The sequence below is a fragment of the Pholcus phalangioides genome, unplaced genomic scaffold (genome assembly GCF_987345545.1).
Source record: "Pholcus phalangioides strain wild (caught in Gottingen) unplaced genomic scaffold, Ppha-v1.0 ptg000004l_1, whole genome shotgun sequence".
In the NCBI taxonomy this organism is placed as follows: Eukaryota; Metazoa; Arthropoda; class Arachnida; order Araneae; family Pholcidae; genus Pholcus; species Pholcus phalangioides.
Window position 1 is genome coordinate 43498698 of NW_028301597.1, and position 72089 is coordinate 43570786.

Sequence of the window (72089 nt, forward strand, 5' to 3'; positions counted from 1 at the left end):
CTTTAATTGTCATCCCCTATATAACAAGAATTTGCATACTTAAAACGAGGTTTTGTATTCCGAATGTAATTTCCTGGAGGATAAGTTTTGACTACAAGAAAATACATTTTGAATACGAGAAACAAATTGTATATATTCGACACAAAATTTTGCATATCTGAAACGAAAATTATAATTTTGCATATATAAAAGGAATTGTGTATATGCGAAACAAAATTTTGCAAACAGGAAGTGAAATTTTGTACACCTGAAAGGACCTCTTGTATACTTAAAGCAAGAATGTCGTGAGTATACTTGAACTGGATTTTCATCGGAAATCTCACATTTACATAGATTTATTCTATATCGAAAACTATTCCTGCGTAACATGGTATTTGATGACATAAAAAGTAACTTCGCCGTATCTCTATACGGTTTATATTATACCGTTTCAACTTTATAAACACCTAGTCTCCCATAGACGCTTCTACGACCCAGAAACGGACATTTCACTATTACTGTTGTGTATACCTGAAATGAAACATGTCATACTTGAAAAAACTGAGTACACGGAAAACCAAATTTTCCATGAGTAAAAAATGTAAATCCCTGACACGAATTTTGCACACCTTGTAGAAATTTTGTGTGTATGAAATGAAAGTCTGCATGCTTAAAAGCGAAATCTACATTACGTGAAACAAAATGTTGTATACCTGAAACAAATTCTCAATATCCGAAAGAATTTTTATGACAGAAACAAAGTTGTGCATACATGAATAGAAATTTACCGTATCTGAAATTAACTTTACAATACTTGAAATTAAACTTTGCGTACAAGAAGGAAATTTACCATACCTAAAATTAACTTTAGAATACCTAATATTAACTGTAGAATACCTGAATTTAACTTTAGAATACCTGAAATTAAGTTTTGCATACCTGAAACGTAATTTGCACATGTGGAACGTCATTTCCAATACCTAACACGAAATTTGAAACATTGTGCATACATAATACGAAATTTGAAACATTGTGCATACATAATACGAAATTTGAAACATTGTGCATACATAATACGAAATTTGAAACATTGTGCATACATAACATGAAATTTGAAACATAATTGTGCATACATAATACGAAATTTTGCATACTTGAAAGAAAGTGCGAATACTCAAAACAAATTTAGCATATATCAAATGAAACTTTGCATTCCTGAAAAAAGTAAGAACACCTGAAGGAAATTTTGTACTGAAAGAAATTTTCTATAAGTGAGAAAATATTCTGCATGCCTGAAACGAAATTTTAAATTCTTAAATAAATTGCAAATACCTTAAACAAACTTTGCATACCCGAAACAAACTTTGCATACCCGAAACAAACTTTTCATAAATGAAAAAAACTTTAACAAATTTTGCATTATGCAAAATTTGTTAAAAGTTTTTTTTTTGTTTTATTTTTAGTTTTTTTTTAAAGTGTTTTTTTTAGGTAATACCTGAAAACAAAAAAAATTGTTTTTCGGTATTGCCTAAAAACAATTTTTTTTGTAAACCCGAAAGGAAATTTTGTATACATATAATAAAAATTGATACAAAAAACTATGTTGATAAATCTGTACGTGAACCTGTATTTTTAGAGAATAGCAGACTCCACTATTTTCGACTCTACCTAAAATATTGATTTTTCGTAACATAATTATTATTTTATAAAATATTTCAATAGAATACCACAGGTACTCATGATAATATGAATTTTAACATTTCTACGTGAACTATATTTTATTCTGTCATTTCTATACAAATATATATTTAACAAAAGATATATATATATATATATATATATATATGTTTTTAAAAAAAGTAAATTATGCACAATTAGTTCAGAAACGCCGATGTTATTTATTTTCTAAATCAGAAATTTTGTTGTTTTTGAATATCGATAGCATATGTGTGTTTATATTATTTATAAAACATAAAAATACAGTTGGAACTTCAGTATTTCGATACATGCTGCGAAAGGTGTCTATGGTTTTGACACATTTTTAACGAATAGCTATGTGTGTGTGTGTGTGTGTGAAAGAAATAGTTTTCGAAATTCCATTAAAATGAATTTTTCAATTAAAAAGAAAGAAGTTGAAATAGAAAGATTGATATTCCTCAAAATATTTTTATAAAAATTCAAACAATTACAAAATATAAAAACTGAATCTCCATATAAATATTTAGAAAATACTCGTCTTCTATGAGGAATACACTGTATTTTCTGATTCTGTATTGATCGATGAAAGTAATTAATTATAATAGGAATCGATTTTGCATCACCTCGTTGTGAGGGAATTATCGGCTTTCTGTTTGATAGCTCATCTTTATTGTAGATAATATAAATCTCTCAGATAATTGAACTAGTATATTTCACTCAGTAACATTTCTCGGAAGATGAAGATTCAGAAAAAGTTATTATTATTTGTTCTGTAATTTTTCTTGACCCGGGAAAGAATTTGGAAATATTGAAAATATTATTAAAGACGCCAAATAAAATGTAGCCGAGATTTATCAATACTTCAGAATTCTCGAATTTTCTTGAAATTCCTGGAAATTGTATTATTAGTTTACTGCAGAAGTTTTCTATTCGCTAGATAGATCAAAATTAATGGTTTCAATGCTTTTCTTTTCTGCCTAAATTTTAAAAGGCATTTTGTACATATTTTTTTTGTTGCTCTAAATATTTATTTTGCTATTTCAATATAATTTCAGATCCATTCAATATTTTTGAATTTCCAATATTTTTTCATTTACTGTTTTTGATGCAAACGGTGATTTATTATGATGTTAATAATGTTTTATTTATATCATATAAACTACAATTATAACAAGATTGGATTTATTTTACATTTTTCTATTTTATTCATTTATTTATATAGATAAATTTCTCATTTATGTATACTCTATCTGTAATACCCGGCTCTGCCCGGGTCTTCTTCAATGAGGTTTTTTGGATCACGTAATATCTCCCTCTTTCTTTGAGGGACATACAAACCGTGTCTAAGTTAACCAACATGGCGCCTTCTTGTGCGACTCATGAAAGAAACAAATCTAGATTTAAAGAAACGTAGAAATGAATATACAGGGTGTTTTAAAAAGAATCATCCGATCAAAAAAAATCATGACTATTCAGCTTTTAATCCGTATTGAACGAATAATGCCCAGTTGAAAGAGGGAAATCTCGAGTTTCACGCAGTTGCCAACAGGTAGCGTTAACGCTCTTACTTCGGCCACCACTTCGGTGTTTGTGAAGATTGGCTTTTTCCACAGTTAGAAACCGATTAGGATGACTTCATTTTCCATCCGGACGGGGCACCACCACACTGGAACTTGGACGTTCGATAATTTTGGAACAATCGCATTCCTAAACGATGGGTCGGCCGTACGGGACCTGACGATTCAGTTAGACATCACTGGCCTCCAAGATCGCCGGACCCCACGGTGTGCGATTTCTTCTTGTTGGGGTTTGTAAAATACTACGTTTATATGACTCCCCTTCCAGCTACATTAGCCGAACTGAAGATACGCATAACAGCAGCCGTGGAAGCAAACATGCTCGAAAAAGTTTGGGACGAATTTGACTACCGTATATAGACAAATGCCATGCATCCCAAGGCGAACATATTGAGCACCTTTAACTTGGTTTATAAAAAGAAAAAAAAAACTTTAATTAGCCATATAATATAAAATCAATCCTAAGTGTCTATTTTTAATATTTTTCGTTATATACGCATTTCAAATCGGGTGATTCGTTTTGAAACACCCTTTATTTTTTTTATTTTTTAAGGGGCGCTAGGTATTTCGATTACCCCTTCCCCTGAACTTACCTGCCTGTTTCTGCTTAAAAAAATGCTTAGTTACACCTGTGGAATTTCTTCGATGTACTTCACGGGCCCATAATTAATTTTAAAACATCCTAAACTATATGAATTTATGCAGTTGAATATCAAAAGACAATACGGAGACTTTTTTCTTGTTAGAGAAGATATAAATAAAAAGTTGAAATCAATGTTATTGTATGGATGTCTAACACAAAAGTAGGTTCGGCATACCTACTAGTTCTAGGTTCGGCATACAGGGTAGGTACTTCATATTTAATTTTTTAGGCTTCGTATCTCTAAGTGAACTCAATATTTCGAAAATCGAGAATTCAATACAATTTGTAAAGTTATTGATGTGGTGGAAAACCCCACTAAATTTCAGCATTTCTACAATAAAATCGGAAATTTTAACACTGATTTCTATGGGGGGGGGATCATCCTTTGACTGATCCTCAAAGTCATACTGATGAAGATTCTGACATCTATTCAAAAAGCTTCATCACTGGGAGGATATAAAAAGTGGTAAAAACCATTATAAAGGCATAAGCTGTTATACATAGTACTGGCAGCGTTAAAGAAGTGACAAACCATTGTAAAGGCATATACATATCTGAAACGCATTGTTAGGGAGCCACGGTAACGAAAGTAAACGTTCCGAAAGCGATTGTTGAGGCTCAGAAACCATTTTTACCCAACAAGTTTTTCGACCATTTCTGGTATTCACCCTGCTCTGACGAACTTTTAAAGTAGCCTATCATTCGCGTCGAGTCCCGTTTGGTATATATGCAAAATTTGGCGACGATAGATCTGAAATTGTATAGAGAACATACACACACACTCACAGACAGAAAATCAATTATATATATATATATATATATATATATATATATATATAGTAATTAACTTTTATTAAATGTGTAAAATATTTTACGTTATGACTTCCAGATATATTTATAAGAGAATGCCAAAAATTGTTTTTTTCTTTGTTCGCTGCTAAAACATATTGTTTTGATTCTCCAATATTTACCTCTATACCTCCATGGAAAGTAGTTAAACAGTTTGTTTTCAAAAAAAAATAAAATAAATAAAAGCTGATTATTACACAGCATTTTTGTTACTATGGTATTGTTTTATTAGTGTTGCTTATTTCAACAATAGGCTTTAAATTCTTTCTTGCAGCAAATACTTTTCAACAATGTTCTATCAATAATAGCTTGTAGAAATGGTCAATATAGGATAAGTTTTATCATTCAACCATGAAAAAACAGTATGTTGAAAATGTTGCATGAAAATTCTTTAAAATGACTCCAATGAATAGATAGGCTTTCATAATGTTTGAGAATATTGGTTTTTTGATAATTAATTCATTGGAACATTGTAGACCAATATTTTCAGCTAGCTTTAAAACAGCAGTTTTTAACAACACTTTGTGATGCAATGATTTTTAACCGTGCTTCATTTACCACTTTTTGATCATGGATCGATGAAGCTAAAAAATCGTTCTTGTAAAAATGTTTAAACATTAATTTTACAATATTTCCAATTATCAAACTTGGAGATGCCTGCAATGCTTTCCAAGCGGGCGTAACTCGTAGCTCCTAAAACTTAGTTTTGAGAATGTTCAACTAATAACGAACTATGTTTTCCTACAATGTTCCAATATAATCATTTCACAAAGCTCCAAAAACTAATTTTTTTTACAATGTTCCAACAATTATTTTTTTCATAATGTTATCAAAAATATTATTTTGTTGTATTCCAATAATTAATTATTTAACGATCCTCCAACGATTCATTCTTTTATAATTCTCCAATAATTAATATTTCTTTTTAACAATTCTCTCTAAAACATGCTTTATATTGTATCACGCATCAATAACGTTCTTGATTTTTTTTATATAACTCTTAATTTAAAAAATTGAAATAAAATATGCGATAAAACCATCTAGCTGTTTCTTAAGCATATGCATTATCAGGAATTAATAATGTGTTATTTCATTACACGGCAAAAACGTATTAATTTCGAGGCTGGAACCTTATTCAACACAGATTACAGAATGTAAAATAAAAGCACTTAATGGAAAAAATGATTTTATGCAAATAAAATGTACATATGTGGCTTGAGTTTAAAATAATAATAATAATAATAATATCAGAAATTAAAAAAAGTGAAAAGTAGATTAATTTAAAAATTAAAATAATGATTCTCTTCACTATCTTTTAGATCTTTAATAAATTAGGCTATCTCTAGACAAAACAAGGTTGCGCATGTTGAATATGTCAAGGTCTGTTGAAAAACAAGAAAAAATATGTATAAATCTTTTTTTGCATAGCTATAATATCGTAGAATGAAGATGATTCTTTGAACAGAATCCTATTCAATATCCAATCTCAAAAATTGGGTTTTCTCCATGCATTATCTTTATAATATGCATGAGAAGACATAGACATAAGCTCATACTCGAGCAAAACGAGCAAGAAGATAGGAGATAGAAGGATAAGAGACCTGTTGCGAGACCTCGAATCCAAAACTCGTAAAGCTCTGATAAAAAGGTCTTTATAGACTTCCGAAAGTGACTGCCATCAGCAAGTAATAGATATTCTCCTAGCGACAGGACAAAGTGCCATACAACCGATCAACGTCATCCGAACTAATGGTGTTGGCGTAGACAGATCCAATCACAGAGAACTTTGCCTCCTGTTGGGACTGGAACTAAAACCATTAAAATCATTTCCCGAGGGGACTATAGAACTTTCTGAAACTCAATCGGAAGCATCGCTTTCTCTCCTCTGGAAAACCCTCCTTTTTTCCCACCGTCCACACGCACACCCATTACATTACTTCTAGGGTTCGAAGTATAGTAGGAAGCTTGTTGGTCGGTGAGATGGTGTAGGAAAAATCAATCGGTTCATGAGACACACACATACATTGGAACCTCTTCCTTCTCACCAGCCGACCAATTTCTTTCCTTTATATATACTCCCACTACACCACACATCTCCGCCTTCACGTCTAAGAAGAGAAGAATCTCTGGGAAAGAAATCTCAAAAGTTTCTAGTGTCGTTCATTTCCTTTGCAGCGGCAGCAGCAGCAGAAAGTACGCGTGGAAAACAAATTTTTAATTTAAAGTCCGTAATAAGAAACTGTACGAAAATTACCCCCAGCGTAGAGTTTCCTTGATGAGCTCGTTACTTTCGAGGAATGGTGTGGCTCTGGTAGTAGTATGCAGTCATCGGCGTAGAGAGCTAGCTGCTGCTGCTGCAAGCAAACAAGGCTCTCAAATCCATCCCTTTCCCTGTGCAAATAAACTGCATGGATCTTCATGATGAGGTAAATACGTCAAATTGGAAAAAAAATAAAATAAAAATAAATAAAAGTATTTTTTTAAAAAGAAAATGAAGGTTTTATCAATTTCAGTAGTGCTTTTGGCTCTTTCCCTTATCATTATTATTTTCTTTTTAAGTTCTTTGCACCTAAGAAATTTGGTGCTTTTCACACTTTCTTTAATCAAAACCATTCGAAATAACTTCGTGAGGATATTGGGATTTACCTAGAATAAACTCGACTGGATTGAAGACCATTAGAATGCAAATATATCGCTTCAAAGCTTGACCTTTACGTTTTATATGCTTTTATCTTGAGAAATATTCCTAGACGTTGTGTTTCAAGTATTTTAATTTACTTTTTTTTTCCTTCCGAATCTTAAGAAACCGATTCTGTAGGATTTCTACATGAGTGCAATATTTAATCGAATTTATTTTTTTTTATTTTGAAACTCTTTGAAATCTAAAAGTTGCGGGGTATATATATACATGTGTGTGTGTATATATATGTATATATATACATATATAACAATATAACACATATATATATATATATATATGCAAACACACTTTATGAGAAATAGATCTGATAGGAAAGGAGGTGGTGTGTTGATATACGTGAAATAATGTTTGAAGGCTAGAGAGTGTAAGTTGCAGAGAAGTGATATTGAAACTATATGGGTTGAGCTTGAAAACAAAAGATGTCATAAACTTATTGTTGGGGTTTGTTACAATCCACCGAATAGGGATCCAAACTGCATCGCCAAATTGCATGATGAAATTCCCTACATGTGTAAGCGTAAGAGGGTTCTCATACTAGGGGATTTCAATTACCCATGTATTGATTGGGAGAACCTTTCATCTAGAGATCAGTATGAAAAGGACTTTCTTAAGTTGGTGCTCGAAATTTTTTTGTATCAGCATGTATCAGAAGCCACTAGAGGCACTGCTATTTTGGATTTAGTTCTTACTAGTTCTGATGATCTTGTTGAACATGTTTCGGTGGGGGAAGAGTTTTCTTCCAGTGATCATCGCATAGTTAGATTTCACTGTAACTTTTCCTCGGGTAAGGTTGATAACAAAAGACTGGTTCCTTGTAATCGGAGAACTAACTTTGATGTTTTGAAAGAGGAAGGTAAGCGGTAGTTTTCAAAGACCGGTTGTAATCGGTAGGGATGGTAAGTCACTGGGGAGAATTTAGTACGTAGCTGTCCTCTGCTTTGCACGACGTCATACCCTTTGTTCGGAAAAAGCGTGTTTGTACATCGTACCCTCTATGGTTCACGGATAGCGTGCGTAACCTTTATCTTGAAAAGAAAAGAGCATTCAGAGAGTATAAAAGTGGACGACGTGACCTATCATTGTTTACTGATAAAAGAAGCGTGTTGAAGAAAGCGATAAGGGATAGTAAAAAGGAAGTTGAATCTAGTTTGGCAGATAACATTGTTTCTGACCCAAAATCATTTTTTGGATACGTCAATAATGGATGGTCCTCTCGATAGGAGGATTGGTTAGAGAGCAATGTAGACATGTGTAGTGCTTTCAATGACTATTTCGCGACTGTTTTTAATGAAGATAATGATATTCAATATACGGGTGTTGCATGGGGTAATAAACCTACAGAGGGACATTGACTTGGTTGAAAGGGTGCAGAGGAGACCTACGCGTGTCCTTAATGACACATGAAGCTAGCTATGCAAACACCAAATATGGCCCCCGATCTGTCCGTTCTGGGATATAAGCAGGCAACTTTTAGCGGCTGGGCAATGCTGGAAAAAACTATCTTGATGTCCGGGGCCCGGCAGGCATGCCCGGCTCGTAAGCTACAGGACCCAACCCCGCCGGGACCCAATCGCCTCCGACTTACTTCAATCACACCCCACAATGTCCTTTTAAACACCCGCTGGCCGCCAAGTTGCCCGGGCGCATCACACGCAGGAGACCAACGAACACATCTCGTAACATCCGCCTTCATCACCGAACTCTGTCCCCAACAATCAGCCGATTTGCAAAAATGATATGTGAGAATACTTTTTTTTCAAAACCAATCGGTTTCGTTGCTTCAAGCGCGTTTTCCTGTTTTCAGCGCTTTGAAGTGGTTCTTTCATGGATGCAGAATATCTACTGGACTATATACTGGAGATCCGCGGATGACAATGAATAAAGTAAGGGAACTGTGGATTGCAAAAGTTTAGAAGTACTTGGTCTACACCATTTTTTATTTTATTATTTATTTTTACGATTTTATTACGAATTGAGGTTCTTTGACGTACTGATTTAAGAGGAATTAAATAATCACCTAACTATTTTTCTGTCCGATTAGTGGTGGGAATTTTCAATTGTTTCACAATGAAAAACTAGAAAAATATACAAGGTGATTCTAAATTCATGGGACTTCACGAGTTGATATAAGACACCTAAAGGAAAAATGCTTGTAGAGAAGTTTTACTCAAAAAATGTATGGTCGACTCGCAATGGCAGTGGCGTTAGACGGTGTTTTATTAGTCAGTGATTAACAGCACTTCACCGAAAAGAAATATCATATTTTTCTGACGAATTTTCTCTTATATGTGCTATCAACTATTCAGGGACCAACCTATGTACCTTTTAATTGGATTTGAGTTTGCTTTTTATTTGTGCAAGAACCATCGAGGTTACCAAGGAAAATCAATCAGTATAATGCCTACATAATACTTGCCCTAGAATTTGCGTTACTCTGGTTGCACCATGAGAAGGCCTACCACATTACAATACCTTAGAATGGTTGATTGTACTTATTGCAGCAAATATAAAAGAAAAATATGATATTTGCTTTTGGGAAGTGCTGTTGTGCGTTCTCTAAAACAACCTCTACCGTCTTCGCTGTAACGATTCGACCGCACATTCCATGACCAAAAATGCTAGTTTATGAGTGATATATACTTTTAAAGTTTGTCCCATTTAGAATTACCCTTTACCTTGAATGAAATCGAAACAAGCGCGGATATGCTTTTCTCAGTTCTTATTTGGTAACAGTGTCCAAGGGGACAAACTAGTCACAGACCGGCTGTAGAGGAGGCTCCCTCCATGCAGATGTTTTATAATTATGTCTATAGAGTCTATCGTTCATTCCGGGAAAAACTGGCAGCGAAGGAAGTTTGACCGCTAAACACAGCCTATATAGGTTTCACTGAATTTTGAAATTTATCTTAGGCCCTTCTTTGTATTTGTTAACATCAACTCCAACAAATATTACATGCAAATAAGTATGAGTGGATAAGATATTCGAGATTTTTCAGAGAAAACACGAAAAAAGGAAAACGTTGTGAGAAAATGAATACTGGTATACATGAATTTTTTTTTCTTATTTTGGACTGCGAAATCCCTAGTGCATCCAACTCTTATACCTCAGTCTCTCCTGAACTCTTTTACATTGTTTAGCAGTCAGTGTGAGAAAGAGGGAGAGAGCATTGATTCGATTTCTCGAATGTTGTACACAGTCAGCTATTTCAGTGTGGATGCCATTCTTTGCTCGCGCTTTTCTCATCTCTTTTCTTTCTTTCCCGATTTGATTCTTTTCACCTTACCATGTGCTGGATCTGATTCTCATTCCTCGCATTCCAAAAATCTTTCTATATTCGAAGAATTTCGTGAAATTGAATTTCGAATAAAAGTTTCTATGTCATAAAATCTTCATTAGTGTCTTCAAAGAAGAAATAAAATAAAAAACACATTCTTTTGAAAATAGAAAAAAAAAGTATTTGTCGTTTTGTTCGAGTTTGGAATGTATTTGGTGCGAGAATTCGTTACAATGTTCTCTCTCTCTCTCCCAGGAATAGTTTCTCTCGTCTTATATTGTTGCCACCTTTAAACTTATTTTGCATTCTACCATGTTTTCAATTCCTTGTCTTGTGTTTACTCATGGTACTACCTTCTAGACAAAATTTCGGATCTTGTAATTGAAGTTGAAGCAAAATTCAGAAGAGACAGAGAGAAAATACACATGATGGTTTGACGTTTGGATTTTTGCACGGCAAAAATGTTTTGCCGCATTTTTACGAAATGTTTCGCTCCCTAACTTCGTCATAACTTGGAAATAGCAATTAGATGGGGAGATGGAAGAAGTGGTAAGCTTGATGGGCTCACCTGGAATTTTGAATTCACCATTTTGCAAAATCAATTACGATTTCAACTTGAAGACGGCGCCACAGTCATTTAATTTCACCACTTCTTTCTGTGGGGCCATTTGTAGGTCATTTTTTACAGTAAAAGTCCACAAACGCTGTATCAGCTTGAAAAGTTCATATGTGAGTCCTACACACCTATTGTAGTCAGAACCACCCTAAGGGGCGTGCGGTTGCGCCGGGCCCTGCGTTTGGTGGGGGGGGGAGTGCACTTGCGGTAATGATAATTCCTTTCATAAATTCTGAATTTTCATCAATTCCTTTGGAATTCTTCCTTTTCATTTCTTCTGAATCGTCATCCATTCCGAAATTCAAAAATGGGAATCAAATTTCCTTCTATGGAAGTAATTCTGGTATTCTGCATTTTTATCTAAGAAAGAAAAAATTCTGGAATTCGGAACTTTCTTTATTTTTGGAATTTTGAATTCTTATAAATTCCGGAATCTATTTCTTTCATTTCTTCAGAATTTCTGTGGATGTTGGAATTATTTCTTTTGTTAATTACTTCTTAATATTATTTCTTTCGTTTATGCTGAATTTTCATAGGGGACTTGAATTATATCTGCCAATTTTTTTTTCTTTCTTACATGTAATTGTGTCTATTTTTCAGCATTCCAATGTATGTTTAATAATGTATGGATTTTTTTGATGCCGATATCCTTCTCCTACCGAGTATATAAAATTGGTACTTCGGGGCCCCAAAATTCACAAGACGCCTCCGACTCCGCTATTATTATCTGACTGGGTGACGCGTTTGTTAAGGGTGGCCCTCATTGCAGTAGATAAATTGCGGGCCATGTAGCTACAAACACCACTTTTGTTCTTTCAATGCTATACAAGGCGATCATAACGAAATTAACTTATTGTGATTCGATTAATGTTTGCGAAGGACAGTATCACCATCTGCCTAAAATGCATTGCACTGAGTCTGTGGCGTCATCTACTAAGTAAAATTGCAACCAAGTCCACGAATTGGCGGGAGGCGGGATTGAAATTCCTAGCCTGGCCTTAACTACACGTTTAGCTTTTATATCTATCACTGTTTTCAAGTTTTCACTTGAAAGTTAGGAAATCCTTTCTGATGCACATAATATTTATTTTATATTCATAAATTTGTGAACATGAATATCCCAGAGCAGAGACATACGCATGAGCCTCCTCCCCCTCTGTCGCGATATAATCGCGTGCCTCCCTCCCAGTCCAACAAAATATTTAATTTTCTAAAAATATTTTCGTAAAATAATTAAAATATGGAAAGAAAATACCTTTGATATATCAATTCAATCTATTTCTGCTAATTTAAATGGTTTTTTGAAGGTTGGTATATGTGTTACTATAAACGCGATAAATCAGTTATTATGCATAATTACGAATCATCAGGGTAAGTTTGATAAATTTTCACTTTTTACCGGCGAATATGCATAGTACTCAAGTGCCGTTGGTAAATTTGATAAATACTTGAAATGTATCGCCTTCATCTGTGATTATGCATTTCATAAATATAAAAAAAAAGTCCAAATGTGTCTAATACCGTCAAATGGGCTGACTTTGCCCAGTTTTGAAAACAAACATGTTTGCTGGTGGTGTAAAACGTAGTTGAGACAATCTGAGGTTTGGGGACGTACGTTTCCGAGTAAGGGGTAAGTATTACGTCAGCATCGGGGGGGGGGGGGTTTCGGATTTGCTGACTTTTGATGACAGAGGAGGGGGGTGTTTGAAGGTTGCTTACGTCATCAACCACCCTCTTTTGAAGATATGAAATATTCTAAGCTGCTGACGAAATTTTGCTGACAAGGGAGGGGTCAATGTTTTGCTGACGAGGGGGGGGGGAAGAGGGGGGTCAAAAATGGCTAAAAATCTGCTTACGTAATACTTGAATGGCCCAAAAAAGTGACGTCGCCAAAAAAAACCCTATTTTTCGGCAAGATTCAATATCAAGAAACATTTGAAGGCCCCAAACTTTCATCTGTGCAGCCTTTTTAATAGTCCTTCGAGTACCATCAGTTATCATTCTTATTAGTAGAATGTAATGAAGATTCTAAATTGATTATTGTTATACATTTGCACCTTACCAGAGGATTTTTATTTTAGTGGGCGATGCCACTCCAGGGTCCATGGAAGATTCGGGATCACTTTGCCCACTTTCTAATTGTCATTTTGTCACAGAGTATCAACTTAAACGATATAATTGGATGAAATCTTTCAACTTAAATATGAATTGAAACTATTCAACAATTTGAAAAACAATGTTTGTTTCAAACACGAAATTCACTCTTATAAGAACCAATAATTACAGAAAATAGCTTGACTATTAATGATTTGTTCCAAGGCAAACTCTAACTTTTAGCACCATTAACATTTATGTTTTCTTTCCGATTTCGTTTTTTTTTAAATCTTTCAATATCAGATTTAAAATATTTTTTAAAGATAATACGTGCTTGGAGCTTTGAACTGCTAAATTGTTTTCTGTGTATGTGCACGCATATTGCAGTGAAACCATCGGTTAGTAGATATTTTCATATTTTCCCTCCGTACTCTTTCTTCAAAATTCTTTTTTTCCCTAGAAAACTTACATCCTTATAATAACAAATGAATTTTTAATGCGTATAATTTACCAATTTCTAACTTACTTTTTAAATATAACGTAATGTTTCGTGCACCCGCTTTGAGGAAGAGCCATAATTAAGTCATGTTTTAAAAATGAAATTCCATTGCATAGTGTTTTGCAATTTTTTTGTCATTGTGCTTCACTTGACACTCCGTGTTGATTACATCGCCTTAAATCTACTCACAGCCTTGTTATACAGGGTGTCTTGTAAGTTCTTTATCGTATCAACCATTTATCGTAAAGGAATGATTTCAATTTAAAAAAATCGCTCAACAGGCGTTCCAAAATTACCCTATACCAGTTTTGAGAGCGAAAATACAGTGAGTAACTAAATGAAAAATATATTTGAATTTTTTTAAGATTATCCGGTGCTCTAACTTTCAATAAGTTGACAAGTTGTTGCCTTGTCACTTGATACCGACAAAATAATATGTTTCTAAGTGCAATATTCTCTGAGATATTGAAATTCGAAAAGTGGAGGAAATTTGGGACAGAACCGCGTTAAATGCGGAGAAAAAAAAACTTTTTACCCCTATTTAATACAGTTCTTACGCTCCGAAATTTTCACCGTTTTTTTTAATTCGAATATCTCACTGAATATTGCACAGAGAGACAGGGAAACAACTTTTATAATTGAAAGTTAGAGCACGGGGAATCGCATAAAAATTCAGATTTTTACACACTGTATGTTCACTCTCAAAACTGGTACAGAGTAATTTTTGAACGCCTGTTGAGAATTTTTTAAATTGAAATCATAACTTTACGACAAATGGTTGATGCTAGAACTGATAAAGGACGTGCTAGCACTTACAAGCCACCCTGTATACACAAACCAGGTGGTTGGTAAAGTCACTCAAATATGGCGGATGACTTTGTCCATACTATTTATATGTTTTCATAAGAACGGGCGAACCATTAAAATAGAAACTACATAAATCATATCTACGAATCATGAACCCAAATATAAAAATGTTATTCTCGACTTTTAACCAACCAGTCGAATGATAATTTTTAATTTCAACTTTCAAACTGGGCAAAGTCACCTCAGTTGACGGTATGTGTGATGAATATAGTCGGACCCCGATATAATGATAACAAATTTTACGATCGTTTCCCTATATATTGATATAATATATGTATGACATATAGGGAGTATGTGGTGACAGCGGCCACCACTGGATGGCACTGTCCGCGCGATAGGTAAAGAGCGCGCCTGAGGTTCTACGTGGTCTACCCTTCACATTTTGCTACCTCGACGATATCCTGGTGTACAGTGACTCATTCTTGACCACAAACGTCACCTAAAGGGGTTTCCGACGTTTTGACTCCTACGGTCTCGTGCTCAATGCCAACAAATCCATTCTATCTGTTCCCGAACTGTACTATCTTGGGCTATACCATTAATGCTTATGGTCTCAAGCCCCTCGCGACAGGTCGAGTGACCTACGTACCCTAAGCTGAAAACTGTCTGTTTAGATGTGTTCTAATACTCCTTAAAGCAGAGGGTCCACAACCTCTTTAGTCCGAGGACCAGATATGTTGTATTTCTGCCGCTCTCGGATAGAAACTGGAATTGAATATTGACTTTCCGAGAAGTGCTCGACACGAATGGCATGACAGTGAAGACATCGACACGAATTGTTTAAAAATATGAAACCATTTTTGATTTCAGGTTTTTAACCAATACGACTAGATACAACGGTCGTACCGCTTCAGTGTGTATTGTGTCATATGATAAATCTCGGCAAAAGCTACATAAAACTTCTGTAAGGAACACTTCTTCCTTATTGGGCACCGCCTTGTAATGGACATTTTTGAAGTCTGTGAACCAGGGCCTTGATGTAGTTGGCTGCATATTAACGCACAATCTCCGTTAGCAGAAAAAAATTTCCGTCCAATGGTGTCTGCTATCGAGAATTTCCATTGCAGTTTTCTTCTCCAATTGTGTAATTACAGAAGAAAACCTATATTGATCTAATTAGGGATGATAATATGTGATAATAGAGGGAGATAAAGATAAAAAAATTCACCTATTTTGAATAAATAATGACGAATATGACTGGATATAAATATTCTATTCAATATACTCGCATTTCAACTAAAAACTGTACACATCAGATTATTTTTTAGTTATTGGAGGCACCAAGTGAAAATTTTGATGGCTTAAATGTAATGTGTTAAATACTGTTTATATAGACGTGAAAAAAATAGATATACCTAACAATTTGTGAGTCAATAAGTCGTTGATCTTCTGGTGAATAATCGTTTTAAAATGCACTCTTTGAAAAGCGTAGGCCGCACCCGAAAAAATGACCAGAAAAAAAAAATAGCTTTTACCCTACGCCACGATTTTACACCATGCAGCTTCGCATAAGCCACGCGTTCAAAAATTAGAGAAAAAATACTGAAGTTTGAAAATGATATCAAGTGTTGCAAGTATACAGTATCATGAAGAAGTTTATGAGCAAATGGTGAGCATATAAGCCGGATTTCACGGGACATTCTCGTAATTTTTACCGTCCTATATTTTTATAAAATGGCCAGTTTGTCATTCCTTTGAATGAATCTTATTCGAATTTCTATTTTTTACTGCAATCAAGGATCGAGATTAGAAGTTATACGAGGGTAACTATTACTCTAATTATCATAATTAATTATAGTCAGATGAATATATTCGTTTCATATATTTCTCAACATATGTTTTTTTTTTTTTTTTTTTTTGGATAAAACTTTAATAAACTGTGAGGTGCAGTGGGACCTCTATTTCTCACCAATGACAATTTTTCAGCACTTTTTACGACAGTTGGCAACGTTATTTTTCCTGGACCATTACTTTGTCTGTAATTGGCACCACTTAACTATCTCTTGACAGTTTTTTAAACTATAATTAGCAATTATATACTTCCCTTTGGCAATTTCTGTGGATATAATTAGCAACGTTGCACAATCTTTGACAATTTTTTCGCAATATTTGGCGATGACAAGTATGGATCTCGATCTCCCATATTTTCTATGAAGGAAATATGATCAGCTTTTCACTACTGATACTTGTATACCGGTATATTTTACGCAGACCGGACGAAACCCCTTTGCCGGCAGCACTTGGCCCGCGGGTCAGAGTTGTGCACCCTTGCTTAAGAGCTCTGAATAACCTTGTATAATATTAAAATTTTGCCTTAGAAACTTAAATATAACAATGCATATACTCTAATAGATAGTTTGTTTCAAACAAATGTTTCCAGCAAATGTTGCATTTCTCTAAAGAAAAGTTATCACCTTAAAACTGTTTTCTTCATCTAATGCCACTTCGGCGAAGAAAGATAACATGGTTATATATCAAGAGCTAGAAAACAGGGAACTTTATTTTTTTTCCTTCGAAATATCTAATACTTTGAAAAGTAACCTGCAGTGGAGATTTCAGTAGGAAGAAAAATCCACTTCGAGACACATAATCCCGTTTTATACGTATCCCCCATTAACTGATAGCTCACTAGTAGTAGAAAAAGTTTGTTACTAATAAAAATGTTCACTGAGACTGGGTTTTCAAGATATTTATATTATCAAACTACTACTACTATTAACCAGACATGCACCTTGTACATATTCCTCTGTGGGGCTTCTAACGAACTGGTACAATTTGGAATGTGTGTGTACGTATATTGAACATTCCGTGAAGTCTGTTTCTGTGTAATTCGTGTTATGTGTAGTGCTGCCATCTGCAATCAATCTTTTTAAACTATGATTTTTTTCCCTACTCATATGAGTGAAGTGTAATAAATGAATTATTATACCGTTGTATTTTTGTCGCTCTCTGCGACGAGACTTTTTAAATATTATCACACTACTGGATAATATGATAGTCGTTGCAATGTTCCTTCAAAGTCGCGCTTGCCCCCTTGACACAGTGGGCGTGGTCTCGGAGCTACTATGTAACGTCAGCGCTCCAATTTTTTTAGCAGACAATATCAGCACAGACTGCTGAATTGAATGAAGGTTTTTTTTGCTAATTTTACTATTCAAGTGAGTGATCTCCCATTTACAGTGTTGTTTCAGTGTTACAGGTATGGCACATGGGGTATTTTTATAATATTTTTATAGTCTATATAAATTACATATATATATATATAAATTAAGCAATGGATTGAATCCTAGAAATAGTTAGTAAGTGATCATATCTTTTGATATTAACATTCAAAATAATGATAATAATAATACTTTTATATTAGGATTTTTTTATATTTGCTTCTCATGTGATTATGTTGCAGTTGTATTGGTGGTAACGAAGTATGGCTCATGAAAGATACACCTAATTCAAATCAAAGCGAAAAAAATTGTTTTGTAAATTGCAAATTATTTGTTTCGAGTTGGCTTTCAATCAATCCAATAAAAGTTAACTAGCGTACGTGATTCAATTGAAATAAATCCTAGAAAAATATTTGTAGATTAAATTACCTCACGAGCAAATAGTTCTAGAAATAGCAATTTCTTATTTCAAATGATTACATGGTTGAATGAAGCAAGCCAATAACAAGTTCTAATGACAATAATGGAAAATATAATTTTGGAAAGAATTCAGCAAAATTTTCAGTACAGCAATTGCAAATTATCTAGTTGATGCGATAGCAAAGCGGGTGCACTCGGTCCTGTTTGAGCAATGACGTCATGGTTGACGTCAGGTAAGAAAAAGTAATGAACGAATAAATTATTTTTGTTAGAGGGTGTTTATTAGTGCAATGAACTCTATTGCGATCACATCGGTACTTAGATTTTATGATAACAATTACCGATAGATAGCTGTATGCGAAATAAACTCAGTTTGGTTTTCTGTGGTTCCCAACTTGGAGGCACGAATACGAGCCGAACTCCCTGTTATAAATACTACAGAGCTAGTTATAAATACTACATAATAGCCACAGAGAGTAACAGGCCTACAACGCCACAATTATTCAAACATTACACTTCACTCATAGTTAGAAAAATTGATGGCGAATGGAAGCCCTATAACAGGCATTACACAGAAACAAACTTCACGTTAGGTTCACAATACATACACACATATTTTCCATCATGGCCCGGGTCTCCTTCGACCATCTGCTAAAATCTCTTCATTGAGACAGAGTGGCATGATCTGGTTTGGAGGAGGAATAAACTCAGATGCAAATCACGCGTCCCGTTTCGAAAAAAAACAACTTTGTCTGAAAGCCGATAACTTATAGAGAAGAAAATAAGTCTGATTCAACTTTTTGCTTCAAAACGCGAAATAAAAACTTCAGACGGGAGAAAAACCCGATCGTGATAAACCGAAAATTCTGACAACTATGAATGAAATGATATGATGTGTGTCCGTATTTTGCGGAAGTGATAACGATACTCGGATGGCAACATTAACCGAGACTATAACAAACGGTGGCTAACTGTATGAACAGTTTTTGCCAATGGTGTTCCACCCGATCCTGATTTTTCTGTTTATTTCATTGAGGATGCTCTTGTCCATGGTAATTTCTCGTCCTATGTAAACGTAGATTTGTACTTCGTCCATCCCTAGGTTGCTGAGCAAAATCTTCAAAGCAACGAGTTAAATATGAGTATTTTGCGGAATCTCATTTTCAAAACCACCTAATACTTGCCTTCTCTATTGTGTAATTCTATTAATCTGGATTATTTCTTTGCGTAACAATGTCATAGCAAAACGTAAATAGTTGAGAAAAACTGCTAATTTATTTTAATTCCTTTCTCATCCCAATCTAGTTTTCTAAAAAAACAGTCAAGTTGGCTTATAACATACCCCTCTGGTGATTCAAGAAGCGTATGTTATAACAAACATGTATTTTACAACTGAGTTCTCAAAATTAGCTTATACAGTGGTTTTATGCAGGCATATATAGTACGTGAGATTGTCACAAACAAAATAAGCTTATGCAGCACGTAATTAACTTCAATGCAGCATTATAATAGTTTTTGGTTTGTATCTTCTCAGGAATTTTGAAAATTTATTACAGTACATGATATATACCGAGCATTCATAAATTTTTGATTAATTTAATTGATTTCACTGATGTTTGCCTACCATCCCACACAACACACCGAATGCAGCCACTGGATCTTGGTTTCATATTTCCGCTGAAAATGTACTGCGCCAGAGAAATAGAAACTTACCTTAGAAACAATCCTGGACAAGTAGTTACAGTAAGTCCCGTTATGAGACTGTTAGCAGTAGCCTACAAAAAAAGCCGCGACAATGGAAAATTCAGTGAATGCCATCAGAAACACGGGTTTTTTTCGCGTGACCGCCACGTTTCTGATGCGGAGTTGGGTTCAGGAATGGGAGCAGATTTGGCAGGCACTCCAGGAGCAGATTCTCCATCTTCAACTTCTAATTTGGCAGCCATCCCTAAACCTTCTGGTGTGGCGGTGAAGCCGTCAGACATTAGTCTTGTCCCCTTAAGGTCTAGTACATCGTCATCTTTACGGTCGGGTTCACCAATATTGCTGTCCAACTCACCATACAAGAAACAGCTTGAAGAAAAATCGCGAGTCAAGCAACAAAAGAAACAAAAAAGGTACAAAGAAAACTGGGGCTGACAAGAGGAAAAAAGAAAGAAAAGAAAGAGTCGACTAAAACCAAGAAGAAAAGATGAGATTTTAGTGGAGACGAAACGTGCAATGACGAGAACCACCTCTACAGAACTCAGATGATTGAGATTTTAATTACGATGAGTCCGATCCAGAATGCATGTTCTGTTGAACCCGATTTTCAGAGGACACCCATGGAGAGAAATGGGCAATATGTACGTATGCTCTCGATGGTCTCGTGAGAATTGTGGAGAAATTAAGTAGACAGTGTTTTTGTGCAATGTTTGTTATTTGTAAAAAAATGTTAATTTGTTATATACTATCTTTTCAATTTTGACGATTAGTTAAATTCAGTAAATAACTTTTTTCATGCAAATGTTTCTTTCTCAGTGAGACTGCACAATATGAGATAGTGTCTCATATTAGGAGCCCTTGGTGTATTGGCAACGTGTTCCAAAAAATACTTGATTCGAACATTTTAATAAAATAATTTTTTGAGTATGTGCTTGCAATATTTTTTCCTGAAAATTCAATCAATATTTCGAATCAGGTATATTTATAATGTACAAAATCAATATTAGAGAGGGTTTCTAAATTGTTCATCAACGAATCAGCAAAGCTATTTTAGAAATGGCATCTCATTATGGGTCACTTTCCCCTCATATGTATATTATTTGTAATTGCATTTTTAATTGGGCTGCTGTGTTTTTGAAGTGTATGATATCTATATGTGTTGTGGGCATCTTTTCTCAGACACCTCGTTGGGCATTTTGCCTGTTTTGGTGTTGTTTTTGTGTTTGTATTTAAATTTTTCGTTATTAAAGAAATTCCCACGACTTTTTTGTGCAGGAATACATCAAGATATCACCCGAATACAATACATTTTATACAAATAAAACAGTGTTTGACTTCACTTTCTCTAGATTTTTGTTTGCAGTATGCTATATCTGAATTAATTTATAGGTTAAGAGAGTGTCTATAAGTATGTTATATCCACAATGTATGTTTTAAGCGTGTTGTGTAATAGTAGAAGTAAAACTTTATCATTGCGGATAATATCTCGCACCAGCACTCGAAATGGCAAAGCACAAAACAACTTAAAGGACAACACAGATCTATTTCTCAGAATAGGTATTTACACGTGTTCACAAGCAGCAATTTGACGAAACACACTAAAACGAGAGTGACTTCTCTCACGTACAAGAAATAACAAAATTCCGTATAGTTCTCTTCTAGTGGTATATACTTTTGTAAAGGAGGAGAAAAGTCAGGAAGCTTCTCGAAGGATCTTTTGGCGTCATGATATCACCAACGTATCAGCGCTGTCGCCAAACGTGCCAAGTTTGTCGTTAATTTGGCAAGTTTACAGAGAAATGCGTAATGACTATTTTACAGGTGAAAAATGATGCAATAAATGATAAATAATGATTATTTACGTAATTAATTTTCGTAACAATATACAAGTTAATGGACCAAACAATTGGTGTATCGCAAAACCGTATGTTATATCCCGGGTATGTTATAAGAGCAATCGACTGTACTTTTTTTAAAAAACAGCGGTAACTAGCTCTGGTGAATTAGTATGACCCTGTCGGACTAATTTTCCAAGTTTAAACTTGCTTATGGAACGTGATTTTAATTGAAAAACACATCATTATATATATACGGGGTGATTATAAAAAAACTATCCCGACATATGGGCCCCTAACTATCTTACCATTCACAGAAACTGAATGAAATTTTGGCGCAAGGTATTTTGAGGTATGCGCTCAAGAATGATATGGAAAACAACAGTGTCACTCTAACAGTTACGGTTACAGTGAGAAAATTTCGAAAATATCAAATGGCAACACCAAGTTTTTTGTATTGGAATGCGATCTCCATACTGAAAAACACTAAATAGCGTTGGAATGGCACCTGTACCACGAAAATCCCCGGAGCTAGGCAAGGAAAAAGTAAAAAGTGCACCAGAGCATTAATGTTCGTTTCATTCGTCACACCGTTTCTTCGGCTGAGATCCCAGCCTGATTGGTCATGTGGAAAATTTGTGAAACACAATAAAATGCTTTATTTTATGCTGCTTCTCTGTCCTTATTGGTTGTCCTCACTTTTAGCCTATCTACCGCCGGTGATTTTCATGCTACAGTTGCCGTTCGAACGCTATTTAGGGTTTTTCACAATGGAGATCACATTCCAATACAAAAAACTTGGTGTTGCCATTTGATATTTCCGAAATTTTCTCACTGTAACCGTAACTGTTAGAGTGACACTGTTGTTTTCCATATCATTCTTGAGCGCATACCTCAAAATACCTTATGCCAAAATTTCATTCAGTTTCTGTGAATGGTATGATAGTTAGGGGCCCATATGGTGGGATAGTTTTTTTATAATCACCCTGTATATACTTACAAGATATAGTATATAATTATATAAAAATAAATGTTTACAAATGAGGACAAGTGCTATTCTTTTACCTAAGGATTTGAGAATCTCTTTCGGCGAATCATGGAACAGTACTGATGTAAAATTCTAGATATAATTGCTCAAGATCTCTATGAAAGATAGTATGTGTTTAGATGATATTTGAAAAGGAAACAAAAGTATATTCTACTATAGTTTTAAAAACCTATATTTTCTAAAGTTGAGATTTTTCTCCCGAAAAACGTGACAGATTGTATTACATTCCGTGCATGCAAAATCAATGTTCATTCTTCTAGAGTTCTCTCCACTTTAGTTTCTTTTTTGTCCCCTTGTATTGGACGAATAAAAACTTATTATATCAGTTAGAACACGAAACCGCACTTTCTCTGTCGGAAGAATTGTATGGACGTTGTAGATGTCTTACATTCCGCTTGGGAAAATTCCCAGATCGAAATTTATATTCCTCGCTTAAATGAGCCCCGAGAGCAACGTCGGGGAAATACGAATCGGGTGAAAAAGCGCATTCAGTGACATTAGAGTGGTAACTTCGGCCAACCGGACGTCAGACTTTGCGTTAATTTGACGTCGATACGGAACTTCCAGCATTTCCCGACGAAATCAATGTCTAGTTGCATACGGCATCAACGCTACATAGGGAAATAAAAGATTGGGGTTTCTCCTTTTTTTTTTTGTTGCAACCGATAACAAGAGTTCGCATCGGTTGGCTGGAAGGGTCATCTCCGAAGCATCGCCACACTACCCGACTCTCCGGAACGGCCGAGAGGAAAGCATAGCATTGGATGATGGCAAGGGCATGGCATGACACGGGTCCGAAAAGGATCGCGGCGAAAAGAGAGAGAACATTCATCACTGGCATCGACAAGCCCTGGGAATCCAATATTAGCTCCACGTTAACCCTCCCTTTCCTGGTATACTGAAGGCATGTAAATTGCAAACGCCTCCGCCATGGGAGGGTAATTGCTTTTCCCTGAGTCCCGATCCTCTTTTCTGTAAGAGATCGGCTCGTGGTGAGCTGCTCCGTCCGCCATCTCCTCCTTGCTTCCTCCGTGATCCCTACCTACATAGTAGGAATAAAAATAGTAGAGAGCGATATATTTAACGCACAACGCATATACAAAGCTAGGCCTAAAATTGTTTCAGCCGCTAAATGTGATTAGTGCCAAACAAGGTGATGCAGAAATAAATTTGGATAATAAATAAAAGTAGTAGGCGTTCGTGTGTTGCGGATGTAAGGATAGGCAATTGTTTAATTACGGTTGCCAGTCAGGCGCCAGCCTCGTGTGGCAAAACTATGCCGAAGAGCGAAGTGTCTGCACAACTTACAACATTCTCAAGTTGTTACAGAGGATAGAAGAGAGATTAAGCAATTTTTTTTTCTCTCTTATCTCTTCTCCTTCTTCTTTTAACACTTCTTCCCTCACTTTAGCCCTATGAGTAACGTTGGTGTTGATTGGTTATTGATTTTTAATTAATGATAATGGGTATGTGCCAAGAGGAAACGGAAATTTCCTCGCCTAAAGGTCTGTTCGAGAGGAAGTAGTTTACCTTCTATGGCTTGATGGTGGTGATGGTGATAGTGGCACAGGTGGCGGAAATTTATTACTCCTTGTTGGCTTTGAAATATTGCGAGGGCCTGGAGCAGAGAGGAATCCCTGAAAAATGTGGTGACCGCCGTGGAAAGATATATTTTTTTTTATGCTGCTGGTGATTTTGTTGGAGATTTTTCAGTTGAAAAGAATGGGGTTTTTTTCTCTACGTTTTGAGATAATGATTCATTCCTGCTAATATTTTTTAGTGAATGGTACATATCATTTGTGGAAAGCATGAATTAAATCATTGCAATGTATTCTTGGGGAAGATGAAATTTTACATGTTGAAGAAATATTTTTATTCCGATATATATTCGACCATATCGTTACTATTGCTGCAAAAAAAAACACTCCTACTTATAAAAATTCCATTCCAGCGTAACTGTCCAACAAGATGTCGCCATTCGTTTGTCTTCAAACGTTTTCTTTCGATTGAAATTTCATTAGTGTTTTTAGGCAAAAAGTACAATATACATATTTTTCTTTATCTGTAGCATCTCTTATTTGTGACAATCGATGGGAATTGGAGTACAATTTAGTTATCTCTCGTCTGTAGAAACAGTTATGGTATTATTAAAGGTTTATGAGCTATACAGCCGTTGCGTTGTCTAGACGGGGTTCAACTAGACGTTTCATCTATATCTGTGGTACGCATCTCCAATAACAACACGGTGATCTTCTCTGATCACGAAAAGAGGAAGCATCTATCTTAATTACGTCTGAATCAATGCTCGATATCCGGAGAAATTCTTATGATTATAGTGACCTTGAAAACCTGCATTCAGTTATATTACTTTTAGCAATTATTCTGCGAGATTTAAAGACTCACTTGACCATTCAAGTGTCTTTCCCCTATGCAAACCCTCCTCAGTATATAGTGTCTTGCAAGTGCTAATGTGGACTTTATCACATCAACCGTCCGTCGTAGAGGTAGGAATCTAATATAAAAAATGCTCAAAAGGCGTTCAAAAATTACCCCGAAATAGTTTTGAGAGGGGAAATAGAGCTTGTCACAAAATAAAAAAAATATAAAGTTTCGTACGGTCCCCTTGCCTCTTCAACTTTCGATTGGAAAGTTGTTGCTTTGTATCTCTTGAAGCCGACAAAAGAAATTTGTGTTTCTAAGTACAATATTCGCTAAGATATCTGTATAGATAAATCGTTGAAAATTTATGAAAGAACATCAAAAACTATAACGAACACAACGCTGCTTTCCCTCATTCACGCTGTTCTTTTTCAATTTTTCTTCCATTTTTGAATTCGAATATCTCAGTGAATATTGCACTTAAAACGTGGATTTTTTTGTTGGCCTTAGTAGAGACCGGGCAACAACTTTCTAATCGGAAATTACATGACAGGGGGGAATTGTATAAAATTTTAGGCTTTTTATTTTGTGACAAACTGTATTTTCACTCTCAAAACTGGTATAGGATAACTTTCGAACATTTTTTTAAATTGAAACTATACCTCTTACGTCTTACGCGACGAACGGTTGATGAGGTAAAGGACGCATTAGCACTCACAGGACACCCTGTAAATGTGCGCAGCCTAACTCAGCCGCTTTATTGTTACCTCGATCGCTCGCTTAAGATTACACAAAGTTATGAATTGTTGTCGGTAAATTTTGTTTCTACAATTTTTTTTTTAGTTTCGGCAATTTTCGGTCGATGATCTTTTCTTCGTAAACTTCCACCGGAATCTTCAAATACAAGTTCATAAACTCATCTAATTATATATTTATCAAGCTCAAACACTAAGACTAATGCTTAATGTAGTAAAATGCATTTGTATGACTCCAGACAACGAAAACGACCAGCTTGAGGAAAAAATAAAATAAAAGCCGAAAACAAACAGAGTGCAATTAAACAGTGTTTCTCAAAAAAAAAAAAAGAAGTAAAAGTTGGCTAAGGCCGTCATGATTAAATGGAATGAACTTATTTGCATTTTAATGAGCCTCGTGACTCGAACGGAATGAGAAAAGGGAGAGAGAGACGTAAAGCTCTTTGCGAAAACAAAAGGCGTATTCTTTAGCTTTTACTAATTATTGCGGTGAACATTCAACCGGAAGTGTTTGCTTCTTAGACCAAGTTTGTATAAGACTACTGAAAATTTCTTTTTCAGTTTTATAATTTGCTCTCTTTCTCTAAACATGTCTTACTAATTACGTTTTCATTCACAGAGACGAATAACTTTGTCCATTGAGACGTATTAAGGAATGGATGAGAAAATGCACACGATACCAAAACCGAATACCCGATTTCACTTTCGAACTTCTTCACTTCGAGATGTTATAGAAACGACGTTTCTCGTTTCACTTTTACTAAATCATAACGCTTAAACGATTGTGAAATCACGATATCAGCAACCCCCTGGTCGTGTTTCGTTCAGACAGTCTTTGTTTGTGCTTTACCATACAGAATCCTCTGCTCAGATTGAATTGTTGAAGTGAAACTTCTTTTTGGTGACGTAGTAGTGGAATTTTGGGAGGGCAAAAAAAAAAAAAACCGTGGCAGAAACTGAAATCCCTTCTTTTTCCTCAAAGCCAGTTCCGTTGGATAAGTGATGTAAGATGAAGTTCTAAGAAACAGATGGGTTGGTATGGGGGATGTTGATAGTGACTCGGCCGTGTAAAAAGATAAAGTTAGGAGGAGGAGAGCGTATATTGTTTACGCTGCCTAGAGTTAAGTTAAGTAAAAAAATGGGAGTTTTTTGCGATATTTTGGGAGAAATGCACATTTATAAATTTCAAATATAATCACAGGATAATCGCTGAATATTGGTAGTAGTTATTACGTTATAAACATCTGTTGTGGAATTCACGTTTACAGGAGTGATGAAAGTTATCTGAACAAAATTTAATAAAAATATTAAACTAATGTAAGAAGTAACTCTCCAGAGTTAATTCGGATTTTGACTTATTGAAAGCAATAAAATTTGGCATAAATTATAAATTCGAAATTGATGAAAATTAAAGTAAACATTAAGGGATAACATGATCAAAAATTAATGTATAAAACAAAAAAGCTCAACAACATACAGTTAACAAAAACAAACAATTATTGCGAGAAAAAGTTTCAGAATCGATTGAAAATTCAGAATTTATGAAAGACATAATTGTAGACAGTTCATAACTTTTTGAGCCCTCTGATTGCTTCAGGGTCCTAGACAAGCCTCAGGGATATCAACAGTGGTGTCAAAGCAGTGGGTGTTCAAGCACAGCATTTTGTATTACCGTTCTGGGATTAGTATTAAGGATTCGTAATCCTATGTGTAAAGGTAGGGCCGAGCACTCACGAGAGCATACACACGTCCGACGTCTTTTGATCCGAATTAATTTGTTATTAATTCGGTGACGTGAAAATCATGCTTCGACTTTCATCATTTCGCAACTGTTTTCGAAAGTTCATGACACCAAGCACCCATTTAACCTGTAATGATGCGATATTAGGAATCAAAAGTTTATATATCTCAATTCAATGAATTTTGTTCACAGCTGTCCCATTTTATAGACCTCATGTGCCAGAATAATCGATACCCTGGCGACCCAACAAGGTATTGGCGACTAGAATGCATAGCCGACCAACTGGCTTGTGTCTTCACGGGCTAGTATCCTCGCTACTCTAGTTTGGTGATTCTGGAATACACCTTTATGTTTGTAATGAATTTTATCACATACAGAGAGATCATCGATCATACAGACATCTATCGGCCTCCTACTGTGGCTCACGTCCATCTCGACGAACTGCTTACATTTCCTAAGGAGACAGAGTGGGGCTACAGTACATACAAGCGCATTCCCTCTTATATACACTTATTCTCTTGTAAATAAGTGTTCATTTTCAGTTGTCCACCGTCCTGGTATCAGTGTCAGTGATATCTCGTAGTGTGTTTATATACACTGATGTATGTTCAAGTTTTGAAAATAAATGTGTCATCTATATTCGAACTATAGTTTCATAGTTGGAAGATACATGCCATATGGTTATATTATAAAAAAATTAAGACATGTGCAATTTGACCACATATGTCTAAGCATATGATTGTGATATACACTATATTGGTTTGATGAAGTATCCAGCTTTCACAGCCAGTTTTCCCCAAGAGCTGTAAATTGTGTGCCTTGCCTGATTATTGGATCTCGATATAACGAATTTCTCTATTTTAAACATTTTTTTAAAGTAATTTTAAATGTATGTTTGTGTTGATATATATTCTCAAGTGATACAAAGATTTTCTTCGACTTAACGGATAAAAATTCCGGTTTTACCTGATTCGTAAAAACTTCTGTTCTTTGTACTGGGAAATATTCCTGTGATGGGGCGTGAAGGTAAGGGACTAAAAACTCATTTTTCCTGTCTCTTGAGTTTCGAAGGGTTTTTAATAATAGGCTACCTCATGAAGGATAACAGGAAAGTCATTCGGTCGACCCGTCTTAGATGACCGAGCCTCGATACCGTTATAAGTTTTCGTTTTCTGTTAACTTGCTTTCCACCCCCCCCTCCCAAACCTGTTACATAAATACATAAACTGCCAGTGGGCGGAGTCAGATTTTGTTCAAAGTTCGTTTGATAAGCGAAGATGAGAGACAATCTTTTTCTTTTGTTTTTCTGTGGTTCTCAACTTCGAGGCGCAAATGCAAGCCGGTCTCTCCGTGAAAAATTCTCGCATCAGACAGCAACAGGCCTACAACACAACAATTATTAAATCATTACACTTCACCCATGGTTTGAAAAATTATGGCAGATGGCAGCTTCACAGCACGTACGCACACATTCCAACATGTACCAATTCGTTAGAAAATCCGTAGAGGAATGTGTACGAGTTGCATGTACGGTTGAGTACTAGTACTAGCAGCAGTGATGTTTTTTTCCGCATCGGGATTGTACAAGGATTTATACAAATACAACGCCACAACAGGCAAAATGCCCAACGAGGTGGCTGAGAAAAAGATGCCCATAAAAATATGGATGTCATATATTTCAAAAATACAGCAACCCAATTAAAAATGCAATTAACAAAAATTGTAAACAATATATACACAACACATATATAGGTACATTTTCAGATATTATTAATTAATAGAAAAGATGAAGTATTTGTAATATACACTCATGTCCATAAATTAAAGATACTGTAATTCAGAATCACACGGAAATCGAAATCTAAAGTAAAAATTTCACCTGTAGAATTATCACACACACCTGCAAGAATGGTATGCAAATTTCAGGAAGCCACCAGATGATGCCGATAGTACGTCACAATGACGAGAGTGTAAGAGTTGGGTATACAAGGAATGGTGGCAAAGAAGTGACATTGTTCACAAGAGTTCTGTAAGGCGCTCAGTGCCATAAGCGAATAGTTATGACACAGAGGACGCATGTGGATGATTTTTTATGTGGTAGAATTATCGGCCGCCTGGAATGCGGGCGTACTCAGATGGAAGTATCCGAGGAACTTGGAATTGCCCAAAGTGTGATCTCTAGGCTTTGGCAACGATTCCAAGATAACGGAAATGTCAGTAGACGTTACAGTACAGGTCGCCCCCGAGTTACAACGCCGAATGAAGACCGGTATTTGGCAGTAACTGCCAAAAGAAGCAGACGGAGCACAGCGTCCGACCTGTCTCGTCAGCTATCTGCAGCCACGGGTACCACAGTTTCAAGGCAAACCGTGTACAGACGTTTGGGAGATATTGGTCTATATGCTCGCAGGCCTGTCAGTTGTGTTCCGCTCACGGCAACTAACCGTCGGCAGTGATTAGCCTGGAGTAGAGAACATGCAATGAGGACATCGTCACAGTGGGCTTGTGCTGATATTTTCCGACGAGTCCAGGTTTAGCTTCATATGGAGAACGCCAGGTACCCGTTACCACCAAGACAACATCATTGAACGAAAGCATTGCTCGTTTGGGGTGGAATTATACTGGGTTCCAGAACAGATCTGCATGTTCAAACCGGAACCATGAAAGCCCAAAGTTATCGGGACATCATTCTGGAACAACATGTACGTTTGTTTAGGGGTGCCATGGGCGCAAGGATGTTGGGATTGCGGTTTAGGGGGTCATGGGGTTAATCTGAGGATATAACCCGTATGGAATGGCCAGCATTCTCACCTGACTTGAATCCGATAGAGCATGTGTGGGACATGCTTGGCCGACGAGTTGCAGCCCGTCAACCACCTCCTACATGTGTACCGGAACTTCGGAGAGCATTGCTTGCTGAGTGGAGTGATCTTCCCCAAGATCAGATCGATAATTTGATACTCAGCATGCCTAGGCGTTGTACAGACTGTATTTCATCGCATGGGAGACATACAATGTATTAACCATTATACCAACCATGTAATAGTAAGTTTTTGTAAAGGAGATATTTTTTACAATTGCTCCAGGGAGCAAAAATCTAGTTTTTATGAATGGTATCATACATACACCATCGTTTTTGTTTTTTATCTTTTGTTTAATAAATGGGCTTTATGAATAAGTAACGTTTGTTTTGTTTCTGAACCTTTATTTGCCGGAGCTGGCATTATCCTTAATTTATGGACATGAGTGTATTTTAAAATTATTATAATCTGTGTTGGACGAGGAGGAAAGCACTTATCACATGCACAAACTCGGGGAGAAAATATTCTTGGAAAAAGTGGCATTTTTCACAGATGGTTTAATGATTTTCCGTGGCAGTTGTATTGTGTGGATCAGGGAAAACCGCTTAACGGGTTAAATCAATCGATAAGAAAACATATTACCTAATAAATATTAAATTTTCATTTTGAGAATGAATTATAAATCAAGAACAGTCATATTATATGTGCATCCGCAATGATAGCCTCATATTAGTTTGGAACTAGATTTGGAATATCTTCGAAATTAAATCTCAAATTGCTTATTTAAGGCTCATTCCCGATGAAAGTTAGTATGCGGATAAGGCATAGGTACTTTTATCTTTTAGAGATTTCCGTTTATACATACACGTACACATGTACAACCGACGTCCTACAAAGTAATGACTAAAAGCCAAAGAACTGTCAAAAACTTTGATTCCCGGCTGCTTCTGGAAATAATGAACGATTAGTTTCGAAATCGAAAGTTTGTAGGAAAATAGAAAATTTCTGTTCGGATACATATGTATGAAAGTAAATGTGATTTATGGTTCAGAAGATCGTGCACGTGCGTAGTCAACAACAAACAGTCAATCAGGGTGCGCATCCGTTCTTTCTTTTCAAATTCAAAAGAATCATCATTGAATACGGAGCGAGTCTACTTCATCAAGAAGTAATATAATTACAGTCTATGCATTTCAAACGAAGAAGGGTTATTCTCAATCCTCCGATATTTTCCTCCCATCTTCAATTATTCTCAAACAAAAACAAAACATTATTTGTTGAATAGAGATTTCTTCGAGATGAATTCACTTTGATATTCCTGGAAAAGTCACCAAAGATTGAAAAATGAGTGATTAACTCCCTTGAGATAAATATTTTAGGCTGTCACGAGTTGGTCTTACAAAAGCTCTACACAATTTTGAAAATGATGTATTCACATCAACAATATGCAATTTAATACTGTACGACAGTGCCAATGACTACCGTAGTTAATGAGTGCTTTTATGTCAGTCTTCAAATAGTCTGTTATGATTATCTTCATTAGTGCAATTGTGTAAGAAATAGTACATAGAGTGGGAACACCCTGCAACTAAAATTTGTTTTAGAGTGAAGATGGGGCTGTTACTCTTTTCCATTTGATTAATCTTTGTGCATGTTACTGTCCTCCGCATCACTTGATCAAGCAGCGGTTGATATAAGATCTATAATGTCAGTGGGAGTATTTTTTCGTGAGCTTCGTCGATTTTTCATTCGCTTAAATGAACGTGTTTGTATTGAGGTCTGTTTATTTTTCGAGGGGAAAAAAGAGGTAAACGATCGTTGAAAAAGGATCGAAATTCGTTGATATTAGCTTCAGAAAATACCACTGAATGTCTCCGATTCGACATAGATAAGAAATTAAGCCATCGCTAACATGTTATTTTTTTTTTTTTAATTTTTTCGTCCGTTTGGCTTGTTGAATAAGCTTAGATTGCGGTTGGCTGGCATGTCATTATGTTTAGATCGAGAGAATTCTCAACCCTATCTCGTCCGTTGTCACTAAAAAATCCGTTAATCACGATAGTACCCAATTGTCCGGGAAAATATATTGTAAAACTTTGTATATATTTGTTAAATCTTTTTTCTTTTTAACTAAAAATGAAGTGTGACGAACGCTTTCACGAAGCTGGGCTGGAAGAAATTTCGGCAACGTGATAAGTCCAGTGGAAGAGTTCCGGCGTTCATTCAGTAATCCACGTTGTATCTACAGGGTGGCCAAAAAGTCCGTAAAAACTTTAAAAATGAATAAAAACTGGAAAAATAACCGCAATAAGAAACGGTTTTCAGGATTGGCATCAATAGGTCACGGAAAGTTTTTAAGACAGGAAAAAAAAAACCTCAAAAACAGCCGATAGGTGGCACTAACGAACACAAGTCAAAGAAAAGATACGCAAATAACGAACAGAATGCCTCCTTGCTTTGCATTTTTTTTTTGTCTTTGTAATCTCACCCCTGTTCCAAGGTACAACACTAAATGGTTAAAAGTACAAGATCCAATGTTGTACGTTGAAAAGTTTTAGCTGCTCTTAAATCTCCATGGTTATAGTAGAATAGAAAAGCAATTTAAATATCATCCTGTATATCATAGGGTACACAGATATTGACCATGAAAAACTTAAGTGTAAAAGTTTTGAAAAATAACGTTCCAAGCTATAGCTGTATTTTCTTAATGGCATTAATCGCATATAGAAACGGTATTTGTTCGGCAAATAAAATTAAAATATAGTTCTATTAAATAAATATTATTCGAAACATCACACCGTACTTGGTGTTCGGTCCTGGAAATATCCATTAATCTTTCCATTAGTTAACAACCGTCTAAACCGCACATGAAAGTATTAGTAGCGGAAATCCTGTACGTACAAGAATCTCTCGTTATAGATACAGTGATATTACCTATCCTTTCTCTCTCTCTCTCTCCCTATAAGTACACTTACATATGCCCAAACACACCCATATATTTACACCGCATTGTTCAACTCCACCAACCCTCTTGAAGGACATAATTTCGGTATCCGAAGATGATTAAGTATTGCGCATTAACCTCAGTAGAGTTTGGCAACGAACGAATGGAGAAGAAGAGTCTGTGTGTGAGTGCGTATGCGCTGCCGTCTCGGAGCACACACACAACGAGGGCATTGAGATTAGAAGAGGCTCATTAAACATACTAAAGGACTAAAAGTGATTGTGAAATGGGGATCTAAGTTCTAGTCATTAATGGCATATAGAAAGGAGGGTAAGGCTTATACTAGAAGCAGGCATAGCTTTTGAGAAATCTGCCGCCACGGCGTTGCTCCGCTGGGTGCGTAGTTGTACATAAAATACATACATTATAAGCAAAGAACTCGAATTTCCGGAACAAAACGAAGACTTAAAAGGTGAAAGTGTTTCGGGCTGAAGGGAAAATGGGTAAAAGGGGGGTGTTGGGGTGCGTTAGAACTGAATCAGAGGCGAAGATCCTCGTTTGAAAACGTAGCTTTAACAAGGAGATTAAAACTTAAACCGCTCCTACTTAATTACGCCATTGTCATCTAGTTTTCAAAGTATCCTAGGAGTTGCCACCCAAGCAAACAGAAACTTCTCTGCAGTGTCCGTCGGCATGGTTACCTCATGTATTTTCTCTCTGGTAGGAAAAGATGCATTCCTGCGAATGAGGGCTCACGAAAAGGTAGGTAGGTAGGAAAAGCTGCAGTGTGATGAACACCTCACTTCTCCATACCGCCCGCCTCTTTCGCTGGAAGCCATCCCCTCGCTCGTACCTTGATCGTTTTATTATGAAATGAAAGCGGAAAAAATATCTCTATTGATATATTAGTGACGCCATTTGTCACGTCGAAAGAGGAATTTGGAGAAAATAATTTTATTTATTTTAATAGTCTCTATATTACGTAGGTTGTTTCTATGTAATGCATTCGAAGTGTAAAGATTTTATTACCGACCCTTCCTTACATTATTGCTTTGGAGCAGGGATACGCAAATTCCGGTCCGTCCGCGAGTCAAATGTGACGCACTAAGATGTTCCATCCTGCCCACGGTGTTTCGGTAGAAAAGCATTAATACACACAATATTGCCTAGACTGACCATATTTTTTTAATAAAAAAATACAGGAAATCGATATTCATACGGGGTAACACAAATTATCACGAAAGTATGCCAAATTCAAGTTAAGTTGTCAATTACAAAAAACAACAAAAAAAAACACAATACCAAAGGCAAGTAAAGTTGACCTCTATCACTAAAATTACTGGAAAATCACCAATAGAGAGATTGGTGATTGATTAGATCAACAAGGCTACCAAACTATATTATGATAATTATTACTCTGTCATAATTTTAATTATAGTCATTCAAATATATTCATCTCATATATTAATAAAAAACATGATTTTTTTAAGTCGAGAAAATAATCTTACTTCTTGATTTCAAAAATTCAAGCAAGTCTTGTTGAAAATAAGGGGGGGGGGAAACGGGACATTTTTTTACAAAAAAGTTGGGACAATCAAATTTACGGGAATGTAAAATACGAGTCAAATGGTCACCATATATGTGCCGTACAAGTATCTGGCCCGTTGATGCCCGTTGTGCATCCCTGCAATCAAGTTGGCCATTCATAGTTTTTGTCGCGCTACGGTCATTTTCTGCAACCACACGAGGGATAATTAGACCGGGATCTACAATTTATTGCCGATTTCGGACGGCATCTTTTTTTTTTTATGCTCATCGAGAGGTTGGTGCGCAACTCCTTGATGTGGGACTCCATTCGTTAGTATTATTTTCCTGTGGTCATGTCGCCGTTTCTGTTGTACCTCTGTGTCAGGAAAGTTTCTGATAAGGACGAAACGGGTATCCAACTCGCGACACCTCTAAACATCCTTTGGTATTCCAGGCGAGTATCTGATCGACCTGGGTTACTGCACCCTGCTATGAAGTTTCTCGGTTTCTTTCAAATCCCACCAAATTTGAGCATTCTGAGAGATTTGCTTTACCGCTTGAGGTAACAGTTTCTCTCAACACGCTCAGATCACTAGTTTACTTTTATCTGAATATCTTTCCCCGGATAAAAAATTGTTGACTACGCTGTTCCATCTTCAGGAACGAATTCTTCACTTCTTTGAGGTGAGACTTTTCTATAAGACTGGCTTGAATCCGTCACTCCGAGTTAAACCTATTTCAGCCGAACACTAACGCAGCGCCTGTAGGGGGAACGTCCATCGCGATGCTCGAACGATTACGTAGACCTTTCTGATCACAAAAGAACAAGAAAAAGAAACGTTAAATCCGCAGAGATTCGTTGCTACATCCGAAAAATACATGGCAAATTTTATAAATCGGTGAGACTGTTTGAAGGGTCGACAGCATGTGTATGATGAACTTCTCTCGAGTCGGACCCCTGTAATAACAGATTATTATGTGCCTGTTTTAGATGTTATGGTTCATACGTTCTCCCAGCCTTCCTGAAACAGTATGTTTCATTCACGAGCCTTGTCATAGCTAATGCCATTTTGGCAATACCCTCTTCTGATCTGTTAGTGAGACAGTTCCCGAGATCGGGAAGCGAATAATGGACCGTTTGCTACCAAGAAATTGAGTGATTAGCGTGCTAGTTTTCGCTGTGCAGGTTCTGGTTTGGGGCATGTTTCCATAATAACACCAAAATAATCTCTCCGGATATATCCTACGAATCTCATGAGAAAACGCTAATTTATATCACTTTAAGCTATTATTTCAGATGCTACTTCTCCGTTTTTTGCATTAGAAGGTCCGGACAACTGCTCTACCTCTAGTTTGTCGTTTCTAAAAAATTATATATAACATCTGCAGCCAGTACTTTTGTGACCACTGTTTCTTGTTATTGGCAGGACCTGACCATGACCTTCACCTGTGAAGGAAGAAAGGAATCATTTTTACCTTATTCGAAATGATTCGCTTTTAGAAGAAGGGGAGGGTTTATTACAATAAGTAATGATCGTGTACACCATTACGAACATGCATATTTTAAAAATACAGTGAGACCTTGGCTTACAAACTTTTCCGGTTAAAGGCAATACACTTTAGCATTTTTGTTGATGTGGATGCACATGCTAGCCTAACACAAACACGTTGTCAGTTTACTTACTTAATTACCGAACACGGCCAGTCTATGTCGCTTGCGCAATTTAAGCGCATTGCCCCGGAGGGCGTGGCCGTGTCGGAAAAATTTTATTCATTCTCTCTAATTACAAATAGCGTACATATACTATCGTAGATATACAGATAAGATACATAAAATCAAGAAAATTTGTAGAATGATATGAATCACCATGACAAGTGCACACGAATCAACTAATGATAAAAATTAAGATATTGTACGAAATATTTTAGGGGTGAGGGGACATGAGAGGGGTACCATTAAGGAACTCCTCGACAATAATCAATGCGCGATTCAGCAGAACTTTTGCTAGTCAGAATCGTAGTCCTCGGCAAAAAAGAGCTTTCGTTTTTCCCTCAGTCTGGCCGATCGTCTTGGCTGGTGATTTCCAACGTGGGGTCCACGCACAAGGAGCAATTTGATTTTTAAGAGAGGGGGAGGGGGCAATTTGAGTTTTTTTACGAAAGTCTGGAACATTAAGAGAGAGAACTGCCTGCATTTCTTTTATCAGTTCAATTTTTTAATTTTTAAGCAATTTCTTGATATATGACTTCTTTCTTTTAGTTTTCTCTTTCAGTAGAAGAGGTTTGAATATTTTGTGTTCCACGGAAAATTTTTGCCAGTAAGATAAAGTCTGCGGATCCTCTGTACCAACAAAATGAAGAAAAATCAAGGGCACGAACTACTTTACGCTGCAGTTATAATGCGGAACAGGAACATTTTAAATACCGCTTGAGGGGTTGAAAAATAATATTCTGTGTGTGTAATGTTCTGCAATGTGAAAGCAATGAGCTAAATGTTTTCACATCCAAGCACACGGACCTTCTGAGGCTTCTCCAAGAACCCCCAATTGAGAGAACCATTGCTTTTGACTAACTACACAGTAATGTAACACAGGAATTTTAAAATGCAAGGTTTTTTGAACTGTTTCGTTTAAAATGAAAGATCCAGCTAATAAAAAATGCATTAGAATAAAAAGAAGCTTATGTGCTGTAGTTAATAGTAGCGGTAGTTTTTTTTCAGTGCAAGACTCATAATCTGGACTGAGCAATCTGGAGATTCTAGGAGCTTATTTCTTCCATCTGCATGTGCTACACACACAGAAATGAGCTGACCAAATCACAAATGGAGACGGTATTGTGTAACAATCTAGTCAATTGCGTCATCTATGTCTTGTACTTTGTATAAAACAAAAAATATCTTCAGTATATCATCTTCCTGTAAATTATAATTTATCCAATTCTGAAGCGCGGTTCACGTTACACTTTGATCAATTTTTGTATTTTTTACACCGCTTCTTGGTGTTTAAAAAAAATTAAATTGTTTGGTAGCACGTGGAACGAATTAAATGATATTCCATGGAAACCAATGATAAATTGTGTTTCGGCTTACGAATATTTCAGCTAACGAACGCGATTCCGAATCGAACTATCTTCTATAGCCGAGGTGCCACACTGTATGTTGCCACAAGGGCCTTATTCAAAAATATCCTTCATACAAGGAAAAAATAAGCAAGTATGAGCTTTACACGTGCATTATGTAGCATAAAATCAGAATGAATTCTTCACGCCCATTGCCCTTGTTACAACTGGATGACGATTCAGGGAATTCGTGCCCGTTATTTCCATAAGAATGCGAATAAGCATCTCCTTATCATCATCCATCCATCGTAATTTTATTCAGAGTTTTAAAGATAAGAAAAGAAAATGATGAGAGAGATTTCTTGGTGGAAGAATTGATCGGGATTTTTATCGCCTTAAATAATATCCAGAATCGTAATGGCCATCTTTGAAGATGTGCATCCGCTTCAAATGAAAGATGACTTCCGAATCATAAAGCCTGGAATCTACTTGATCAAAATAGATCGATCAAAGATGGCGGGAAAAATGACAATAAGAATGAAAAAATACTATGGATAAAATAATACAATAATAACCATAATCCACGCATTTTGATTCCTATTTCCGTATCAAATATTAATCCTATTTGAATTGTTTGCCCATATTTTTGAACTGAATTAATTCAGATTAATTACAGAATTTCAAAGAATATATCTGGTTATGCATGATTAGCTCACAAAAGACAAGAAATCATCCATTTCGTCCGGTAAGGTAGTTTGATGGCGGCACCGAACACATAAACCCAAATAAGTGACATCTGTACACGCCGCCAGGGATGTTATAAAAACACTTTCCGGCAAATTCGATATTTTAATTTTGCCCGACTTTTCATGTCTCTTTTTTCAATGATATGCTTACTTTAATTCACAATCTCTAGTAAAATTGGGGATTGAGTACAATAATTATTTTTGCATAGGGGTATTTCCTTGTAATATGACACAAAATGATAATAAATAATTAACTTGGCGTATTTAGATTTGAGGAATCATGACTATTCTCTGTTTAATTCACAAAAAATATGTGTATGGAAAGGCCTGGTTCTAATGTTTTTATTTAGAGGTCAGGGGTCTTAACTTCTCAAGACATAGCCGGCCAAAAAAAATTACCATAAAGCCCTTAGGGCCAAAAATTCATACTATGGTATTTACGTAGATTCATAGCATCTTAAGGAGTGAGCCCAACGAGGCACCGGGAGGGAGCTAGGTCAAACAGAGGGCTCTGCATCACGAGACTTCTATCTCATTAATATGAATTTTTTATAATTCTGAAATTATTTTATTATTGAACAAAAATTTTCATTCATTCTGAGATTAATTTTTCATTGAACAAAAATTTTCATTCATTCTGAGATTAATTTTTCATTGAATGTAATTTTTCATAAATCCTAATATACATTTTTTTAAATTAAATTTTAATACCCATCAATTATGAGATTATTTTTACATAAAATATTACTCTTTAATTCTGGAAATATTTCTTTCAATAATTAGGTAGTTTTCTTTCAATAATTAGGTAATTTTCTTTTAATAATTAGGTAATTTTCTTTTAATAATTATGTCTTTTAATAATTATGTCTTTTAATTATTATGGAATTATTTCTCATTAATATCGAGTATTTTTGAGTAAATTTTAGAAAAAATTATAAAAGTAACTTCAAAAATTTTTTTAAAAGGATTTTGAAATTTTCTTAAGTTATTTTGAAATTGTTCAAATATACTTCTGATAAAATTTTAATGTTAATTCTGGAAAAAAATTTAAATAACTGAAATTACTTCTATCAATTCAAGGATTTTTTTTTAAATTAAGTTAATTTTTCAGCACTACTGTAAATTCTGTAACAATGTAAGTTTTTTCGCCGACGGGAGACTGCAAAAATCTTCGAGGGCTACATGTGGCCTGCAGGCCATGGGTTGAAGACCCCTGATTAATGTATTCAGCTTACTAATTCAATTCGACCTGGTCCGAGCACAACAAGGAAAACCTGGTGTGAAACATAAATTATTATACAAATGCAAGGCCGCAACAGGCAAAATGCACAACGAGGTGGCTGAGGAAAAATATGCCCAAAACAAATATGGATGCCATATATTTCTAAAAATACAGCAACCAAATTAAAAAATGCAATTGTGAAACCTAAAAGCAATATATGTACATGATAAAATACATATATTATGCAATGATGATAAAATACATATATTATGCAATGATGATAAAATACATATATTATGCAATGATGATAAAATACATATATTATGCAATGATGATAAAATACATATATTATGCAATGGTGATAAAATGTATTTATTGTTGTTATATATACATATTATACGGTTGTATCACTCACTCATTAGATCAGTTACTCACTGGGTGACTCACTGGGACACTCACTCACTTACTCACTCATTAGATCATTCACTCACTCACTCATTAGATCATTCACTCACTCACTCACTCCCTCATTAGATCATTCACTCACTCACTCACTCCCTCATTAGATCATTCACTCACTCATTAGATCATTCACTCACTCACTCATTAGATCATTCACTCACTCACTCATTAGATCATTCACTCACTCACTCACTCCCTCATTAGATCATTCACTCACTCACTAAGTCACTCACTCACTCAGTAACTCAATCGCTCACTCACTGACTCACATCGAACTGTTGTTGGTCAGTTGTTAGTCGGTGAATTTTCCTAGCTGAGAATTTTCCTGCGGTGAATTGCATGGTGGGGAATTGCTGGCGGTGAATTTTCCGTAAACCGTTTATATTATAGGAGCTAAGTAAAAGCATAGCTTCTCGTTATAGTGTGCTTCCAACCAACACGTTTATCGCATTTATTTGTCAAAATGTCATTTGTGTTCGAATTTACTCTACTCGGATGTAAGCTATTTCATTTATTAATAATCCTATTAAAAAAAATTCCCTGCGACTCTCCACAACCTATAATTGTCCCTTACCAATCGATACTGTCACTCCTTGTCAAAGCAGTCGATTGACGGCATATTAATAATTCATGCTACATCCTATCCATCCCGTTGAAAATTTTGAACACTTGTTAAATTTAGCGGAAAATCTGAAGAATTTTATAAGCAGAGAACGATTATTATTGATAATAACGCTTGTCTAAATACCTCTGATGAAAGTTCTTCTCATGCAAAGTTCGTTTTCAACTACATCCGATCATTAAAAACCTAAATTTCACAAAAAAATAAGTGAGGAAAAATACGTCATGGAACACATACAAACGTATCACAATGCAAATACTACATCCAACTATTAATGTGTAGAAGATATTTGTAAAAAAAATACTCATCCTCTCTGAAATTTTGTATCTATATTTAGGATTTACAGTTTTGCAAAGTTTAAGGAATACATACATAGAGAACAAAGATATATAGTTTCTTATGTTATTATTTCCGTTGAAATTAAGGAAATATCAAAGGATAAGACATTTTTTTTCTCTCCAAGATCTCGGAGGAAAAATTTTAGAAAACACGAACATGTCATTAAAAATTCGAAAAAAATGTTTGTTTTTAGCGAAAAAAAGGGGGAAAAAAACCTTGTCTCCTCCTCAATCTTTCTTCATATTAGTTTTTATTTATTCCATTTCTGAATATTTAAATTTCTGTCTTTCCCATTACGGAAGGATTCGCAATATTTATTTTTAGTCAATTCTTAAAATGTGTAGAATCGCTGATTCTTTGTTGTTTTAAATCTACAGAAACGATGCGAACGTGAAACAGAAATTTTCTAATAAAAATATTAAAAGTGCTAGTATTTTGGAGAAATACTTTATATAGGCTTGGAAATTATTTGCACCTTTTTCGACTTTAGACGTAAATATTTAGACACAAAATAGCAGCAAAAGATGCAAAATAGTTCGAATGAAACATATGCTTCCAAATATATGAAAAAATATGGGAAAAACTGCCTAGAAACATAAATTAAAATGGTAAGATTAGAAAATCGATAATTTATCGATAAAATTAGATAAAATAGATTAGAATTAGAACAGTTGTTACCAATTCTGATTTCTCGTATCTCAGTATATGTTTCTTATTGCATCAGTTACTACTTTTCTCAGGTTTTCTATGTGTGTTGCCTAGAGTAGAGTCGAGGCTAATTCAGAAGAAAGATGACCACATTGAAGATGATAGGAAAGAAGACACGCCTCAGAAACAAAACTTCACATTAGATATACAACACATAAATGCACATTCCGACATGTACCAATTCGTTAAAAAATCAACTGAAGAATGTGGTCGTGGTGCAATAATGGTTTAGTAGTGGAGTCGACAGACTGTCCATATCCAGCTTCAAAAGAACATCCATGTAGAAATTATGCATCCTCACACACTAAACTAAACGTTATGCTACTTCGTGAATGCAACTTAAATAGGTTGATTAAATTAGAGGGAGCCTGTGAAGACTTTGCAAATATAAAACAGTGCCTGGAAGAAGCATAATTACCTGCTTTAATCATCAGGTTGAAGATGCGTAGCGAAGGATTAGGTTGATGACTCAGTAGAAAAGCAATAGATCTATATTGGATTTTATGTGATACGATTATCTGCTGTCACCATGCGCTCAGTCTCACGCAAGAGGCTTTCCCTTGCTATAGTATTTACTTTTATTCTTAGTTCTTATTGAGTTAGAATCAGGGAAATACTGCTTATAAGGCATTGGAATAAGCTTCTGAAAAAAAAAATCAGTTATAGTAGATAATTTACGTATGATAACAATACAAAATTTAAACTAGCAGCAAATTCTGTCATATAATCAATGTATTGTCCAATATTTGTAGGTACGCGATACTAAATATGACTACAACAGCAACTTACGTCCTTATACTTCGATAAAATGGAATTTCAAATCATAGATCGAATGTCCTATTGACTATAAAAGACTAGCTACGACGAGAAATGCCTTGGATCAAATGCTTCATAAAGAACATTTGCACATGGATCAGGATTATTTAATTCATTTATGTAAGAATAGATATACTCTTACATTACATAACATTACATTATATAAATGTATGGAAAAAAGGGGTAAAATTACTAAGTACTCACAAGAAAAACAACCCATAGTGGTAAGTGTCGATAAAATGAGTATGGACAAAGAATGCAATGAGAACAAACAAAATACAAATGCATCATATGCGTAAGCTATAAGTTCATAATATTTGCAAGCTATAAATTACGTCGTATGTATATATTGTATGTATATATATATATACAAAGTTTACGAATGTAGATAATATAAAAATATTTTTATTTATTCGGTAACATTTCATTAATTTTATGCATTTTTACAGCATTAACTATTTTTTAGACTTTCATTTTGAATGAAAGTGCATGTGTAAATGCATGTGTACCTTAAAAAAATCATCGATACATCATTACAGATAAATAATTTTATTCCAATAATTTCACAACAATTTTTAATTTACAATTATTTTTAGGTATTAGAAAAATGATTTTAAAGATCGGGGATTTTTTCAATAACACGTGTCAAATATTTTCATGTTTTCAAATCATGTCATCAAATTTCATGCTGAAACTATAATTATGCGCTTCCCTGTTTTCCTCTTCCTCAGGTGTGGAAGTTCTCGTGCTTTTTGGCTTTTTTTTTCTTTTTTTTTTCTGTATGCACATATAGTATTAGTTGTATTATATTATTTGTGTTATTATTAGTGTGCTATTATTATTGTGTTATTATTATTGTGCTACTATGATTTGTGTTATTATTAGTGTGCTATTATTATTGTGTTATTATTATTGTGCTACTATGATTTGTGTTATTATTGTGATACTATGATTTGTGTTATTATTGTGCTACTATGATTTGTGTTATTATTGTGCTACTATGATTTGTGTTATTATTGTGCTACTATGATTTGTGTTATTATTGTGCTACTATGATTTGTGTTATTATTGTGCTATTATTATTGTGCTACTATGATTTGTGTTATTATTGTGCTACTATGATTTGTGTTATTATTGTGCTATTATTATTGTGCTACTATGATTTGTGCTATTATTATTGTGCTACTATGATTTGTGCTATTATTATTGTGCTACTATGATTTGTGCTATTATTATTGTGCTACTATGATTTGTGCTATTATTATTGTGCTACTATGATTTGTGTTATTATTGTGCTACTATGATTTGTGTTATTATTGTGCTACTATGATTTGTGTTATTATTGTGCTACTATGATTTGTGTTATTATTGTGCTACTATGATTTGTGTTATTATTGTGCTACTATGATTTGTGTTATTATTGTGCTACTATGATTTGTGTTATTATTGTGCTATTATATTATTCTTTGCCTTTCTGTATTGCAACGTGCTATTTATGTTTGTTTTTTACTTTTTTCTTCACTCCACTGTAACTGAGCATAGACCTGTTGTGTGAGCTTATAAATAAATAAATAAAAACAGTGAAACTATAATTAATTTGATTCAGTGATACCTCTGCTAACGAATATGATTCGTTTCGGAATCACGTTCGTTAGCCGAAACGGGATTTCCCATAGATTTCCATAGAAAATCATTTGATCACACAACTCAGTCAAAATCGTCCATCCATTTGTGATTTGGCTAGCTTATTTCTGTGTTTTGTACATGATGGGCATTCGTGTGCCAGGAAGTAGGACTTTGTAGTAGTTTGGAAGTAGGAAGTGCCAGGTATTGTAGGAATATGCGTGGAGATAACGAACAGACTTAGGATAACAACTTCATCTCAGACGAGGACCGGAGTGAGTACACCTATCCATTTCTTTCCTTTGACCTGAATGTCCAGTTAAGTAATGGTTAAGGAGGTTAAATGTAGGCTTGACTCAATCTCATATGCATAGGTAAATAACTTAAATCCCCTTTGAGGGTATTGTAATATATTCGAATAGAACCAGGGGAATCTTACGCAATGCTAATGATTGTAATTGTCATTTCTTATTGCATATCGAGGGTTATATTTGTTAACAGTGCCTCCGTGCTTCTAATTACTGGGCTAATTAATTCCTTTGTACATGACTCAATGTCGACCACTATACGATCACTAGAAATCATGGTAATTAGTAACTGATTAAATACAAAGTTAATTAAGTGAAGTCACCCGAAGAAGAACGGGTTGTCAATACTAAGAGTTTGAAGCTAAACTTGCACTGCCTTGCACTGACAACATAGGCTTCTTTTTTCTCACGATGCAACTTTTATTCGTCGATTCTTTCATTACACATGAAATGGTTCAAAAGCTTTCAGAAAGAGAAGTGTAGGTACATCTGAAGAAAGATTCCGAGCTGGACATGGGTTGATCGTGCTCCAGTGGTAGTAATTCTGATGTAATGATTGGCGCGAAAACTCAGCTCACGTTGCGGCTGTTTTATGTTAGCGAGTGCATACAATTTTCGTTGCCTCCTGGCGGTCGAGTGCTTAGGGAACTAGCTTCTCACTGTGCAGGTCTGGGTTCGAATCCCAGTTACCAGCTTCCCACTTCGGGCATGGATGTGTACTAACAAATTCCCCACACGGATCATGCTGATCCTTTGGGAATACTTGAAGATCTCGTGATTATTAAAAATAAAATCAGGAAATTATCTTCGTTAACGTGAGTGGGTTTTCTGCGGTTTTCTAAGTTCGAATGCGAACCGAGATCTCCCCGTTAAAATTTCTCACCTCAGAGAGCAACAGGCACACCACGAAACAACTATTCAATCACTACACTTCACTCACAGTTAGAAAAATTGATGGCAGATGGCAGCACTGCAAATAACAAGCATTAGACAGAAGTAAACTTCACGTTACAACAGTTCGCGTTCACAGCACGTAAACGCACATTACAGCATGTACAAATCCGTTACAAGTTCCGCAGAGGAATGTGGAAGAGGTGCATGTGTGATTTAGTAGCAGCAGCGGTATCACTATATTTCCATTATGAGTTTGCACAAGGAGAAAACATCGAGCGAGATAGAAAAATTGGGAAATTTAAAAACAAAAACTGAAAAAAAAGCCCTTCAAACTTGGACATAACCACCATGTTATTTTCAAGCATTTTCTCTTTCCTTCTTGAAAAGTAAATGCTATTTGTTTATTTTGTTTATGTGGGAAACAGCTGCAATTAACGTTGTTAATCTGAATACTTTTTTCTCTCTTCAACCTTGTCTTTTTTCCCGTTTTAATGCATTCACAAATACTTTATATTTCTTTGAAAAAGTAAGCGAAGTAAAGATAATCGATTACATAGCTTCCGAGAATTTCGTTTGTATGATGAACTTCCTGTTCTCTCATCACACCCTCTATGGTTCACGGATAGCGTGCGGAACCTTTATCTTGAAAAGAAAAGAGCATTCAGAGAGTATAAAAGTGGACGAGGTGACCTATCATTGTTTACTGATAAAAGAAGACTGTTGAAGAAAGCGATAAGGGATAGTAAAAAGCAAGTTGAATCTAGGTTGGCAGATAACATTGGCTCTGACCCAAAATCATTTTTTCGATACGTCAATAATGGATGTAAGGGGACAGTTGGCCCCCTCTCGATAGGAGGCTCAAAAGTAGAGAGCAATGTAGGCATGTGTAGTGCTTTCAATGACTTTTTCGCGTCGGTTTTTAATGGAGATAATGATATTCGATATACGGGTGTTGCATGGGGTAATAAAACGCTCAACGATATTCAAGTGGAAGACGTGGAGGTCCTAAATCTTCTAAGAAATGTATGTGCAAGCAAAGCACCAGGACCAGATGATATCTATCCCAGGGTTCTCAGGGAAGGTGCTAATGAATTGTTGGGGCCAGTCGCACAGATATACAGGAGTAGTGTTGCTGAGGGTATCGTCCCGAGAGATTGGAAACTGGCTAACGTTGTTCCTATATTTAAGAAGGGTAGTAGAGAAGTGGTGTCTAATTATCGTCCAGTGAGTTTGACGAGCTCCCTCGCGAAAATTTTGGAAATTATCATCAAAAGGCAGTTTGTGAAGTGGATAGACGAGAATAATGTATTGTCGGATAATCAGCATGGGTTCAGGAAGGGGAAGTCATGTGTAACTAACCTCCTTTGCTTCTATGATTACGTGACTAAGGCTTTGGGTAAGAGCAAAAATGTCGACGTGGTTTACCTTGATTTCCAGAAGGCATTCGATCGGGCCCAACATGGCAAACTCTTGAAGCGTTTACACGAGATTGGAATAGGGGGCAACTTGCTGAATTGGATAGAATCGTGGTTAAGAGATAGGTCGCAACGAGTTATGGTGAACGGGGAATTCTCTGGTTGGACAGACGTCACAAGTGGAGTTCCTCAGGGAAGTGTCCTTGGCCCCATACTTTTTTCACTTTTTATCGATAAACTCGATCAGGGTATCGATGGAATTACTAGCAAATTCGCAGATGATGTGAAGCTAATGGGGGTAATCGGGAATGAAAGCGATAGGGAGTTGCTCCAGACCAACTTAAACAAGATTGCAGCATGGGCAAATGAATGGAGCATGACGTTTAGCGTAGATAAGTGCATGGTCGCTCATTTTGGTTCGAACAACCCACGGTTCTCTTACGAGTTGAATGGTGTCACTATCCCGGATGCAACTAGAGTCACCGATTTGGGAATTCTCATTGACGAGCGACTTAAGTTTTCTGAACATTGTTCAGCGGTTGTCAAAAAATCGAATAGAATGCTTGGTCTCATTTTCAAAAAGGTCTCTTCGCGTTCTCCTAAAGTCATTCTTCCGCTTTTTCGAGGCTTAGTTCGTCCTGGACTGGAGTATGCTGTAAGGTTTTGGAGACCATACCTACAGAGGGACATAGACTTGGTTGAAGGGGTGCAGAGAAGAGCTACGCGTGTCCTTATTGGCACACAGGGCTTGAGTTATGAAGAAAGACTTCATTTTTTGAATATGTTTACATTGGATGAACGCAGGTGTCGAGGAGATATGATCGAAGTGTTCAAAATTTTCAATGGGATGGATAGGATGGACCATGAACTTTTAGTACACCGCCAATCGACTGCTTTTACAAGGGGACACCAGTATCGATTGGTGAGGGACAATGCAAGGTTATGGTGTCGCAGGGAATTTTTCTCCAATAGGGTTGTTAATAAATGGAATAGCTTACCCCCGGAGGTAGTAAATTGTAACACAATTGACACGTTTAAAAAGAAATACGATAAACATGTTGGGGTAAATCGAGAAGCTATCCATTCTTAGAATAAGACAACCATAAGTATTCTTTATGGGCATTGTATAATATTTTATCATGTGTATATATTGTTTGTAATTTGTGTTAATTGCATTTTTAATTGGGTTGCTGTATTTTTGAAACATATGACAACCATATTTTTATGGGCATCTTTTTATCAGCCACCTCGTTGGGCATTTTGCCTGTTGTGGTGTTGTATTTGTATTTGTATTTGTATATTGATTTGCATTGATTCGATCCAACGCAATTTCATGAGATTCAGTTCCCTCCCCACAAAATGCAAGTAAACTAAGCCCAGAAACATTAATGATTTGCTTTCAAGTTTCATATAAATAGATACAAGGAACTGAATTTATTTTTAATGCTAGAGTGAAGAGCTGGAATGGGCGAAAAATGAGATACGATCTAAATTTCTGGGATGTGAAAAGCCCTGTTTTGCTTTGTAGCTAAAATTGGGATCTTGGAAAATCATGATGGATGAACTTGTAATGAAGTGGAAAAATGTTGCTTGTGCCTAAAATAAGACACTTTCGTTGAAACAAAGGCTGTAGATTTCACTGCAGGAAACGAGGGAAAATTGAGACTGATTCCCACGTCCAAAAATACACCCACTAGCTATGTTGTTTAATGCCTTAGACGAGACATCTATCAGTGTTTAGTTTAGTAACAAGACATTGAGTTTCTACCAAACAAAGCAGTTATCACACAACTTGCTTACTTCATATACAGCAGAAACTCTTCATACCGTGACCTCTCTTAAACCTACTCCTGGTTTATAACATCAATTTTTTCATAATCACTTCTAGAAAATTGATTATTTAAGGCTAATCTAACTTTCATATACATCATAACTAATTTTATGGCTTAACTTGGTATATTCTCACTTTCGTGTGATGAAATTGTCATTAGCTGACGACTGTAGAATAAATCATTCAACACAAAAACAATTTCATGTTTTGACTTCCGTCTTTCTTCCTGAGGAGTCAGAATATGAAAAATACAGTCGACGCCCAATATAACGACCCCCCTTCGTCCCGTCGGAAACGGACGTTACATTGAGAGAGTCGTTATATCGTAAGTAAAACATATATGAGTCGTTAAGATATTTAGGACTTATCCTACCGGTCATTGTTGCTATAACGTGGGTTTTTTGTTATAACGAGCGTCGAGTGTATTTCGGTGTAATATTATTAGTCTCCTAATCAGAAAAAAAGGAGGTAGGAAAATTAGAGAAACAATTAGGTGAAGACTTCCACCAAAACAAAATAAAGAGCCGATATCACGTGTAAACGTTGGAATGCAATGACAACTTATATATGGTGGATACTATCGAATGCGCAATAATTGAACACGTGATTCTTCCTCCTCTTAACCAGAACATACCGCCCTCCGCTTTGTCTGAACGAAGAAATATGAGCAGATGGTCAACACGCGAAACCTTGTGAAACTAATACAGAAAAGTGTTTTCCATTTTAGGATGGGATCAATATATTAAGGGAGTTATAAAGTTTTGAAACTTTGTGATGTGGCAGTTTTTTAACGATCAGTTACGCAACATACACGCAACGAAAATAAACACTTTCCCTATTCAGGGTTGCCGGTAATTGAAATTAAATATTCAATTCCGTTAGAAGACAAGTTCAGTTATTTTCTTTCACGATTAAAGCTTTTTTTCTTTCCGTGTTGACTGCTATTAAGCTTGTTATCACGTGTTACTTTCGTCCCACCAACACCGTCTATAGCAGAAATTCTCCGTGCGATGCTCGTGACATCACTGAAGTCGTCCATTTCACCTATAGTCATTGAATATACTGAAAAAAAAAGGTAAAGATTTTTCGCATACGTCGGCCTGTCTACAGGTGAAATGCACAATTTCATCGACATCAAAGTATTTCTGCTATAGAAGGTATTGATCCTCTGTTGGCAAATTTATCACCAGATATGTTAAGTATTAGCCAAACGAGATCTGTTGGAAAAGTTGTTTACCCAAAATTAATACATTTTTTGCCAATATGCTGTAATTTACTTTGCAATTAATTACTTTACTTTGCCGTAATTTACTTTAAGTATGTAAGATGGAAGGTGCATCTGGTCCATATCTGTACTCATTGTTGAAGGTACACATTTTAATCCAGCTGTACCTATTGCTAAGAACAAATTTTATAATCCGGTTAGCGTAGGACACTGGAATCCTTCTTTACTATTTATAATTACTGTAGAAAACTGTTTTCGAATCGAATCTACTTTTTGTAGTTTTTGCTAAGTGGCAGCAATAAGCTAAGCAATTGAGTGTGTTGGGTCTGGCCTTCGAGGTAACAGAGGTTGTGGTTTTGCATACTGTGATTCCACGAGGTTTGAGAGATGAACTCTCAAACTTTCAACTGGAGGAGTTGAAATCTAGCTTTGTCACGTTAGGAAGGTGCCTAATTAGAAACACAATCTATTGTTTTCAGCTGCAGTGTGATTAAAATTTCGTTTGATATTTAATTTTTTCCGAAAACATTAATCGAAAATTTAAGCTCTGGTAATCTAAAAAACACGACCTAATTTGGCCCAACATTTTAATGAACGCCACACATAAGCAACATTTGATAATTATTCATTGAATATAATTATATAATTATGTTTATTTTTTTTACATGTCTATATATGTTAGTTCAAGTATTTGTTTCCAGACTGAAAATATGACGTATAGATGCAAGCGTCAGCCTGCAATTCAAAGTTATGCAGACTACGTTGAAAAAAAACCCCTTTCAAAACTGTTTAGATGCCATTAGATCCGGTAAAATGGCTCAAAGGCAAGCTGCAGACCACTTTAAAATACACCATTAAAAAACTTACAGGATTCCTCGAAAGACTGGTTGTATTTGAAGATGATGATTTCAGTAAGAAAATACATCCCTGCCTCCATGGGGACTCGAACCCAAGTCTCTCCTTTGCCGGACGAATGCACTGCCCCTAAGCTATGGAACAAGATAGAATATTGCTTCTTTGGAGCATATATATATATATATATATATATATATGTATATATATATATATATATATGTATATATGTATATATGTATATGTATATATATATATATACAGGGTGTTGTTTTTAATAGACCGATAAACTCAGAGGGTTGTAAGTAGATGTCAAGAGGAACAAAAATTGCTATGGAACATGGTGTCCAAACCCCGCTCAGAGGTTGAAAATCGCGAAAAATCCATGCAGGTTTCGACGTCACGTTGCAACGATAAAAAGTACAATAGTAACACAAAAGATTAATTTGGTTAATTGATACAAGAGTTGCTGGAAGTGGCGGCCGGTGACGTCATTGCACAATTACGCAAAGACAGTCTACAATGACGTAAAAACGATTCCCGGACGCGCTCGAAGATACCAGGTATGCTTTTGATGTCCGCCGCAGCTACAACGATCCGCGCTATGAGATCCTCTGATGTGCCCAGAGGCATCACATAAACGAGTGACTTAAGGTGACCCCATAGGAAAAAGTCACTCGGATTGAGATCAGGTGAACGTGAAGGCCAACCAACGGGTCCCGTGCGTCCAATCCACCTCTTTGGCTATTTAGCATCGAAGTGATTACGCACCTCGCGGAAAAAATGTGCAGAGGCACCATCATGGGCATCAGCTCGACCGTAAATCAGATGCATATCAGCGTATTCCTCGTTCGTAAAGTCAGCCATCACGATGCTCATTGAAACAAACAACTAACTGCTACATGTGCTTACTACCGCAATAGCGCTAATTTACGTCGTCCGCAGCGCGTGATGATATCCCAGCGCATGCTTACATCAGATATGGTGAGCGAAACTCCGAACGCATTCAGCGATCAACTCACATCCACATTTCGTCTTCTCTGGGAAAAGTTCGGGCTAATGGGACATGGTCTAATTTCAGTATTTTTTTATTTGTTTTTTTTTTCAAATATTTCTATCACATCAGTATGACAGCAATAAAGCTGCTGTCATAAATCGCAAAAAAAAAACCCCCATTCGTGATTATTAAGGAAAACGAAAGACGCGAAAATGTCTTTCTTTTACCCTAAGAGTGTTCCACTTTTTTGTTTTAAAGATTTTAAAATACTAAATTTCTTTATATATATAAAGATACTGCTAATTTTTGTAAAGTTTGTATATTGCACTTTTCATAAATTTCAGTTAAATTTTGTTGTAATAAGCATGTCTGTGTAGATAATTATTTAAACTTTAAGCCTTTGGGTATCTAATGGGACAAGCATAATAATTAGTGCCTAACAAGGTACTTTCACCCAAAGAAATATTTAAATATTCGGTGGTGATATCAACAATACACCATGGCCCAGGATCCAATTGGACAGAAGAGTTTATGTATTCAATCATCCTTGTAAAAACTACTAAAACTATTTGTTCTAAATATCTTTATCAAGAACATAAATGTGTATGTTCGTCAATGAAGCAAAAAAAAATTGTAATAATTTTATTATTCCACTTAGAAAAAAATCACAAACTAAGACTTTTCTCTCATAGCCCCCCCCCCCCCCCCGCTTTCCACTTTACACCCTTTCAATAAGGAAAAACTTTACGAGTTATCTCATTTACTCTGAGTAATTTCGAGTAAAAATAGATTAAGAAACAATATCTGAAGGACGTCTGAATCTATAGATCTACGATAGAGATATTTTCTATGCATAAAAGATATCCACAAACAATGGATCTTTGAACATATTTGACTACATAAGATACTACTTCTTCGGGCTTTATTTCCCGTTGAAAAAAAAAAAATTGATTTGAAAAAAAATTCTTGACTTCATAAAAACACATCCACTATTCAAAAGACAACCTCGCGTTCATAAAAAAAAAAAAATTCTTTCTGGTGAAGTTTCTTATCCTTTAAATCCTTATTCCTATTTCTTTACTTTGACGATCTTTTTCCTGAAGAATCAGAGAAGAACATAATACGATAGAAATACGTGGAAAAAAAAAAGTGAAATAAAACGATGAGCGGCGAAAGAAAATAAATAAATGAAAAAAAAAATCGAATAATAAGTTACAAAAGAAGAAGAAGAACGAACGAAAGGCTTTTGACACATTTCTATTGCATTTCTATTCGGCAGAAACGCATTATTTCGTTTCTGCGGAGCAGCAGCAGCTGTGGTGAATGGAGTTAAAGCGAAACATCATTATTCCTTCTAGACGATTCCGAGAGCAGAAGAAAGTCGAATCAGCCAATATATATATGTCCATATACCAAAAATACACACACACACACATATATATTCTTCAATTCTGTGAGAACACCTCCCCAGAGCAAAATCCTCAGAGGGAAACAAATTTTAAATGTTTTCCTAGCATTTTTATTTTGACACTTGTTCGACTGAAAATTATATTACAGTCGAGTAAACTTATAACATACTGCAGATATAACATCCCCCGTGGATATACCATACGGTTCTGTAATCCTTGAAATTTGGCCCATTCATATCTATCTACATATATATAATCTTTTTACCTCTGTTATAATATATCTTGCTTAAAACATACACTGTGGATATAACATGTCAAAAGAATGATCTTTAAGTAAATAATTCGGATATAACATACTGCAAGAAAAAAAAACGAAAATATAATCAAAAACAAACATGTTTTCTACAACATTCATTATTATGCGTGTGATATATCTTCACGTTTCCTCATCAAAAAGACCTACCCTTTTTCAACAAACGAGGAATTACATTGCCAAAATAGTTACCTTTTGCATCAACAGATCGCACTTGAAAGTGTGTTTACTTCATTGTCACCGTACAAACTTCATAGCATGTTACAACCGAATTCGACTATAATTTACCTGCAGAGTTTCACGTACAAAACATTTACATGCATGTTTGCCGAAATATTCACTTATTGGTGGTTTTACATCTATTTTTTGCGGAGTTAAATACGATATTTTTCCCTCGGGAAATTTTCCTATAAGAGTGTGTGTCAATCTAATCATTTCTGCAACTTATGGTATCCTTATGCGAACACTCTATAGATATTTTGTGAAAGCATGCATTATACCATCTAATATATTAAATGCAGTCAATAAATCATTTAAAACTGATATCATCTTGTGACCAGGGCCATCTTAAGAACATCGTGGGCCCCTGAGCCAAATGATTTTTCTGAGGCCCTACCAGGCAAACTTTCGAAAATCTTAACCAGATCCTATTTTTGTGAGGCCCCTTTTTTGTTGAGGCCCCCAGGCCGTGCCCGGGTGGGCCCATGCCTAAAGACGGCACTGCTTGTGACCATAACCGTCAATAATATTGCATAAAGCAAATCACTACTTTACCGCACACCATTATCACCATACGGCATTTTCCAACCAGTGGAGTATGGTGGGAAATTAAGCCTCCGTACACATCCATCGCGGTCACCCCAGGTCAGTACCTCCTAGAGATAGAAGGCCTATGCAGTGTTTGCCATAAACGTCATTCAGGCTACCTAGCAAGTTTGCCACTTTTTGAAACACAACATCCTATTTCGTTTCTTCTTATTTTCGTGTAGACTCTTCCTGATTAGCTCACAAATATCGCATAGTCATTGGATGTGGGCATCGCCAATTCCCGATCATTTTTTTCCCTCACTACGATGATACCAACACGAGCAGAGAATTTTTTCCCTGAATATTCTGAAAGAAAATGGACTACTTACTGACGTCATAAGCAGACTGCGGAGGCCTATCTCTAGGAGGTACTGAACAGGGGTTCGGTAGGTAAAAAACTTGCTTCTGGCGTTCAATTCCCGGATTCGAATCCATGGACATTGATGGTCACCTTCATAGTGGAAGACAAGCATCTTACTACTGCGCCACTCGGCGAAAAAAAATACAATCACTGGAAACAAGCAATTCAGAGTCTTATAAAAAGCAGAGTGTACGATTAACAGCTCATTTTTGAATTTCCCTGTTACTGGCGCGCGCTTGCAAAATTTTTTTGTGGAGTTGTATTACTTCAGTCACGAATGGCATGCTGAAGCTTTAAGAACCTTTCGGACTCAAAAGAGATTCACAGAAGGTTTATCAGAAATCCAATCACTCCTGACTAAGCGCCCTCTTATCGCAAATATTTGAACTTTTTTTTTTCTCTTCTCAATAAACTTCTCCTTCGTGAGAAAGCTTCAGCCGTCGATTCCTGACAACACAACTTCATCAATGGTGCTTCATCCAACAGTGTCAACTTTACGATGAAAACATTATGTGAACTCCAGTAACAGGAGAATTCAGAAAAGTAAAGCTGTTGATCTACATCCTGTATTTTTTAGAACTATGATTTCCATATTCCCTGTGATTTGCTTTCGCGCAGCCCTTTCTATCGACAAAAATTTGAACTAATTTTTTTTCAGTGTATGCCAAAAAAATCCCCGTAAGGGGAATAACTTTTTCATAAACCGCTTTTAAATATGCCACATCCTTCAATTTTTATGAATTTTCAAACTATTTACAAATTTATAGGACACCCCGTATTCGTACAACTACTACGATGATATTTTCGCTGCACCAGGGGTACTCAGACTCTGCGCCGCGGTGACCTGGTGCGCCTCCAACCTTCGTCAGCGGAACCCGGACGCAGTGACTCTGACAAACGTTTTTCGAAAATATCATTTGTTAAACAGCTCTGGGGAGCTGGTGCAGCTCTCGGATAAGCATTGAATAGGGGGGAAAGAAGGGAGAGTGCCGCTGTGTGGAAAAAGTTTGGGAACCCTCGTACTTGGGAAGCGCTACAACATTATTTCTGGAATATCTGTTAGATTACATATTAAAGTTTCCTTTATACTGCTTTCTCCTATCAAGTAACACTGTATATCGGGTTTTAATATCAGTTAGCAAACTCTTATCTCGGGCTTTGTTATCAATCATCATTTGTTTTATCCGGCAACATTATGCGGTGGCATTTGCGATATAGGACTGTTTTATATCTTATGTGAATGTTATGCATATTGATCCATATGGCGGTTTCAGCAGTGAGAATTCGCTCTCTTTGTAATTTTGTTTTTCTGTTACATTACTATTACTTTATACTACTTTTTTTAATCGTTCATACACCTCGTACACATTCCTCTTTGGAATTTTCATCATCGATTACAACGCTGAACAAAAACAAAAAAATCATGTGTTCAAAGAAATTTCAACGGTTTTAGGGTAAATTGGGGCTGCTGATTTTAAAACTGGTGTTTATTTTGCTGAATTGGCTCTAGTTTTTGAGACAATGTATATTCCAATAATTCCATTATAGCCTGCAGTCACTAATTTTTGCACCGAATTTTTACTCTAATTTTTGTATTTATTTTCCTATTTCATTCAATATGTTATTGTATGTATATCATGATCAGACATCAGTGGTCTTTATTAATATTGTTTATTATTGATTTACATTTCGCAAATATAACGCCGAATGTGACTTATGTGCTGCTTGTGTACCACCATTGAAATTTAACTTACCATAAAAACTAGAGGCGTAACTTACCACAAAACTGACAAAACCAATGCAAGGTTCAGAGAATCAGCGCCCAATTTCAAACACCTGAAAAAGCTTGGGGAACAAAATAAGTGTCAACAGTGTTATCATTTGGAATAAAGGGTTATTTTATCCATTACCATTTGCGGAAGCAGGGATATATTTAATCTTTCGAGATATTGGGTCATTTAATGCATTGACTCCATAGACTCCCGTGCATCAATGCTTGCTACTATTTGGTATGTGGTACAGCATTTTACATCGCCCCTTATCTTGCGTTTGGCCGCATTGTACAACATGGTTCATAATCCTTCATCGCCTTATGGCAATATTCGTAGATGCATTTATCTTGTATATTGAATCTTATGATCGTGTGATCATTGATAGATGAATCGGTGTCAAATCGTCTACACACACGCGCGTGAGGCTATACGTATCGAAATGTGGATAATCAGGAAAAAGGTTATGACGAAATTTCTTTCGATTATTTTTAATTTGAAAAATAAAGAGTGGAAAAACAACAGATTCTCATTACGAACATGATCATCAACAACATTATTAGAGCTCTATTAGAAGAGGCGAAGGGAGAAAAAAGGATAACGTTGCCAAAACTCTATATATAAGAACTCGCCAAAACTTTCTATCATCACGTCCGTTGAACAAAAGATAACTCGGATCCTTTTAACTTCTTCTTTTGTTCTCAGAAGGAATGGAAGAGATTGAACGAAAAGAAAACGAAGCTCTACCAATGCTCTCGTCCACATACAATATAACGCAGCTATTTTGGACACACACTCTTATAGAAACGAACGAACGCCTCTGCTTTTCCAACTCACACACACACATAGTGAAAGCCTTCATCACATCACATCGAAAACAAACTCGTGTGTGTTTCCACACACACACACACAAAAATAAATAAAGTAACAATAAAATATATACTACCATACAACAAGACCGAGCCCGACAAGAACACACAACTTCCTTCCTTTTCATCCGTGGGAAGTTCGTTTCCAGGAAACCCTGGAAAAGACAAATGGCGCCAGAACAGGAAAAATGAGAAAAGCATGGAGAGCGGATATCTCCTTGTTTGAATTTCTCTGTCTCTATAACATGACGGGTTTTTTTTTATTCCCCAGTATTTCACATCGTCTTGCTTTTCGGACATGAGTCTTATATTGGACTATCCGATTCCATGATCATGTCACGCGTCAAATTTTCCACGGCGATCCTTTTTGCCAGCGATAGTATATAGAATAGGGTTTTTCACTGGTTATTTTACCTTTTTTTTTACGCATGGAGATTAACGATAACTGGTTGATCATGAAACAGTGAAAATGCCTGACAAGGTTCTGGCCTAGTTACTCAGGACGAATCTTGTTATTTGTGTTGTTTTTAGGATATAAATGAATTATATCGAAGACTGGCTCCAAAACATATCGGTCCTAGCAGAAAAGCACATTTGTTTTAAATAGTTCAAAATTTCACTCACGGACATGGAGCTGTTTCACGAAAACTCTCGCTGTAACACATAAAATGCAATACAAACAGTGCATTTTTTTTATTTCCTTCATTTTCTATTATTATTACAGAACATTGGAAACAAAGAAAGCAATGAATAAAACCATCAGGGGATCCTATATGGTCCATACTGGTGGAAATCAATTATTAAATCAAGTACTATACAGCAGAGGCATTCAGGGGTCGCTCAGGAGCTCCCTCCCAAAAAAAGTTTAGAAGAATTATATTTCGGTGAAAAAATTTAAATATCGAAAAAAAATATATGCTATATTACTACTTTATTTTAACCAATTTCTGTTAATTTAAATGCCTTTTGAATGGTAGTAACTCAAGAACTTTGAGGAAGAAATTGTTTTGCCCCCCCACGAAGCCTAAATCCTCATAAACAATAATTTCACACTGTTTGCAATGGATTTTGTGTGATATTATGTCTAGTTTTTCGTACTGCACAGCACTAACCATTACTTTACTACTTTACCGCACACCAACTCCGGTCCAGTCTGGACAATGATATCTCGATCAGGATTAATGTCATAACTTGGGTTTCTTGCACCGTGAAAAAGGGTAAAAAACTACTAGGACGATAAAATATAAATATTACTGGGAAAATGATACAATGAGCTAGATTCTGATTCACTGCAGATTTTTCCCTTGATTGTTTCTACGGCTTCGTGTCTGAATTTAGCTGAAGTTTTGGTCGTTTTAACACTCCCGGACCGATAGTTTCGTTTTCTGCCGATGACAAAATTTTGATTTTATTTCTGCTCAATTACTGATAGTATATTATTATTAATACAAGTTAACCACTATACAGATAATGTTTATGTTGAAATAAATATTTAAAATTAATGGAAATATGTCTTTAGGTTAAGAAAAATACATTTAAGATTAAGTACTAACCTCCAAATATTCATCTTCAATGCATGGATTGGATTATTTTATTTTTGTACTCTGCTGAGCCGATAGAGAGCGCTAACTTTTCTTATGTAAAATAAAAATCAGGTATTGTGTGATCATCGTATTTAAATACAATTTTCATTTCATTTTTTATGTATGTTTTATTCGGGACGCTTTATTAATATGCAGGTTTTTAACAGCTGGCTGATGCTAAGATATATTTATTAAAGAGAGAAAATTCAACTGCCCTTGTGCGGGGTACGGAACAAACGTCCTCTCACTTTCCGGGGACGCCCTAGAACACTAAGGCAGCGAACATCGCGTGATTTTACTATGGTTAAAACCTTCGTATTTTCTTTTTTGAAAGGTTATAGAATATCTACATTTCTTTTTAATTAAGGAATTTTATTGTCATCCATGAATGGCTTTCGAAAGAAAATGGGAAATGGGATTAATGAATGTCTCGGACATGAAGTTGCCAATTGTTAAAGGGAAAAGGAACATGTTTAAAGTAGCTGTTGCCGATCGGCAACAGTATGCACTGTAGGGTTAATCACTGATTAATTTCGAATTCGGTAAGCCTAATTCTCATTGCCTATGTAATGCTCCACAAACACAAGTAATTTCATACAACCTTGATACTTAATTTTTTTAAAAATGATTAAGCAAACGTGCATTAATTAATATTATATCCACACCCTTTCTCTTTGCGTGCATGGCGAAGTAGCATGAAGTCAATATAATTGCATGAAAACTGATTCTAAATGAAGAAAGAGTTTATCACAGTTTACTATTCATAAATATAGTTCTTCATAGCATTTGACGCATTTCCCATCAGCAAATATTATTGTATTTTCCTTTGTATTCAATTAATGATAAAAAACATTATTCCTAAGCAAAATTTCTCATCAGATAAATAAGAAATATACTTATTCCACATTATTTCGTGGTGTTTTGATGATGAACTAAATTTTTACTTTTTCAATAAGGAACATATTATAAAGTAAAAAATATCTTCACTATGCTTGCACGAATGTATATGAAAATCAAGTAGGGCAAACTGTTATACCTTAACCATAGTAAACCTTGAAATACTTGAAATAATTTTAAAGTTATTGCAGGAGTGTAGGAGTTTAGAAGTATATAACCTTACAATTGAATGTATGTTCAGGTCTTTGTGATCTTAGCAGAGCTTTTGCAATTGGCACATTTTAGCAAAAAAAATTTTTGCTTGTTTTTGACGCATTTCTTCTAAACAGTGCACAAGGTTGGTGAACTGTGTTCAGTAACTATCATCTATGCAGTCATCTGATGAACCATACAAAGTGATCAATCATAACAAGCACTGTGTGGATAAAGTTATTGATATTTCCACTAATGAGATGAAACATCATATACATTGAAACAAGAAGGATCGTGTTCCGTGGGTCAGTATAACACATGAAAATTTTGTAGTTTTTTGGAATATTCAACTTACACCAACGTTTAACTCTTGTTTCTTCTTTTTTGCGTTTAATTACAATTTACATTTTTAATTTCTTATTTCTATACTTCTCTCTTATAAAAACTTCAGCTAGCCCATTTCTTCTCTTCTATCCATCTTTGGTTATTTCCTGGTAAGATTTGTTGGGGATAAACCATGAAAGCATACGGTATGGGATGCGTTCAACAAAAACTTTTTCTAAGTGAATTTCCTTAAAAGGAAAGGTGAGAAAACACTTTATTATCCATTATTGACAGGTATAGCAAATGCTAACATCACGGATGTTGTAACTCTGATGAAATCACCTAGCATCGAAGAAACTGACAGAACTAAAGGTTCTCAAAAACATTTTATTTTATTTTCTACAAGTGTAATGTAGAATAGTTACGCATTTAATCTATATAAATACGTTCCTATTTCGATTTTTGCTACTTTTATATTATTTGAAATTTATATGATGTTTTATACAGATACTGAAAACGTGTGTGAATGTACTTAAATTTTGAGGTAAAAACTGAGATTGAGGAAAAAGTTTGAAAAATATTATCACAAGGTATAACAGTGTTAGTTTTATAGGAAAAGTATGTAGAGCATGTGAAAGTCTTCAATTTTTGCCCACAAACAATATAAACTTTACTGCTAAGCTATGAAAGACAAAATTTCTAATCTAAATCCTCTGAAACTGCTTACTGCTAATATTTATCAGTTCATCAGAAAAAACCACGCAGCATGTCGGTATATTTATTAATTATACAATACGGAAACTGAACAACTGAAACATTTATTCCGTGTCCGTCCAACTATAGATGTAACTTAAATGGTGATTTATCTTGCAGGTAAACAGGCAATATGAAAATTTCCACCCAGAAACTCCAAACATAAAATGTTAAAACAGAAACTAAAATATTGAAAAAAAAAAAAGTAGTTCTACGGATTTTGGAATTTTTTTTAAAAAAGGAGACAGTTCTTGAGCCAATCTTTCAGATTCCTCACAATTCGAGCATTTATTCGTACAATTTCTTTTGGGATGAAAATGTCACTCCATTTCTATATCTGTGTATGTCTCAGTCGCGTTGTCTCCTTCATACATCTTTATACACACATACATATATATATATATATGTGTGTACACAGAGCCAGATAAGATATAAAGAGATTTGGCACGTGCATTCATGTACGAGGAAAGAAAGAAAAGAATGGGGGAATCCACTCTTACAGACTTAAACCCATAAACAGAAGCTTTAGATGCGGAAAATATTGTTTGCGATTGGAATATTTTAGGAAAGAGAGAAACATTTTATATGCAGGGCAGTCGGAAAAAAAAAAGGATTTTTGGACATGGACAGAAGTCCAAAGAAGATATCTTGTCCTTTTCTTCTCAATCTACCAACACAGGGTGAAACATTCCGACTAAACTCAATGTGACGTTTGCTTATTCCGTCGACCCTCTCTTTTACTGAGATGTTGAATATCTTTTGAATAAGATACGTAAACTTGACGTTCTCGAAACGATATACACATGTGTGTGTGCGTGTGTGTAAGTAAATATTTTTTGGAAATAGTATTTTTATATATATTCGGGAAAAATATCTTCCCGTATTGAAATGCAGTCATGAATTCATAACAGAAAAGTTAGGGTTGGAATCATTTTCATCTCATATAGGGAAATTTCTATTTAACTGTAGTGTGTTTGTGGGTGAGTTTCTCTGAATTTTTATGTCGCATGTTTGAATATTTTACGTACCAAAAAAATATACTTCAACCCATACATGCTCATCCCATGGCCCGCGGGGGAAATATGGCATGCGGAGTCATCCATTGTGGTGCGTAAATTTATACCTAATTTTGTAAAAAAAACTATTTGAGTGACCTGCGGCACTGTCTGGGATCACTTGAGTGGGCCGCAACATCGTTCTTGATCAATCATGTGACTTGCAGCGTGTTCAAAAATTACCGCAGCACCGTTCCTGGGGACTTAAACGACCCGTGGTGCAATTTACAGATCATTTTCGTGATCCGCGGCATAACTCCAGATCATTCTAGTGACCCGCGTCACGGTTCCGGATCACTTGGGTGGCCCGTGGCATAGTTCCAGAGCAGTTACAGGTCTGAGGCACATTTACAGATGATTTAAGTGATCCACGGTACAGCTTCAGATCACTCCATTGAACATTTATTTTCAGATCCCTTTCTGACCCGTGACACAGTTACAAATCGGTAAGTAATCGGCACAGTGGCAGGTCACTTGCGTGGCCAGCAGCACAATTCCAAATCAATTACGGGAGTTGCAATATATTAACAGATCACGGTGGCACAGTTCCAGAGCAATTAATACTCGCGTGGCACTTTTACAGATCATTTAAGTGAACCGCGGAACAGCTCCAGATCACTCAAGCGGTCCTTAGCTCATCCACAGAACATTTACGTAACAGCGGTGCTGTTCCAAATCAATTTAGTGACCCGCTACACGTTTTAAAACCAATGAATTGGTCCGCACTGCCCTAAAGGTTGGAATCTTTGCTCTAACCCTTTTCTGGTTCTATGTCAAGGTGGAATCGAGATCAGAAAAATACGCTACTTCATGTAACGGCCCTTGACAGGAAGGCCGCCGTGAATTCAGCTCCTAAGAAAAATTCATGGACTATTCAAAAAAACAAAAGAGCGAGCATCCAGTGGCGTTCCTGATTACTAGAGAGGCCGCTACAAAGTACGAACTGTGCCAACGAAGTACCGAAAAATTCTGTGAGCTGCAAAGGATTAATATAAAATAAAACAACAATTATTAAGAAGTACCCAGCAACGGGTACTTTGCTGTTATAGTATTAACTCATTTATTTGTAGAAGAAAAGAGTAACTGAGCAAGTGAGTGAATCACTTATACTGCAGTCGCTCACTCACTGACTTGGTAACTCACCCACTCAATCGGCCACTCAATCTTGGCCATCAATAACTCACTTGGCTATTCATACTGCCGCTCACCCACTCACTCGATTACTCAGACGGTTATACATTCACTCGGTCAACCACCCACTCATTTGGTAACCCATACGTTTACCCACTCACACGGTCACCAAGCCACTAATTTGTTAGCTCATACGGTCATGCACTTACTCACTCGGTTACTCGTACTGTTATTCACTGATCACCTCACACGGTCGTTCATGTATGGCTACCCATCCCCCTCACTTGAACAATCGTAGGATTACACACTCGGTCGCTTACATATTCAGTCACTCACTCACTGGCGATAAACTTTTGTCGGTGATTCTTCGTCGGTGAATTTCCCTGTCGGTGTGCGATAAATTGCGCGTAGCGGTGAATTTTTTTGTAAATCGTTTTGCAGCATCCGCAATTAACCTAACAGAAATGGATAACTTTCTTGCACGAAAAATAATTTTATTATTGATACTTGAACTGAAAATCATTGCATGTGTATCACCGATTTTAATGAGCAAAAATAATAATGATATTACCGCCTCTTTTATCATTATCATCCTAAAATATGCGATCTGAACGTATGACTAAAAGAATTCAAAATGATAGTTTCCCAAAAAAACAACCCCCCACACACATAGATACATATAGAAAATTTTCTTTGGAGCTTTGAGAAAGTTGCGCTGTAAATAAGGGCTCATCGAAGTTTGCGATCGAACTCATGAATATGTGATTAAATTGAATTCCAGCAGTCCAATTTGTCCAAAGAGAAGAAGAGAACTTTTAACGTGTCCTCCGCATTTCTCAGTGTCCAAAGCCCTCTTCTTCTCCTCAGTGAAAATAATTGAAATGCATTGTGAATGGCTCTCTCTCTCTGCTCTGCTTTCTACATTTAAATAAGGTCTCCTTTTTCTTGATGATCATCGTAGCGTGAGGTTTTCTGTCCTGGAGTTCGTTTCCCGTTCCTTGTATGTATATGTATGATTCCTTTTTTTTTTATTACTATCATTCCTACTCTTTTCTAGGTCCTCTTCGTGGATCTTTCAGCATGAGTTCAATTTCCACGGAATTCCTCCGGAGTCGTTTTCGTTCTTTTCTGACAGGCTAATGGGAATATATATATATATTTATATAAACAGAATCTGGATGTTCGCATGGGCAAATGTACAATGCGCCTGTTGAAGACATTCCTTACAAGATGAGCTTCCGTTCTGAAGCCAAAGAGGAAAGAATAAAGAGTTAAAGATTGCGAGTTTTACTGCTTCGGCCCTCCCATCATTTTGATTGGTGAGTTTTAGAAGCAAATAAACAAATGTTAAAATCTGGTCTGTTATTTGGAATCATTTTTTTAAATATCGGTTTGTTTGTTTGAGTGTGAAAACTGAGCTTGAAATGAGCATTTATTGAGCTGAAAATTCCGTAACATTTATTATTAAAAATTCAGCAAATCAAGATACTTTTTGGATACCATGCAGAGGTGAACTTGGAAAAGAAAGGTTTGCTGTCTTCACCGGGAAATGAACCGTGGACCTTTTACAATCCACGCAGGTGCACTGGCTATTATACAAGATTAGAACAAAAATTGCATTACAAAATTGATAGAAACAGTTTTTCCGCCCTTTGAAACACGCACAGAAGCTTGACTTGTTGAGCCAGACCTTAAAATTCAGCGATTGGCCTCCAGGTTGTGGCAGTAGAGATACGTGATTTTTTTTCTCGGCACACGATGCATTAAATCAAGACACTTTCTGTGGATATTACTTCTAGATAAACTTAGGAAAAAACTTTCACCATTGAAAGAAAAATGATCCCACCATTTTCTTCCAAGAATCATTTTGTTTGGGGAGTTTTAGGTGCAAATAAACAAATCAGGAAATCTGGTTCTTTGGAATCTCTTTTCTTTTCTTTTTTCTGCAATTTAAAAAATTATATTCCAAATTATTTAAAATTCGAAACACTTAATAATGATATACTGTATTTCTAAATCAGAATTTTCAATGGGTTTTTTGAATCTTGAACTGGGGGGGGGGGGGGAGGTGGAAAATGACGTTTGAATGTTTACTCTGCCCATGTTACTCTATGCAAGTTATTTTCCTAAAATGTTTTGTAACGTGTGTTTCAATACAGGCACAACATAGATAACAAGGCATCCAGACAGCTAATAAAAAAGGAAAATTTGTACTTTCGTGCTTCTGGTATGCGGCGGATGATATCAAGTTAGTACTCTTACAGGGTGACTAAGAGAGAGAATCACCCGATTTGAAAATTGTATACTTTTTAAAAATTAAAAACACAGTATAGAATGATGATTGATTTGTGAATATACAGGGGGTAAATGTGTCTACGTTTCATGAACAATTTTTGTTAATGATCGATTTCAAGTGTAGAATCATCTTGAAATCGGATGATTCTTTCTTAATCACCATGTACGCGAAAACCAAGAATCAATCAAGTAAATATTTATATGATATTAAAAAAATGAATGTCTTTGAAAGTCAATGTCGCCTAATCAGAATCGAAGCGAGCGTTCCGGGACAGTACATTTACAGGCAAAAAATTGGGATGCCCCAGAAAACCTGTACGTATGGTCATCCTATGTAGGGGTCGACAATGTTTTTTTTTTTGTTTCGAAAGGGGGTCACGTTTCAAAAAGTTTCCGCACCACTGCTATAGGATATGACACGCATACATTACTGCATCATTGGTATCACGCATGATCATTGACAACAAAATTACGGTGGGTTTTTTTCATGTGTGAACTCCATGGTGTTTAAAACTTCTTGTGCGGACAATTTTTAGCCACAACGTTAAAATTGTTTTATCGCTTTTTCTAGGCGCAATACTCGAAGCAGGATCATTCCATACATACACCGTCATCTCCCCCTTCTTGTTTCATACCTCTCTCATCAGCATATAGGTTTCCTAGAATATACTATATTGCAATTGTAAGATTCATATATACAGTAAAAAACCCCCTCTTACCAGACACCCTTCAGATGCTGTCACTCCTGTTGACCATACGGCTAAATAATAATTTCCTCTTCTATAATAAAAGTATGCATTTCAGATCCCTGATTAATGGTCACCCTCTTTTACGGATGGATTTTTTGTCCCACCGCGAAAAAGTTGTTTTACTGTACAAACATAGACCTATCTATAAATCCAAAAAAGATAATACTCTTTCTCGTATCTATATAATTTACCTTATCTATATTTTTTTACTAACTTGAATTAGACAAAGGATAGGAAGGGAAAAAATCTAATTTTAATACAATTTATTTTGCACTGTTTGTCAAAATGTGGCAAAGGATTCCACACTCGAGAACTTTCCGAAGCTGAACAAGTTTTAAATTCCAGTCAGACGAGATTGAACTGAGATCTCTCTATAAATGTATAAGTATGTATGTTTGTTCTTTATACAAGATAGACACCGTTGATAGTATCACTCCAATTTTTATTAGGATTCTTCGCTAATGCGTGGAAAGAGCCGCAAGCATATTCCAGCCAAAAAATATTTTTATCAATTTTTTTTATTTCAGAAATTTTGTATTGCAAAAAAAACACATTTTATTCTTATATGTTTTCAATCAGATGCAGCGACTTTCCGCACATTTTTTTTACACACAAAATATGTGCATTTTAATTTGTTTTCCATTGCAATTTTAATTTCAAAAATTTGGTTAACAAATAACGGAGTCAAATAGGTTTTTTGTTCACACCAAATCTTAATTTATGTGTATAAATGTTGCTTTGATCAGAGTATTTTCTTTCGGTATGAGTACAAATGTTGCTGCGATCGGTGTACTTTTTTCAAAAAAAACAAGTGATGCATTATTTATCAGTGTATTCTTTTCTGCTATGTTATGCAGAAATTTTTTTTTGCTTACAAAATAATTAATAAAAGCAAATCAATTTTTGAATTTTCAAATTATTATATCTTATTGTCACAGTTAAAATCTCTCAGAAGAGCCTGGAAATGCCGGCTGATTGAGCTGTAGATATTCTACATAACTTTTTACGGGCCGAGCAACGTCACCAGGCATCAGCTAGTTTTAAATAACTAATTCAAATACAAATACAACACCACAACAGGCAAAATGCCCAACGAGGTGGCTGAGAAAAAGATGTCCATAAAAATATTATTGTCATATATTTCCAAAAAAAATATAGCAACCCTATTAAAAATGAACAAAAATTATAATCAATATATAATAACTATAAGAAACAGTTCCTCATCCATACCAACATAGACATAGATGTAAGAGTACAGGTAATTTCCAAAGTTATCAACTTTAAGAATGCACAAGACAGAACACACAAAACTCGCGGAATATCCATGTGTGGATAAAACATATCTAATTATGACCTGTTCTTCCAAGGCAAAATATTCCCATAATAAGTTCGTGAATAATTCACTGCATGTTGTCATCATTTTGTGGATCTTAAAAGTGTTGTCTCCTCGCATTTAATTATTCACCCAGAAGAGCTATCACCTGAGGGGGTTCAATGAGCATCATAAATTGGAATCGCCAGAAGTTAGTGATGTTATTAAAACGGCGTCTGCGTTGCGAAGACGACGACGCAATATTCTTTGGGAGCTAAAGTGCGCAAAAATTCCACCTTGTTCCTCGAGAATTTATTAGAGGATTGTGTGGTCCAACATATACATTCATATAACTCTGAAATAGAACCCGGTACTTATGAATATTTGAAATTTGCATAATGGAAGTGTCACTTGCCCAGTAGGAGCATCGCTTCACGTGAGATTATGATGAGTATAGCAGTGGAAACTTAAATGAACGGTATGTATCATCATCATAAAGTTATATAGTGATTATGGTTAACTGCTAAGGATCATATTCTCTCTACTATGTATACTTATTAACGGGTTAACGCTTTTTTTCCCTAGTCGTAAAACATAGTGGGCGGTCGAATTTACAAGAATGGAAGGTCATATCATATTGCTCATTATTGCAAACTTGCCTCAGTTTTTATTTCTATTTTTTCTCCAGCAAATATATTATAATGTTTTTATTGAAGTTGGGATAGCCTTGGGTATGGTAAAAACAGCTGTAAATTTGTGGCTTATTTTACCGGGGTGGGGAATTGTAATTACTAGCGGTATAGAATTTTTCTGGTACATTTTTTCATATAAGGTATCCACCTACGTTAAAAACGTAATTTTGGAAGAAAATATCATTTTTTATTTTTTTATGAAATTTTTTATGTAATTCGTATTCTGTTTGATTCTGAAACCGGCTTCGTTTCGTTTATATGAAGCTCAGAACCGAAGTTACGACTACTTTAGTGTTGCGTTTGTAGTACCTGCAAGTAATCTGCAAATAAAAATTTTAAACGTGTTTTATACGGAGAAAGATATTAATTTGACATTTTACTTGCGTTTGTGACATGATTTCTAAAAATATATTCATTGTATCATTACGCAGTTTTAATATGATAGTTTGCTATATATTGTTGAGGTTATGAACCAAAATGTAAGGTCTATCTATCTATCTATATAAAATTGATTTTCTGTGTGTGTATATGTTCTGTATACGAATCCACAATTTTAGATCGATGGTCGCCAAATTTGGCATATGGGACCCGACATGAACGATAGGCTACTTTAAAAGTTCGTTAGAGCAGGGGTCAAGCAAAGAAATCAGTGTTAAAATTGCCGAATCTACTGTAGAATGTCACCCAGTTTGAAATACTGTAGAATATCACCCGAAAGAGAAAGAGACAGTCAAAAATCATTATTTTTTTTGACAGAAAATAATGTTGTGCGCACTTAATTTAGAATTCGTTCCATTTATACGAGTCTCGAGTACGCGTCCATTTACGTGCAACAGTACATAGGTCTAGTTAATTTCTAAATATTCTCATTCGGATAATTAAATGTGATGAAATTAGATAGAGAAACTTCCCTTTTCGAATTTCTTCATCTCCAGTAGTTTGATATGTTCAACCCACACGATGCTAGTAAATAGCGCTGTTGTTTTAATGAATCTTTCTTATTCCATCTCTGGAATCGGAATTTTCGATTAGTCGAACTAACGATAACTCAAATCTTTTTGTTGGCCACTGCACATTTGATACTTATTGAGATTTCACTGTGTAATGTATATAATTCCGATTCTACTCTTTCTTATTTACAACAATGGTTTGCATTGTGATTGCTTTGTAATACCACACCAACATATAGAAATACAGAACTGCAAGCGATAAGTAGACCAGGAAGGTATAATAGGAATCAAACTTGTGTTGTTTTGGAAAGAAATTTTCATCTCCAATCTCGATGACGCTATTTTACGCAAATAAGTATGAAGATGCACAGGGTGTTCGGGTAGAAGAAATCCAAAAGTAGGCTATGTCAAAGCCTACTGTTTGTTTCACGGCTGCTTCACTTCCAATGATGGGAATAGACGGTGCTGAAAAATCCGATTTAAAGCGAGGAAGAACACTTAATACAGACTTGAGCAATCTATATATTCAAGACGAATTAAAAGTAATAAACTCTTATCCTCCAAACTGAAAAGTCTTTTCGTCATCGTGATAAATCACGATGGTTCAAGCCATCACCATCATTATTATTGACACTATAATGACATATCCAGTCATGAAAACTAATGAAAACTATCGATCGTTGATGCGTTGTGATATAACGAAAATGGATGGATGGCACACTATGTAAATACTAGATCACCGATATCATATCTCTCGGACAGATGACTCTCCCAGACATGGACATTAATGTGGAGGACTCGTGTTTACATTAGGGGGGGGGGGAGAGGAAAATTTTAATATTTCCATTCCATTGGATTTGATTAATACAAATATTTTCGGACTCGGCTCGACATACCAATAAACACGCGGAATTTAATCGTTCTTCTCGTGATCGTTGACAAGATCGATGCTGTCTCTGGTAGCTCGTGATACTTGTGTCAAGTAATTAACGTTTAATAACAGTCTGCTTACCACGAAATCATTTGTTACATGACTTCGATTACTTATCACGAGTTTTGCAAATATTAGTTTTGAGGAGGACGATTTGCAAATTTTTCTGTCAATAACTTCCGAGTTTGCTTTTGGTTTTCTTCTGATATGCCTCTCATTCACTCAAATATGGTTAATGTCAAAAAATTAATGAGATTATGGCCAATCGCGTACATATTGCAAAATTAAGAACGGCTTCGTACACATTCATTTAGCTTCTTTTTTTTTTTTAGCAAATTTATCTGAAAATGGTTTTTTAAATAGAAATTGTTGGGAAAAAATCGAACAGTCTCCGCGACGATGATTCTAGTCCACGGGTTTCCAACTGGTGTTTCATGGATCCCTGGGATTCCGTGAGAATTTCTTTGTGGTTCTGCATGATCAAACGCCAAGGAATCCTTAAATATCCCGGATTCCGGAGAGCTTTCCAAGAAGAAAACTTTCTTGTTGCTGATATTCGCAAAGCTGTTTTTTGTTCTGAATTTTAACGAGAAAGTGTCGCGTTTAAAAAAACTAGACCACTTGAATGTCTAATTTAGAGACTCTGGAAGTATGAGAGTGACCAAAACAGTGTGCAAGTATATGAGTCACAAAAAGAATGACCTGGTCAGTAAGGGATGAAAACAGGGACCTAAAGTGTGTGAAAGTATATTAACGACCGGAAGATGGTGACACAGAGATACAGTTATACTGTATGGGAGGGGGTGGGAGGCTAAACACTCTATAGTGCGGGTAGGGTTACCGTATGAGGTGTCTGCAAATTCCCGGTACGATTAATCCCGGGAATCGTACCAAAATCGTATCGAAAACCAGGACAAACAGGCGTTCCGAAAACATTTTTCAGAATAGGGCGAAAAATCGAAAAACGGAGACATCTGGACACCCTAGCCCATGGCAGCTAATTTGGAGGAATGGGTATTCAAGAAAAATAGACTATGGAATGGATGATGAATGGCGGCGAAATAATTTATATTGCCCACAGTCCACAAAACGATAAATCTGCATCCGGTGGGGGGGGGGGGCCCAAAGCCCTATCTATCTTCATCGGAGGGCCTAAAAATTTTGTTGTTCTTGTAAATTGCTCGAACTTCTGATGTATTTATATTGAGAAACATCATTTTTTTACTGGAACACCTTCTGCCACATATAAGATAAAAAACGCAACTCTTAATGATCCTTCAAATTAGAATTGGTAAAGAATAATGTGCTGCATGATAAAACGATATGATATTAATAAATATTTTTCAGGCAATAATATAAATTAAATTATGAATTTTGTTGCAAAATAGTTGATGTTTGTGTCTCGTAAAATTGCACTAACAATATACAGCATTTGAGATGTCGTACTACTTATGACTGACTGAGGTA